The following is a 68,043-nucleotide window of genomic DNA, read 5'->3' as shown; positions in this document are numbered from 1 at the left end:
GACCCATCTGACTGAACACACAGGTGTGGAAACTGACCGATTCATCATGGTTCTGTTGGCTGACCAAGCCAAAGCCTTGGTTACTCCCAAACGGCAGATGAGGTGGCATCCTCTAGTCATAAGATGGTGCTTACAGCATTTTCACTCCAATGCAAAGTATAATGCTTGGTCAAAGTCAGGATTCCTGAAACTGCCCTCTGGGCGAACACTCAGAGACTACAAGAACTTTTCATCAGCTCAGAGTGGTTGGCAGCCCTCAACAATAACACGAATGAAAGACACATTTGAGAGAAAGAAGATTGACAGTCAGGGCAAGACTGGCCTGCTTGCCTTTGACGAAGTCAAAATAAAGGAAGGGCTTGTGTGGAACCCTAATACAAATGAACTTGTAGGATTTACTGATCTTGATGACATGCCTGTCAATCTTTCTGAAAACACCTCATCACCTTCTGCTCATGTACATGATCAGGTAGCCACACATGTCATGCAGTTTATGTTTAAAAGTCTGTTTGCTCCTTTCACATTTCCTGTGGCATATTTCATGACGAAAGGCATGACAGGAGTACAGATTAATAGAATGTTCTGGACTGGTGTTGGTTTACTGAGTGACGCGGGTTTTCAGGTTCTTGTTTCTGTTTGTGATGGTGCCTCGGCCAATCGATCATTCATCAGAATGAATTGTAATGATGGGCACATGTGTCAAAACCCATATAGCTGCGGCCCAATCTTCTTCATGTCTGATCCTCCACATTTAATGAAGAAGCTACGAAACAATCTATACAGTAGCGGCTCAGAAACGTATCACACAAGGTGTCTGCAGTATGGCCGTTATCAGATCATTTGGAAACATGTCGAATCTGTGCTGTACAGGGACAGAAAACGGTCTCTTGCACTGACCAAGCTGACAAGGCAACATGTGTTCTTAGATAGTTGGTCCAAGATGCGTGTGAACTTAGCCATTCATACCTTATCTGCTCAGGTGAAACAAGAAATGTCTGAGTTTGAAGACAAAGTGACAAAGGGAACTCAGATGTACATGTCACAATGTCATGCTTTTTGGGAAAGTTGTAATAGCAATGTACCTTTGACAAGTAGTGATGATCCCAGAATGACTGCCTTACAGAATGTACAGAATTGGTTCTTGTTCTGGAAGAGAGAGTTAGAAGGGCAACTGCATGCTAAATCACTAGTAGCCAAACATTTCATCAGCTGGCAGACACATGAAGATCTTAATTTGACCATCAATTGTTATTCTAGTTTGATTGCTTATGTATCATCTGCACCATTCCAGGCCATCTATCCTGGTGTGTATATCATTCCTAAGAGACTGAACCAAGACTGTGTTGAGAATTTCTTTTCTCTTCAGAGAGGAGCCGGTGGGGGGAATACTAACATGACAGGGTATGTGTATGGATATAATGTGCAGAATATTGTGTCTACAAGTACCTGCAAAGCCGAGCTGCAAACAAATACTTCAGGTCCAGTTGACCTACAAGAAATGGCCTCTGATGTCCTCCCCAAACGTCGTAAGAAAGAAACTGAAAATGTGCGTGTCCTATGGCCTGTAGTCTTGTAGTTGTAGCTGAAACATATATGCTACACACGTGTGTACCTGCAAGTAATAAGACATAAACTTCTCAGCACTGATGACATTTACATGTAACAAAAAAGGTTTGCTTGTGAAAGATACAGAACGTTCTGTCTAAACATGAAACATTAGGTCATCAAACTGTAAAATGTAAGAAAGCCTGCAATGTATATTATGCTGTAACATAATCTAACAATCCTTATGGTAAGGAACCTGCCTCACAAACATGAGTTATATTAAATTCTAGTTTTACTTTAGTTAGGTACTGGTGTGCAGGGTATAATGTTATATAATTGCACACTGTATAAATGCCATCCTTGCTGACATTATTGGGATACCCGTGTTAACATACGAAATGTACACATGAACATGATATTCATCGTGCTACACGTAATATCAAACCAGACTGAGTGACTGATCAGAATATGTTGAATTCAACTTCAAAGAAATATATATTTTGTCTCAAACTAAATCCTATCATGTGCAGTCATCACTACGTAATGCTCTAGTCTAGAAACAAACACAACAGCATATACAATTATGGGTCAGACACCAATGGCATGATATTAGAAGTCTTCAGTATCATGGTAATTTGTAGTGAGACATGCATAGTTATGTTTTATTCCAGTTTGAATGAAGATCAGTTGATGATCTTTGAATCAAGCTTTAGCTAGGGATGCGTCTTTGAATTCATGCCAGCACTTGTAAACAAGATGGCTGCCCAATTTAAGCAAATGTTAGGTCAGTTTGAAAATCTATATTTCTGGATCAAATGAATAGATCTCTTCAATATCCCAACATAATTTAAGGGGGTATATGTAGTTATGTTTTACTTGACTTTGAAGAAGATCAGTTGTATTTTTTTAAATTTATGCCAGCACTTGAAGTTGAGGAATGTAAACAAGATGGCCACCAAAATGTTAGGTAACTTTGAAAATTAATATTTCTACATCATATACACAGATCTGTTCAACATCCTGACATAATTTAAGGGGGTATATGTACTTAAGTTTTATTTGACTTTGAAGAAGATCAGTCGATTTTAAAAAAATTATGCCAGCACTTGAAGTTGAGGAATGTAAACAAGATGGCCGCCAAAATGTTAGGTAACTTTTGACAGTCTATATTTCTTCATCAAATGCCTGGATCTCTTCCATATCCTGGAATAGTTTGGGGGGATATATTTTGCTGTGTTTCATGTCATTTTAAACAAGATTAGTTGATTTTTTTGAATTTATGCCAGCACTTAAAGTTCACACACTGTAAACAACATGGCTGACTAAATTTTAGGTAAGTTTGACAGTCTATATTTCTAAATAAGAAGTTGGCATCTCCTTAATATTCCAGAATGTGTTGGAGTGATGTATGTAGTCATGTTTGATTTCACTTTGCAGAACATCAGTTGAATTTTTATGATTTATGCCAGTGCTTCAAGTTCACAAGGTGTAAACAAAATGGCTGCCCAAATTTCAAGGAACTTTGACAGTCTCTACTTCTGGATCAAAAGTCCTGATTTCTTTCATATTCCGGAATATGTTGGTTTGATATATGTATTGAAGGTTTATCCTACTTTCAAAAAGATCGTGTCATATTTTTGAATTTATGCCAGCGCTTGAACCAAACACACTTTGTTCAGTGGGTGGGAGGGGGGCAAATACATTGTGGATTCAATTTCTCAACATCGGTTCCACTGATTATTTTCAGGTTTTCAGTGCTAAAAGGGCCCATATAGTAGCAATGAAATCAGTGCTTCAAATGCGACTTCGAACTACCATACTATCACAGATCAAATTTTAATGTCGTCAGAGGGCACAAACTGCAGTTTCCCAGGACGAAAGGTTCAGAAACAGGGCAATCGGCTCTTCTATAAGTACAAGTCACATGAAAGATGAAGCACCAATGTATCCTACGTCTGTACGTACCTGGTATGTAGTCTTGCGTGGTCATCCTGGTGAACTGTGATCTGTTTTCCAACATGCACTTCATGAGCCGCCATCTTGCTTGGCGGCCATTTTGTAACAAGCCTAAATTCCCATAAAGCATTGTGTTTCCCCACCCCTTCCCACCCTGCCGCCTGCTAGAAATCGCTTTTGATACATGGCGCAGAGGGTCATTTTGTGACGCGCCGATTTGAGGCATAGACATGGTCACATAAAAGTCGATAGCACAGTCAAAATGGACAGATCAAGCACATAAATGGCTCTTCGTTATCGAGACAAGTTGCAGTACAGTTGAGGATTCAAAAATTATTCAAAGATGAGATATGTAGAGACAAAGTTAACGTTCAGAATGCTGCCTTATGGCTCATTTCGGCGTAGATTTCGCACTGCATGGGGGTTTCCGCCTTACCGATTTCCAGATTATCTTATCTACTTCCGGGTCGAAGCCTTTAGAAGGGGTCACAGTGGCTGAACGTAAGTACACCCTGTACTAGGGCTGCGTACCTAAACGTAACATCAGGTACAGGTACAGGTACTGGTACAGAGGTTTAGGTACAGGTCCGGACCTGTACCTGTACCTGAACAATTTGACAAATTAACACGTGTTCTTCACTTTTTCAATCATGACACAGAAACAATAATAAAGTGTTGGAGGGAAGGGAAAATGACTGACCTCTGACCTGATTTGAGTTTGTTGACCAATCACAACCCTGGATCAACCACACTCTCGCGATGTCTCGTGAGACTGAGGATCTCAAATCAATCGACGGTGTTTACGTCTTTTCCAGTGCTAATTTTTCGTCTTTGTGGTAGGATTTACCTATATTTAGTCATATACATGGTGTAAACTAGGTATTTCGGTACATACTCGTTACTTCATGATCCGGTATTTTGGACCTGTACCGAAACGATTTTTACGGTATTGGACCGGTACAGTGTACCGGTCCGCAGCCCTACCCTGTACATGCGCTGAATATTTGCCCCTTTTTTGGCGACGCCTCAGGGGGGAGCCTAATGGTACAGTATTGTGTGCAGTTTGCAAGAATTCTAGGAATTGCACAGGCATTTTTTTCCACAGGAATGGAATGTCTACAGGCATGTCTGGGATTTTGCTGGCACACATCTATGCCCACATTCCTACGTAGTGAAATTCCAGGAAACCCTTGGGACATTGTGGAAATTGTACAGATTCACAACTGAGCAGACACATGCTGATTTACATCCCTGTCCACTCCCATGCAACATTATCTAGCTCATATAGCTATAGCTCCCATGATGTTAATGAAGTAAGCAGTAAGTGAGTTTTCTGAATTAGTGTAGAACATCTTCCCCTACGTATCATCGACAGTCTTCAACTCTGCTGCCCCGGAGGCTAATTGCCAGTTACAAACATAAAAGAAGAGCAGTATATAAAATAACTAAAATCTACAAATGAAAGGTATTTGTCTAAAATTATAGCTATGTCTAAAACTATGTCTGAAGGGTTTGAATTCTCTCTTGTAAACTGAAGAAGACATGTGTATATCTGTAAGTCAGAGTCCTTCTCAGCATTTCCCCCAACATGTTCAGGGTCACAATGTTGATTCGGAATGCCACAAAGAGGAGTATCCATTGTGATCTAATACCGGTATGTCTTTAACACGTTGCAATAAAGTTAGTCTACGGGTATTTGTTGGAAGGCTTTGCTGTAAGAGGAGAGCATCCATTTGAAGGGAATGTGAGGTTGTGCCCATTTGGACCAAGCATCTACCTAATTCTGCTCTACAGGCGACATTGCTACTATTTCTAAATAGATATAATAAGAATTCTAGGAATTGTATAGGCATTTTTTTCCAAAGGCATGCGGAATGTCCACAGGCATGCGGAATGTCCACAGGCATGCGGAATGTCCACAGGCATTTCTCTGACCCACATCTATGCCCACATACCTGGAACCCTGAAGACCTGTCTGCCCCAGATGGTCCTACATTCTGTGACCCCGGGGCTCGTTCACTATGCGCTCAGGGGAGGAGTGTACTGTATCTGTCTAGACTTAACCACAGAGACTTAACCAAAGTCCAAGTACCAAGTCTTCCTCAAAATCATGAAATGATGGCAGTGCCATGCAAACAATAACCCTAACAGCAACCACCGTCGCCATGGCAATGTATGTTTTCATTGCCAATTTAAATTAAGATTGGGTCGAATTTGTCACTGGCGATTTACAAACGGCAAGTTGTGGTGTACGAAAGAAACAGCGTGTTCGGGCGGAAAAGCTTTACCACATATCAAAGCGCGCTAATGCAGTCGAAACAGTGCATTCTTCGCAGTTTTCGGACGGAGACGTTTTCCTACATAACTGCTTGTTTGTACGTGAATCAGCGCATACTAGGATTGACACAGTTTTGGGACGGAGAAGTTTTCTGAAACTTGAAGTTTTCCGACAGGTTTCTGGGTAAAAGTTGGTGAAAATACACTTTCGAACGTGACAGCACTTAGCATATCGAAGCACTTTGGCGGAAAATGTTCCGACCTAAAACTGTGTCAAACCATTGACACACTTCAAAGTATGCATGGATTAGACTATATATCTAATGTGTCACGTCTATTTAAAGATTGCAAATGTTATACACTTTATACAGCCATGACGGTGCAAACTGTTTATAAGGTATATATTAATGCTTAATGTATATCACGCTAAACTTTTAGGATCGTATGACACAATCGTGTCGTATGACACACTTTAAAAGTACATGTATACACTGGTCAGACTGTATGTTTTTACCCACTTATGATTAAAACGTTTCTGTCCAAAACTGTGTCAATGATATGACACACTGTCAAAATATACATTGTTTAGACTGCATATTGAACTTATGACGGAAACTGTGCCAATAGTATGACACATTTTGAAAGTATTTCAAAGTTAACTCTTTGGAGTGTAAAGTTACGCATTAATTTTATCAAGGAAAAGTTTTCCGTCCACAAACTTTGTCAATGATATGACGCACTGAAAGTTAGTTTAGACTATATAGAACGCAGTTATAACGTAGAACTTTTCCGTCCGAAAACTGTCAATTGTATGACAGCCTGTTGTATATAAATCATAAGTGAGTGAATATACAGTCTAAACGGTGTATAATATTAAAGTTTTAAACGATTGACACCGTCACAGTTTTCTGATATAATATTTTTCGGTTATAAGTGAACGGATATTATACACGTTATACAACAAATGGATCAAAGGATTGACACAGTTTTCTGATAGCAAAGTTTTCGGTTATAAGTAGGCGGATATACACTTTATGCATTACAAGTGATGCAATTACAGCTGGATTTGATCATTTTATGAATATGGATTACTGTAATTTTTGTACACTTCACAGGGTCAACCCTGCAGGAAGTGGCCTGGTGGTAGAGCAGGTAACATTGAAAATAATAACCTCCAAACTTTACCTTTAGGCTGCAGCACTCAGACATTGACAAGTATAAATCACAAACTAAAAATATATATTATAGTTATATACGGTAATAACAGTCAAATTCGTTTTGCTGTTATACTTGTTTGACGTCTAATATCTTGCTAGACATGGTCTCTTGCAAAAAAAATTCACATACACTGAGTTATGCACTAAGGTGGACATGTCATATGTTTATTTTCTGCGTTTGCGATATGCAGTTTGTTGAATAGGGTATAGAATATCTAAAAGATGACTGGAAGTTTCAGTAACAGAGCTTAGCACATAATGCCATCTTAGATAGAGACCTAAGACGACGATCACTCCAGCATGTCGAAGTCAGTGACCGTAGTCCGTGATTCAAAGTCGACCCGGAAGTACATCTGATAAATGCCAGAACCGTAACACGGAAACCCCCATGCAGTGCGAAATCACACGAAAATCTAGGCCGAAATTAGGCATAAGGAGACATTTTGAAGGTCAACTTTGACTCTAGATATCTCATCTTTGATTGATTTTTGAGTCCTCAAAGGCACTGTAGGAGCTTGGGCAACTTGTCTCGATAACGAAGAACCATTTATATACTTGATCTGGCCTATTTTGACTTTACTATTGAGTTTTTCCGTGACCATGTCTTATGCCTCAAATCAAAATTTCCTGCCGCCGCCTCTGCTCTGAATGTTATCTCATAACTCTGGCCAATTTCTACTCTTTTTAGCCGCCTCCCGAAGCCTGGTAGAGGCTAGCTAACATCATCATCATCATCATCGGCAGTAGCTCGTTACCGAGCATAATTGTTCATGTCATATTCGTGGGCCCTCAATCGTTGGGGTGTCTATGACGTGTGTGGCTACTTAAACCTAGCCTGGTATGGAAGAGTTTGTGGCATTTTCTGCATGGCAGGGTAGGAGGTGGGCACGGGCGGAGAAGACGCTCCTTGCGTTGCTGTCTTTTGGCCTCAGCTTCAGCCCGGCGTTGATCCTCCATGTGAGCCGTCCCCTGCATCACAGTGCGTCGCCACTTGGCTCTGTCTTCTGCCAGGTGCTCCCAGCTGTCCTGGTCTATGGCGCAACGAAGGAGTGTGTCCTTCAGTTGGTCCCGGAAGCGGCGCCGAGGAGCACCTCTAGGTCTTGTGCCAGATTCAAGTTGGGAGAACAAGATCTGGCGGGGGAGTCTGGTTTCAGGCATTCTGCTGACGTGTCCTACCCAGCGAAGCCGGTGTCCTGCCACAGTGGTCTCAATACTGGGGAGGTTAGCTCGAAGAAGAACAGTCTCGTTGGAGACACGGTCTTGTCGTTTGATCTTCATGATCGCACGGAGTTTCTGCTGTTGGAACGACTCCAGTCTTTTTATGTCTCTCCTGTACAGGACCCATAGCTCAGAGCCATAGAGAAGAGTAGAGAGAACAATGGCTCTGAACACCGAGATTTTGGTCTGGAGGTTCAGGTCGTGATTCAGGAAGACACGTTGTAGGGAGCTAGCTAACAATGTGATGTTTAAAACATTGCGATATACTGAACACTGTTCAGTATATCGCAAAAGTGAACACAACCAAGTGTCAGTCAGAAGTTGCACTAAAACGTTCCTTGTATAAAAAGGGTCTCCTCATTTAGCGACTTACGAGTCCAATGGAACTATACACGGATTGCGACATACTGAAGCACGGGGAAATAATCAGATTTTTCAAAACCGCGTAAACAGGCCCCGTACGGCGGCGCCTGTCGAATTTCGTGTGGCACATCCAGTAAACGGCCCTGTTTACACACTGAAAAAAATCTAGCGGCGCCGCGTGTCGACCGTCGTGGGACAAATGATGTTTTGCCCCTTGTAAACTAGCCCTGAGTATGGCGCATATGTAAATGAAAGTTTTCTTGCAAATACATGCCCAAGTGCCAACTGTAAATAAAAACAACATGTACAACAAGGCAGACAATAAAACATCATTGACAAGGCCACGACTGATCATGAATAAGTATTACATCATAAGTATACAGTGGAGCTAGCAGTCTCTATTACAAGTTATAAGAAAAACAGATGTTCCTAGATCCTAACACATGCATGTAGTGAAATCTACAGGATGGGTGGAGGAGGTGCCGGGCTATTTTCCAAATACACATATAGGAGAAATCAGCCGTACTTTCCCGAGCGATATAATGGCATACTCCCTTACTAGTACATGTACTTAGATCTCGCTCGAACCAAACTTAAAACCATCGAAAATCTGGAGGTTTAATAGTATTCTTACCCTTCAAAAACTTGTCACTGCTGAAAGAATTCTCGAGCTCTAGTAACCAAAACCATCCTCCACTTCACTCTATCCTCCATGAGAGACATGATTTTACATCTGTGTGTGTGTGTGTGTGTGTGCGTGTGTGTGTGTTTTTGTGTATTTGTAGTCAGCATAACTTCATAACGCCTTTATGGATTGTGATGATATTTGGTATGTTGGTAAGTCTTAGGAAAAAAGAGATCAAAGTCAAATATGGGCCTCCTGGTGGATTACCTTGGTACTGCAGCAGAACTTCCGGTTTTTGTATCTTTTGTCCTGAACATGCTATGGTCTTGATGTTTTGGTGACAGATTGCTTTTCCTGTCACTAATAAGTGGTGTGAGTTTGGTCCCCATAGCAGCTTATTCTGGAACTGCAGGGCACTTTCTGGCGAAATGTTTAAAATCCAATAAGTCCAGATAGGAACAACATATTTTCATAATTTTTGGTGTGTAGGTAGCTGAGAGAGAGATGTACATAATTAAATTTAAATTATACAAATGGGGACTTTATTTGCATAATTAATGAGGAAATTTTATAATTACAGTGTTTTACAATGACAATGACAATGATGTTTATTGCATATTCATGCCCTTCCGGGCTAAATGCACTGGGTGGCATAACATACTGAATGATACTAGTTACTAGTACATAGGGAATTGTATAAGAAGAAAAACAAAACAAAACTAACATTTACTGTATACTATAATTCATCTAAGTCTAAAGCTTACAATAACTTACTAGTTTCTTCTCTCCTCTTGAGACATGCGTACACGAATTCACAGAGTTTTTCAATCACCAAGTGTTTAGACGATGACATTATGTATTTGAACAGTTCGTCGTTTGTTAACTTTGTAAATCTCTGGCCCAGTTTAATAGTGTTAAAGAGAGAGATGCGTAGATCTCTGTACAATGGGCATTCCAAGACAACATGTTTTTCATCTTCTATACAATTATTTTTACAGAGTTCACAGAGCCTATCATTCGAAGGAGTCCGGCTGTATCTACCAGTTTCAATGTGTAGTGGATGGTCGCTAATTCTTAGCTTAGCCATGGCTCGGCGAAAGCTGAAGTTTTCAATGTCCAGATATTTTTCTCTTTCATGTGACTGTTTGAATTTTCTGTAAGTTCTTAATTTGTTTCCTTGATTTATTTTTCCACAAGAATAAAGTTCTGTGTAAAATGTTTGCATGAAAATGTCTTTTAGTCTTTGTTTCACCGCAGATTGTATAGATGATGTATTGTGATCTTTATTAAGAAGTAGGTAGGCATAGCCCGACTCCTCCAGGATTTTACTAATATTAGACAGCCAACATGGTATTTTACTCTGGTGTAGCTCTTGTTGTACTAGATATGCTTCAAACTGAAGGCTATTCGTTGGTACTTTAACCAATCGTTTGTAATATGAATATAATCTTGTGTAAATTTCGATATACATAGGGAACCTACCAAGTTCTGCCCTTACGGCAAGATTACTTGCGTTCTTCCTTACACCTAGTATTGATTTACAAAACTTGGTATGCACTTGCTCGATCGGTGACTTGTCATTTAATCCACTTTTGCCCCATAACTCTGCACCATAAGTTAGTTTAGGGACTACACATGCGTCGAATAATTTAGAATAGACTGATATTGACGGGTTAGTGTCCCCTAAAGTAGTTTTGATGCTGAATAAGGCCCTTAAAGCTTTCTTCTGTAGTGTTTTAATCACCCCCATGAAACTCCTTCCTCTTCGCCCCCGCCGTTCTGCTTCGCCCCCGCCCCGTTCTGCTTTGCCCCCGCAAAAAAATCTGCTTCGCCCCCGTCGTTCCTCTACGCCCCCGGCGCAATTCTGCTTTTCCCCCGTCCTTCTGCTTAGCCCCTAATGGCGATACAGCTCACAGTCGACACGAAAATCGTCTGCAAAATAACAATAAAGGCTGTGCCGCCAAATTTAAAGTAGCCCATGCTCCGGCAAACATTCTGGACCACCTTTCTGCCAAGTGGCGTTGCACAAATCCTTCCCATTCAAAGGTTTACCCCTACCTCACGGCCCGTCAGTGGTTCTTACGTTTATAAGTACTGGCGGGAAATTTCACTCACGGCTGGACAGACGCTAGGCTGATCGCCATGGAAGGTGGGTACTAATTAAAGCCAACTTGGATAATGGCGGGATTTTGTATCAGCCAATTGAACAGTAACTAATCGTGTTCCTTTTGATACAAGTAGACAATAGTGAAAAAATGACAGCTATCAGTAATAGCGTTAAGTTAAAATTGTGCTGCAAATACTAAGTAGAATTTATAAGGCAATACCTTGCTGTGTGAGGTGACATGGATTTAGAATGCTGTGTAAAAACTAGACGAGACCACTGACGGGCCGTGAGGTAGGGGTAAACTTTTGAATGGGAAGGATTTGTGCAACGCCACTTGGCAGAAAGGTGGTCCAGAATGTTTGCCAGAGCATGGGCTACTTTAAATTTGGCGGCACAGCCTTTATTGTTATTTTGCAGACGATTTTCGTGTCGACTGTGAGCTGTGCCGCCATTGGGGGCTAAGCAGAAGGACGGGGGCAAAGCAGAATTGCGCCGGGGGCGTAGAGGAACGACGGGGGCGAAGCAGATTTTTTGCGGGGGCGAAGCAGAACGGGGCGGGGGCGAAGCAGAACGGCGGGGGCGAAGAGGAAGGAGTTTCATGGGGGTGTTAATGCTGTTGTAAAATTGCCTCCTGTGGTGAAGACAATCCCGAGATAGCAGTATGAGGAGACTATCTCTATGTCTTTGTTGTGGGAGTGAAATTTGAGATTTGGGTACATATGTCCCTTTTTGTTGAATACAATTACTTTTCTTTGGTTAGATTGATTGATAATTTCCATTTTTTACTAGATGTGTTTAACAGGGGTGCATCAAAATTTCCCGTATTTAGTTCATTTGTCTAACTCCAATCTCGATTGGAAAACTTTCACTCAAGCCCGAGGTTGTTTTTACACATGGTACTGATTGGCTGTAAAGGCTTTTTATTATGTTGAAGAACTTACCAGCAATGCTATTTGATAGAATTTTAAATAGTAGACCTCCGTGCCAGATGGACCCAACACTTTGGAATAATTGGAGGTCCCTCACATTACTATGTTGTGATACAAGAATTTTCTCCAAATGTTTAGTTTGACGTGTAAAATCTGACATTATTCATAATGATCAAACATGTTTTATTAACCCTTGTCCTGCTGTGCGCAACATATGTCGCTCAGCACATGCAGTACCATCTATATAACACCCTGAATAGGTACCATGTATAGGCCCCAGTTTATATCTTGGGTTACAACTTTATTACGAGCGTTGTGTCAAACAATGGCTATATATCAAATCCTTTTACTTTATATCGTGTTGTTTGACAAAGTTGTCCCCTGGGCCTCTATCTATATATTATTGTTGTAGAACTGTTGGCCATTAGATACGCAGTAATCAAAACATGACTGGTTTATCTGTTCATGGAAGGCCTTTTAAAATTTCTCAATATGCTGATGATACCAATTTCCCCTTTGTTCCCAAGTTAACATCCTTTAACGCCCTTATTGATTATTCACAAAGTTTTTCCCATCTTTCGGGTCTGTCTTTAAATTTTGACAAGTGTAAGATACTCAAAATTGGTTCTTTAAAAAAACATGGATTTTAAACTACCTTTCCATCTACCTATTCAATGGGTAGATATGGGGAGGTAGACCTTTTAGGCATACCTAAGGATTTAAACACCATTATTAGCTGCAATTTTTTTTGTAATCTATGAGAGAAAAATATTTTCCTTTATTTGGAATGGGGACCGGAAAGGTTCAGCAGGAAAGCAATTTATAACTCAATTGAAATTGGTGGTTTGAATTTGATTAATTTATAATAATTATATGCCTTTTCCCCCACCATTAAAGCTTCATGGATGCCAAAATTATATTTTAATCCTGATTGGTTTACCTCCTGGTCTAGTTTTTCCAGTTAGATAGCTTACAGTACCTGAAACTAAATTCTTTCTTATATGATATTGTATATGCTTGGTATAAATATCAACAGAAGGCCCCCACAACTCCAGCTGAGATTAGACAACAGCTTTTATTTATGAATTCTAATATCCTTTTTGGTGGAAAACCTTTCTTTTAAATGCTTTTTTAAATAAAAGAATTCTGTTTGTAATGATGTTTTCTATTTACATGGTTCCCTCATGTCATATATTTAATTTTGTATTTTTCTTTTTAAATCTTTCTTTATTGAATTTTCCAAAATAAATTAACGGTAACAAAATATGGCATGGCATTGTGCAAAAAGGAATACATGGTGAACCACAAAAACAAAACGTAAAATCCAGGTACAATAATAGTGTTGTGCAAATTTTACAGATAAACCCTGTTGCCCCTTATTACATGGTTTAAAATTACAAATGGGTTTTTGTAACTCTTTTAAATATTTGTTTAACAACTTTTTATCTATTCTGAAAAAATTGTATTTAATTTTCCCCATTTCCCCCTATGTTTTAATAGTTTGTGTTGCCTATACGCAATGTTTAATTCTAGTCTATAAAAGTAAGAAACATAAGATATAAATGCAGATAAACTTAAGGAATACTTACGATTTTTAAAAATAAACATTTTACCCAGGAGTACTATAACATTGGAGAGAACCGGGCATCGATCAGTCAGGTTACCAAACATTATATTGATTGCGTTGATTTGTAAATGAGTACCAGTGATGTTGAAGAACCAGTCGTCCACCTGACTCCAAAAATATGCAGATATTCGACAATACCAAAATAGGTGGACGACTGATTCTTCTTCTCTTTACATATTGGGGCAAATTGGTGAGTCTATTAACCCCCATAAATAATGTTATATTATTTTTGTAAGTTAAAAATTTGAACAGCAGTTTGTATTGAAACATATGAGTGTTTGAGTCAATAGAAAGTTAATACGGCAAATTATACACTTTGTGCCAAGGTAAAGGGGTATCAAAATATTCCTCCCACGAAAATTTAATTTTGTCAGACGAGTCCCATAAACTGGCTTCGTTCATAAAAATGAATACAGATCTTTATTAATATTTCCCTTACGTAGCCAGCTTATGTTTCTACAGACTGGAAGACAAACACCCAGGTTTGGAGATGTCTGTTTTAACGTGGTTTTCCAACAAGAAGGAATTGCAGAAATAACTTGATTGTACTTAAATTCGGAACAGGCTTCCCCAAATTTTTGAGTCAGATCATCAAATGATAAAAACCTATTTTGTAAGTCTAGAATGCCATTTACAAACACTACTCCTCTACTAAACATTAGCTATGAAAAGAAAGAAATGAAAAGAAACGGAAGAAAATTGCATTTGTTGATGATTATTACATAAATCATATCAAACATAATATTTTCTTCTGTTTCCCATGGGTGCTTTTTGGTGCATTTGGGGTTTTCTGATGCACAAGATGTATAATATCACCAATCAACAGAGTTTGTAGAAAAGCACTTTAGTTTGGTGAAGTTTGAGCACCATTTTTAAAGCAAATGTTTGCATAAATGTTTATGACACAATGTAAGAAGTTGTACATAAGTTACAAAAGTCAGATAGCCTCATACACTACTTGAGTCCTTTGATAATTCAAAGAACCAAAAATTACTGGTCAAATTGTTGCCATTGCTGCACTTTTAAAGGAAACATGACAAGACTATATGCCTGGTGCTGACAGTCAGCCATCACCATCAGTATCACCCCCCCCNCCACGAAAATTTAATTTTGTCAGACGAGTCCCATAAACTGGCTTCGTTCATAAAAATGAATACAGATCTTTATTAATATTTCCCTTACGTAGCCAGCTTATGTTTCTACAGACTGGAAGACAAACACCCAGGTTTGGAGATGTCTGTTTTAACGTGGTTTTCCAACAAGAAGGAATTGCAGAAATAACTTGATTGTACTTAAATTCGGAACAGGCTTCCCCAAATTTTTGAGTCAGATCATCAAATGATAAAAACCTATTTTGTAAGTCTAGAATGCCATTTACAAACACTACTCCTCTACTAAACATTAGCTATGAAAAGAAAGAAATGAAAAGAAACGGAAGAAAATTGCATTTGTTGATGATTATTACATAAATCATATCAAACATAATATTTTCTTCTGTTTCCCATGGGTGCTTTTTGGTGCATTTGGGGTTTTCTGATGCACAAGATGTATAATATCACCAATCAACAGAGTTTGTAGAAAAGCACTTTAGTTTGGTGAAGTTTGAGCACCATTTTTAAAGCAAATGTTTGCATAAATGTTTATGACACAATGTAAGAAGTTGTACATAAGTTACAAAAGTCAGATAGCCTCATACACTACTTGAGTCCTTTGATAATTCAAAGAACCAAAAATTACTGGTCAAATTGTTGCCATTGCTGCACTTTTAAAGGAAACATGACAAGACTATATGCCTGGTGCTGACAGTCAGCCATCACCATCAGTATCACCCCCCCCCCCTGGGAACTAACGGAATGTGATAGGTTAGTAAGGTAAAATACTAAAATACTAGAAAATACTAGACAAGTAACATTTGCAAAGAAATTACATGATGTTTTCCTTCGTATATGACCTGCTCTGATAATTCGTACTCAAATATATATGGTCAGACTGGAGTCCCTACTACTGATGAAATTGCAACATCATGTAACCCAACACCAGTTACCATGGCGACAGACGTCAACAAATCAGATCATTGGCCAGGTAGGAACGGGGGAAGAAGAAGAAGAAGAGAAAAAACAATGTGTTGTCGTTCAGTTAGAAATATTGGAAACAGTCCATATACTAGTATTTCAGAAATGGCTGCAAAGTGGAGTCTGTGCTTATGAAGTAAATAAACCATTATTATAATACAGTAAACATAATAAATGGTAACGATAACTTTGGTGTCATTGTGACGTCATTTTTGCGTCTTGTTTGGGCAAAAACCGTTAAAATGGGTTTACCCGTTAAAATCACAGGAATATATTGTATAGTTTTTTAAAAGATCTACTAAGACTTTGACGTCAAAATGCAAAATTAGGCTAAAGCAGGTAATTTTCATGGATGACATCAATGACTCATTTCTGAAAAAAAAATATGTGGCCGAAAATGGGCAAAGATGTCTTCCCCTATGCCGGAATGTGGTTGGCAGATAACTATAAAGAGAGAGGAAAACACAAGGCTCTGAATCAATGTTTTGTCTTTTACTTTGATGCAGTGATGTATCTGCTCCCTTCTACATGTAATGGTGGCTGTGTGTGTTCGATGTTCTACAAAATCGAAACCATTTGTACGATGATTGAAAACTTCTATTTTTCAGACTGACCTCTGACTTGTGGCATGTGTAATTAAAAACGTAGCATCGGCATCTACTGATTATATAAATGGCTAGCATAATACATGACAAATGCCATAATCATTTATTGATAACTGCGGGAATCTTACCGCCTTTGGACACTCAAGTCAGGATCTTATTTGTGAAACATTAATTTACGAAGAAATGCTGAAAAATCCTTCTTTGTTGAGAAAACACCTTACTGGGTGGAAAATATGTTTAACTGATATACAGATGTGGTTCATGTAAATGAGTATCGTATTTGCAAAATCAATGAAAGAAATTCATCCTTCGTAAATGTTAAACCCAGAGAAGGTCGTGGACAGGCAGCGTATGAACTAGAGAAGAAAAAGCCACTGTATGCCACTTTTGGTAAAAAAAATACCAAACACACACACACACACACACACACACATTAATACTACTACTGTGTTAGCCACACAAGACTGAGCTGGCTAATTACATAAACTACAAACCTTGGTATATTCTTACTAGATGAACCCTAAATATGACATAGTCGCACAATTACAATACTATACTATTAGTTAACCGTTTGCCGGATATGACAGTACAAAGGTTTCGCCCAAGTACAGCCCAGCTTGGTTGATGGCAGTGATGACAACGAAGTGTTCCTTGTTGTTATCAACGTCGTTCATGCTGATCTGAGTCTCCTCTGTTTCCAGCCACTTCATGACGTCACATCCGCCCGGGTAAGTCCCGACAGACACCTCGTACACCAGGGAGGAGTTACTGACGAAAACGTCCGTCCAGTCCAACTGTAGAACCGACGGCTGAGGCCACCAACTCCGGAGGGTGGGATCTGTGAATCCAGAACTCTACGTTTAGCTCAGTGTAACAGTATATGCATGATGCCATAACTGATACAGTTATACATGAAACAGTTACTGACGAAAGCGTCTGTCCAGTCCAACTGTAGCACCGACGGCTGAGGCCACCAACTCCGGAGGGTGGGATCTGTGAATCCAGAACTCTACGTTTAGCTCAGTGTAACAGTATATGCATGATGCCATAACTGATACAGTTATACATGAAACAGTTACTGACGAAAACGTCTGTCCAGTCCAACTGTAGAACCGACGGCTGAGGCCACCAACTCCGGAGGGTGGGATCTGTGAATCCAGAACTCTACGTTTAGCTCAGTGTAACAGTATATGCATGATGCCATAACTGATACAGTTATACATGAAACAGTTACTGACGAAAACGTCTGTCCAGTCCAACTGTAGCACCGACGGCTGAGGCCACCAACTCCGGAGGGTGGGATCTGTGAATCCAGAATTCTACGTTTAGTCGAGTGAATGTAATACTGTAACAGTAAACTTACGATACCAAAAAGCAGTTACTCAAGCAACTGGATATGATTTTGAAAGACAGTGACAATGACAGTGACTGACGAAAGCTAGTGGATACTAGCTGAAACGTCTGGCGTTTTCAAAATCATTTCCAGTTGCTTGAGTAACTGCTTTTTGGCGTATCGTATTACCCGGATGTCTAATCTTCATCGACGTAACGATACCATATACTGATACAGTTATACATGACACAGTTACTGACACATGCAGTTATACATGATACAGTTACTGACGAAAACGTCCGTCCAGTCAAACCGCAGAACCGACGGCTGAGGCCACCAACTCCGGAGGGTGGGATCTGTTAATCCAGACTTCTACATTTAGCCCAGTGACTGTGATACAATATACATGATACAGTTACTGACGAACAGTTTGTGTTTGTTTCGCCATTTTCGGTGCATAACCGGTAAACAACCTTAGCATGAAATAACAGTTCAGTACCAGCTGCTACGAATCAGACAGTAAGGTCTGAATAGAAGAGCCCACTCTCAATGATAACATATATAATCCCAACTTATTTTCTTTTTGACAGCAAGAATATCAATTTACGACATTTCGGGGAGCAATGTGTCCTCGAGTTCATGCCTTATCGAATAGCATTAATAGAATTATTACAGAATAGCATCGCGGTCTGAACATGGCGCGCTACGACAGAAAATTACCTACCAACTAGGTGTGGTTCCTCTGTCTCGATGACGATATCTGAGGATGCTACGTCACTGACCACGCCCACATGATTGACAGCCCTGACCTGGACCTGGTACGTGTTGTAGGAGCGGAGATGGAGTCCTGACAGGGTGACGTGATTCTCCCTGTACAAACCCACATCTGTCCATGGGAAGTCAGGTCCATCCTGGCTTAACACCCGGACCTGTAAAGAGAGATATCCTACAAGTCACCACTAGAACGGGTGAATATGCCCTTCCCAAATGTGCCCGTGATCATGAAGCCTTGCTGTGGTGGCGTGATCATGGGCAAATTTTGAAGGACATAGATGTATCGGCGTAGAACATGCGTTTTGAAGACATGTACTGCAAAAGCAAACTATAAGAGCAACAAAAGCGCACAAACTGTGCGACAAAATGTTACTACAACGCTTTACCTGGTAGTGGTGGATGCCAGACTCATCAAAGAACCCGGACCAGGTCACGTGGATGACGTCAGTGGCGGCCTGATGCTGACCTCGGATCGGGTAGTAAGATGAAGAACTCGACACCGTCTCAACTATAGCGGCATTGCTAAACAATGGCATACAATGATAATTAATACAAAAAGAACATACAGTGTGTCATAGTCATAAGTTGCACTATATATATAAGTAGCTGATACATTACTGGTGCTCTCAAAGTACCCAAGAGCGTTATGGCTGATAACAAGAACAACATTTACTATAGTTTATGGACCACACAATAATAAAGATGATAATGAGAGGATCTAGTAATGTTTGTTCATTAACTCTGACACACCTGTCAGGTGGCTGTAGAACGATAGTGACGCCGTCTGACGTGACGTGTGACGACACCCCGGCATGGTTGGTACAGCGGACTGTTGGGAACACCGTCTGTCCATGAGTCAGGTTCCCGCCCAGGTCAGACACGGCGTGTGGCACATGTACAGACGGCAGGCGTACAAATGGCTGGAGTTCCCCGGACCCTGGCGACAGTCCTGTGACGTCAAACAATAGAAGGGTACATTGGAAGCCGGATTTACCAGTTCTTTATCATATTCTCTCATCGTGCGTTTATCAAACCGTTTGTCCTTCTTGTATTGCACAGAGCCTTTGTCAAAGGCCTTATGATAATGCCGTAGCATGTTAATTATGCACATCCATCTTCAGTTAATATTTTACCCTCAAAGATACAAGTGATGGAGTCGTCATTCACTTCTCCTAAGCTGTGTACATTAGATATATTTCTAGTCGCCTGTGCCTGGATACTCTAGTCTAGGTTAGGTACCCTGACCTGAAAATACGAAAATACGTACCGATTGTCCAGTCACAAAAGTCCACTCCACTCTCTTCATCACGCACATCCCAGTACAGGGAAATAACGTACGTGTTCTGGTAGTCCAGGTCCTCTAGTTGACTTCCGTCCTACAATAAAGAAGAAACCTTTATTGCACAATTTAAATGGTATAATGCATGGCAACAGCATTATCATTTTTAACACAGCACAAACAAGGTAAAGAATAAAACTTAACATTCTTATTACTAAAACAATAAGGGCTATCATAAAAGTCAATATATCATTCATGTAGTGTTACAATTGAGTGGGGTTAATAGTGAGTTGATATGAAAAGATGATACAGATGCAAGTATGTTGAAATAGTGATGATATATGCGTCAGCACGTTGTAACATCAAAAAGCAAAGAATGTTATTAGGTCCGGTGAAGTTGCTGAAATTACCTTTACGTCAGAGATAACTGGCGGTGTCAGGTCCACCAGGACCGGGTCCGAGTACACGACTGTCTTCAGGTCTGCTGCGTTCTCTGCCACCACGGTCACGTGGATAAAGGCGCCGTGGTACAGCCGGATGTCACTGTTCTGGGCATGCGTGTTTCTTCCGAATGATCTGAAGGTCTGTAGTTGTGTTCCACCTGTAGATGGCAGCGGTCTGAGTGTTATTACCTCCAGGCTCCGGGTATGGAAGAATATTGTTTTGGGGGTAGAGATGTGGTTTTATGTGTCCAGTAGATAGTAGGTGAACAGCATGTGAGTGGGGGAATTTGACGGGCAGAATGTCAGGTGGTCAAACGGTTAGACGCCGAACACGTGCCCAGAACACGGCTCTGGTCGGGAGCCAGCAGGAATATTGAGCCGATACTTCCTGGAAGACTGACATCCCTGATTGTCTATCAAAACAGTTCAATTTTACCTGTCATTCACGCGTGTTGCATATTAGTGTCCAGGTTCACATCATGACATTAGAAAGGGAAAGACGGGAAAAAATCTGCATCAACTGTGCTATGGTTTGTTCACTTTAGGAAAATGCTTCTTTAAAACAGTCACGCTACACATATCCATGATGTCTATCTTTCGGATTCGTTTTATACTGCTAAATCTATATCTTCACCGCAGCGTTAGCGAAACTTGACTGAAATGGTTGGTGTCAATGAGTTTATTTTTAAAAGTTGCCTACCTCTTGCAGTGCCGATGGCCCAGCTGTAGTCTACGATGGGACTTTCCGGGTCTACAAAGTGCCAGGCGGCGTGCACGGAGGTCCAGCCGTGTACGAACCTGGTGTGCAGGCGGACAGGACTGGTCTCATGGGCGGGGAAGTTGGGATCTGCAGATGAATGTTGATGAGCAAGATGCATTCTCTGAACCTGTAAGGCGGATAAAGTTTGCATTTAGATACATCAAACATAACGACTCAACAGACGTTTGGCAAAATAGGCAGATATTGGATAAAAGTGAAATGTAAAAAAAAGCGGAACACATGTGCTGGATATACATCCATAAAACGTTTAATTCATTTGAAATTGCAGAGAAATTTTGCATTAGTGTCATCCGCGATCCGCCACTTCCATATAACATTAGGTTTAAGACAACAAGCTTGACCGTTTTTTGCTGATGGGACGTTTCCAGGACGAAATACACACCTGCACGTTGTCCAGAGCAATACCATTCCAGACTCCTGCTGACCCGATAGTGATATTTGACACTATGTTTACGGCTGTGAAGTAGAACACGTGCTGGTGCCAGGTGATGTTCGTGTCCAGGTGCAGCTGTGTGCCCTCCAGGTGAGATGGGCGCTGGTACAGTTTGAAGACGCGGTGCATGCCGGGAGCTTGAACATACCCCTCTTGAGAAAGAACAGGAGTGTTGGAAGGGAAGATGGGCGAGGCCTGGAAGTTGATGCGATATCTTTCTCCTGGGATTGTTGAGACAGACTGGGAGACGGATCCCAGGAGAAGGAGGTACTGGCGGCCATCTTGGCTGGCGGCTTGACTCGGGGAAGAGACGTTAGCGATCCCTGATATCAGCCATGATGCGGGGAGTCCACCGGTCCCGACACTCTATGTTCAGGGAACAAAAGTTAAGATAGACATTATTCTGCGCCGGTACATGTTCAACATAAAGCTTATTGGTATATCTGCACAATAAAATTTCTTTGTGGAGATCTGCACAATACAACTCCTGTCATCATTGCAACCTGAAGGTAAATCATTAATAAGTTTACTCTGTCCTAAGCGTTTTGATATACGTAGAGCATCTACCATCGTGTTCTTTAGCGGTACTCTGTAGGTGTACTCCTCTATGTTATATGCCCACCTGTACATCTTCAAAAGAAGGGTTAGACAGCAGGTTCGTCCCGAAGTTGAACATGTCCAGGGGTACTGGAGCTGTGGTGTCCACAGTAACTCCGTCAGACACGGCTGGAGGAGACCGCAGGCCGGCTGCGTCCACAGCGTACACGGTAGCGTAGTAACCTGTGCCTGAGTGATACATGACAGAGGTTTATTTCATTTTAGCACTTTTATTTAGTAAGGCTTGCGCAAAAAACAATTTGCTTCTCAAAGCCCTTTTTTTTTGCTTTTTTTGTATACTTGTAAGATCAAGAAAATAACAAGAATGATTTTTAAAAAAAGTAAACAAAGTCAAAGCATGCAGCTGGTGTACAATATCAATCAAGTAAAGCAATATGTCTGAAAATGACTTTTTATAGTGTATCTAACAGATAGAACGATAAAAGTAGAGTGCCCCTGAGATGAGTTCTGCCTAGAGTATTGTCAGTGGCGAAACTTTCATTAACTAATGAGACACGATACGCTGTGGCTCTACCTAATAACAATAATTCTATCCAGTTCTTGTATTGCTTCCCACCGTTCTGTAAAGTACACGGAATTTCTCTTGTCAGTGACAGTCTCAGTCCGACGTCTTCACAAGGCCAGACGTCATCCCTGCCAGGTGCAGTGCCGAAGCAGCAGGTGTAATGGTGTATGAAGGACTGCAGGTCAGAGAAGCCGTGCCAGGTGGCCGCTACTCTGCAGCTGCTGTTCTGATAGTCGGCGTCATGGAGCCCAGACCCGTCCTGAACAACCCCTGCTGTTGGGCGTTCTATATCCACCTGGAGGAAGTAGTATAACACCACATTGCATAGTATGACGTATTACTAGTAAAACGAGATGCACCTTATCTGTTTGTTTGCTTCTTTTTATACATGCTTTCATCCAGTTAAACTGTACAGACTATACATTGTTGCAACGGACGCTGTGCACCAAAGATAATGATTTATTTTGTAGTATAGAATTGAACGATGTCTAGGGTTTGATAAAACTTACCAAAACTCCATCCGAGCTGACAGTTGTGTGCATTCCTGCATGGTTGAAGGCCCTGACGTTACTGTAGTACTTGACATTAGGTTCAAGTGTCAGGTCGTGAAGCAGGATTTCGTACGTAGTGGAGGACAAATTGGAATGGCTGAACGGAACGATGTCTTCTCCTGGCATAAAAACACACAAATTCATATAAATAAAACCCACATTCTTAACAATGTCAGCTGCCCTACACGATAGAGGCAAAAACGTCCAGAGTTCACATAAGCAAAATGGACGAAAAGTGAAATTCAACAAATACCTCCAGGAAACGTGCTGAGGGACACCAAGAAATATGCCACGCCCACTTCCTGGTCTATGAAGACGTTCCTCCACCCCACACCAAGTTGGGAGGTGTTGTTAATGAAGTCAACATCAACTACCTGGCCGACGTCCGAAAGGTCATTCACCTACATGTATATACATCAATAAAATTTACTTGCTACTTGCCAGTCCATGATCGACAATCGACAGTGCCTCATGCACTGCTTTAAGGCCGCATTAGTATCATAATTAGCTTTTTAATCTGTACATAATGACATTTGATACTTTTTGTACATAATCAATTCTGTGTATAACTTTTACCGAATTGTATATTTCATGTCTACTGATTTTTGATGTCTAATGTCTAATGTTTATTGTTTGACTTGGTTCCGTATTGTTTTGTATTATCATTTCAGGTTTGGGAGGACAACTTGTAAAGGCGTTGATACACCTGTTTTGTCCTCCCTTCCACTTGTTTTTGCATGTGGTAAATTCAAATAAAGAAACAAGAAGCCATAGGCGACAATTCTCCGTGAAGTTTTATATATTTCAACAAAATCCCAAGCGTCAACGCCAGACCTACTGTGCAGACATTATAATTAGGCAACGGTTAATACCACGCTCGTCCCCAGCGCCCGTGGAGAAGCCATAGGTTATAGATCGTGGCTTAGCCCAGGCTATGGAAAATAAAATTTCTTTAATGCAAATCTGTCGTTTTTGTTTTCTTTGCGCTATCTAAAGGGTTAGGATAACCTACTCTACTCTGGCGGTATTGTCGTGCGCGCTCGCTAGTACGTAACGTTACACGGCGGCCATCTGAATACATGTACACTGCATTCTTTCTACTATCGGGACCTAAAACAAGACGCAAGATTCCTATTTTGGGGTATAAAATGCTGTCACAATGGTAATATATACCAAATGAAACGGACCTTTACAAAGTACCTCATTTGGTGACGCTATGAGGGTGTACCGTTATCCCTCTACATTTGCCCAGAAGGGAGTTAGTCGCGGAAGGAACTTAGCCACGGAGGGAGTTTTGGCATTCTCCGCCCGCGCCACAAACTCTCGTCCCCAGGACAGTTCACTCTGCTACCCAGCATGCTTTGCGCAAAATGCGTTCTCGGCCCCAGGACACAAATACACGCTAATGCTTCCGCACTGTGTTGCTCTGGGGACCCCGCCGCGCGCCCAGATGTGGATTTAATTATAGCGCGCTAGCGGACGCTGCGGAGGAGCGTGGGTTATACAATGAGGGCGCGTCACAAGCATAAAACATACAAAGAGCTAAATCCATTACTGCTCCCAGGGCGTGTAAAGATACTGTGCTTCAAGTTCTAACTTCATTTTAATTACACACACACAATCATTGCATTCACATAAAGATCGGACTATCATGGTCGTGTCTAGTAACAAAGACAGCCCCACCGTCTTACGGTGCCTGTACCTAATTAAGCGCGCCTGGAACAAGCCAAATTCCAGCAACAGTGGCGGTAAGCACCGCGAGTGTTACTACCGCCGGCCAGATAACCAGGATATCTGCTTACAGTACCTCTGCTACCAGACAACTGCCTAAACCTACGGTCTATTCCACAGGATTGTAAAAAGTAGGGATGTTTCGAAAATAACCATTTACTCCAATATCAAAACAGCTACGGTAAAAATAAAAAGACGTGCATCATCCCGGACATAATGCAACACCACATGCGAAATTACACAGATATGCGACGTACGGCAGAATGCGTTTTGGCTGCGAACATCTTCCAAAAAACTTGGCATCTCTTAACCATGGGCAAAAACATCTGGAACCACTTATAAAAACCACCCCGTATCTGCATGAACTTTTACCTCCCCCCCCGCTATTCCAAACAACGCGTTTTTCTGGACCGTTCCAATTCGCCTCGTAATTGTAGGGGTGCGTCTGCGATATTACATTGACCGCGAAAGCAGCAACGGCAAAAATACACATTCGTGCATCAACACGGGCATGCCCGCAGACGGCGTATAAAATTGCGTGCCGATTACACGAAGAGAACCCAGTGTTTTGACTGCGAACATGAAAAATCAGCCGATTACAACACTCCGTCCGGAGGTCCTGACCTCCTTCACGGAGTAATAAAGAAAGAAATAAAGACAAAGTATTAACTGAAATTAACTAAAGTATTGTTTCGGGTGGTTGTGGTTTTGTGTATCTGCTTTAACGGGCAGAAAAAGGTTGTCAGGCAGGAGGAGTGGTGAACGTGAAGGTCTTAGAAACCGGCAATATTGAATTATTCGACATTGTTGGGAATTCGGCGTACTTCTCGGAAGTTTGAAATCTCCTATTTCTTGTTTGTGGAGAACTCTAATCATTAATGTATAGCGAATGGTATTGTTATTACCTAGTTTATGCTAATGTTTGTATAGAAAAAAATGATCAGAATCCTTCATCACCTTTCTTGACTTGGACACAGCCGGTGGAGTGAAGTCCGTCAGGATTCCATTTGAATGGAAGTCCAGGTACTCATGACTGCCGTACCAGGCCCGCACGTGAAACATGTACTTGATTTCCGGCTGGAGAAGAACTACAGAAAATTTTTGTCACGTCACCGTGGAAATGGGTACATCATCTCTAGGCACTACATTAAAAGTTTGATCTAAGCATATTTGACTAGTTAGTGTCAACTGTAAAGGAACCCAGCACATTTACCGAGAAGAGTACGGGTGACTCCGTGTGCTTGGCTATAAACTGTTACAGTAGCAAAGCTTCAATGGCCTGTTCTATCAGCTATCAAAGAAGTTGTTACGTCTCACATCTCACACACGGGCATTGGTTTTTATTGAATAATTGTGATGATTTTCCCGTGCTTTTGTGATTCTTGTTCCTTTGTATGGTCCTTTATCATCCACCTGGAGATCAATTTTACTAATATATGGGACCATCATCATCATCATCATCATTTATCCTCCGTAGAGGTGGAGCATACAAAGTTAGCTCGCCACAACTGTTTGTTATACATCACTGAGAAAAGTTCATGTCCCTCCAAGCCAGTTTCAGTTTCAATAAGTTTCTTAACTGTTATGTTTGGGCGTCCAACTCTTCTCTTACAGGTATCAGGGTCCCAGAGTAGAGGCCTACTGGCTGGTTCTTCACTACGTACTACATGGCAAGCTTAGTCGTCGACTTTTGACTACTGAAGTTACATTTGGTAGCGAACCGTATAACTGTTCATTAGTAGTGTGTTTCCACCATGGTGTATTGAAAACCACTCGCAACATCTTCGTGTATGTTCCGTTTAGTATGGGACCATATTACATTTATCAATTGATTGAATTGTTGATTACATTTTCTTGGCGTTATAACTCGTGGCAAACTGTGAAGATGTACTCACATTCGTCAGGAAGGCTCAGTACAGCCCTGGTTCTCAGTCCCACATCAAACCAAATCCTGTCAGTCACAGTGTCGAACAACAGAGTCCCGGGATCTTCACCGAACTGCCCAGCACTCCACTCAAACCTTTCAAAATGATATCATACTATATAGATTACGTAACATTACACACCGGTACACAAATGCACGTAACATCATCATCCATGTCCCTGCACGTACCATCATCATCCATGTTCCTGTATTTTATACGAAATATGGTACTTGGGACTAAGCCTTGTCTTGCTTCGAACAGGCATGTATACAAACAGATGCTGTGCCATATCATATGTTTGTAGATTATCCAACGACTTAAGGGTTACCTTTTGATTTGTTTCCCTCCAGGAAGGATTTCCCACCGAGCCGCTAATGCACACTGGGAAGGCGTGACGTCAGCATCCATAGGTTCCTGATTCCGCAGGTCGATGACGTCATACACCCGGACCTGCTGGTACGTGGACGGGTCTGTGGAGACTCAAATGTTACGCAACCTGTCTATACGTCTTAATTATGATTATACCATCTATCATTAAGGAAAAAAAGACAAATTATTAAAAGGATAACAATAATTGTGATTAAGTCAGCGTTTGTAGTCTTCAATAAGACAATAACACCGAGTAACTCCAGAGTGACGATACTGCCCGTAAAGACGCCTTTTTTTATAACAACGTGGATTACATAAGTCAATCGTCTCCAACGGCATTTACATGTTGCATGCCTATGGTTTACAGTACTAGTGTACCTGTAACATCATTACAGCCTATGTCTGGTGGTGCACATTTCTGGTTCTGTGGCGCACACGTGCAGTCTCCTTCACACGATTCCGCCTCACATCTCCTGACCAATGACAGGACGCCACAGCAAGGGCTGGACGCCACAACTTCAAAAGCATCGTGCGCTTCAAGACTTTCCAGTCCGACCTACGATATCAGAGTCCATCCTTGAGTCACAAGGTTATTTAACACTGCTGACATGAACTATTCCTTTTTAGCACTGCTCATGTTATGTTGTTGTTGTATTTCCTGATCGACTCACTTATGGTACTTGGTATGGTCATTCTAACTCAGAAACGAAAGTAGGTGTTCTACAGTTGAACCCAATGAATCCAATGGTGATCTGAGGTAAATTTCTTTATAGTGGGTTGATTAATATTCAGACAATGTGTGCTAAACTACTATAGTGACTAAAGGTGTTGTCCCGGGAAAACACCTTTAGTCACTATAATGTCAGAGGATACATAGAAGCAGTCATAATGGCTGAGGATGAAACTCATCGTTACCTTGTTGACAGCCCAGAGTGAGATGTAGATATGTTCCCCCGGTGTCAGGTCCCGGCTGATGTTGACTGAAGCTGTCTGTATGACTCCCTCGTCCTCGTGACTTGTACCGTTCTTATGGGAAATCATCACCTCGCCGCCCTGGAAAAGAATGAAACAACATTTATAACTACAAAAAGACACCTGTAGCGCCCGTAATCAACAATAGTAGATAGTCCAAAATCAGAGGATTCAACGTCATTTCTTTATTGTCGATGAACATTCATTATGTTTGTCAATAAGACTAGTCAATACATTACTTACAGGAGTACGTTTATCCATGAATCAATGAGTACGATATTCACGCACTTCGTACATCTTTTTCTGTATTTATTGAGTTGTACAATTGGGCAATAAAGTAATGCGCGTGGTAGTAAATCGAATGATTGTCACGACAAGACTAGGTATTGATGCCACGATTAGCAATACAATTATCTGGAAATATGTACGCTACCGATAGGTCCCTGCCACTAAACTCTGATCCAATGGTGACGTGGTAAGTCTCAATGCCGGTATGGATGTCCGAGAATCCCAGCCACGCCAGCCTGACGTGAGGAGGGGTTGTACCGTTCTGCTGCCGGTACCCCATCCAGCCGTCCTGATGCCGGGACAGCTGTGCGGCGTGCTCCGTATGGACAGCGAACGTACCCACGGTGGGGGGACTCGAGTCGATCTAGCGAGAAATTGTAGGTTATAAACTGTCACACTTCACAGCGCATTTGTCACATCCATCACGGGTCACAAAACAATGTGCGATGACTTTCTAAGGATATCAAAAAATACATTATTTATACATAATCAAACGAAAACCCTAGAAATATCATCGTTATGAAAACATGGCTAATATCGTATCCGGAACCGTGCTAAATCTAGTTGTTTTCCTAAACGGTTAGAGTAAGGATCAGGGAAAGTTATGAAAAGTCTCTGCGATAGGCGTATATTTCTTCTACGATTCTGGACACGCATGGACTATCCAGAATCGAGCGTGAGAATAGTTCTGGATAAAGCACGGTTCTGGATAAAGTCGCATAAGGACTGACCAGAAGTCCATCAGCCTCCGCAGACGTACACAGCCGCGCCATGTTACAGGCAGTAACCCGTACATAGTAGGTGTTGCCGTCATGCAGCGACAGGTTTGTGAACTTGTAGTCCCGTATGGAGCCAACAACCTGTATCAGTTAAACATAGGTACAGTAAATATTGGTAATTAATACTTCACAAAGGAGCTATTAGATAATCTCTTCCTTTGGAATGTACACTTTATATGATATACATGACGAATCAATAAAAACATATTGATTATACGTACACACGGTGACAAAACACTGATTTTCCTCAAAGTTCCAATACGTTTATATCAATAAATATTTCATTAAAGGGTGGGTGTTGGACTTCCGTTTTAACAACCATTTGCGTATATTGTTCTAGTTTGTTTCGTGCATAAGATCATCATATCGTGCATAAGATCATCATCATTTTCATCCATTTTGTACATACGCTTACTAAATGCTTTGGTATACATGTCTTGTCATGGCGTCAACATACGTTTTATAAACATATGATTCTACCATCTCTTCGTTTGCCATGGTCTTGCCATTTGAAAAAAAGAAAGGAAAACTCGAGGATTTAGGAGTGAATTTACTTAGAAAACCAAAAAATGTAAACATTACCTGTACTGGGTCGATGTCCACGTCAGCCTGGTGATGAGTGAAGACTGACAGGTGCTGCCGCTCTATAGGACTGTCGGGGTCACTGACCTCCCAGGACACGGACACAATTGTTCTCCACACCTAGTATAGAGGCGTTTATAAAATGTGCTCGCTCGGAAATAAATAACTTCACAGTTATCCCATGTACGGATGAATTGTAGATTCCAAATCTAAACACGGTTCAATTATTCTAAAACTTAACGTGTAGATTTGCAGTGTTATGATTAATGTGATCGAAATATAAGATACGAAGCGTGGTTTACCTGGCTTTCAGCTATGATTGACCCGTGCTGTAAGTCAAACGAAGGTCTGCTGGTAAAAGATGGAGGCGTGTCGTCAACTGTGACTCCATTGGACGATCTTTCCACAAAAAGTCCTATGGGTAAAATATACATATACACAGAACGATTAAGGCTACAATTCAAATGACTCATAAACTAGATCTAATCTTTGTCTAGTATCCTACCGTTCTTGACGTACCTGCTTTGTTGTAAGCCCTTATTGTCACGTAGACTGCCTGACCAATCGGTAGAGGTGGATCAACACGAGAGACATACGCCATCTCCGTAAGATGCAGCCTTGAGGTGAAGTACACATCATCTCCGCCAGGGGTCGTGCCTGCACGCCACTCGTAGTGAGACAAACCGGAGTGAGGATCATGGAAACCGAACCAATGGGCTCCCAGGAATGTCCTTTGGGGAAAACAAAAGTAAAACTGAATCATACAACCTTGGTCTTGGCCTTGGTCTGTTATCTGCTTTTATCTCACTATGCCATGATGACCCCATGCATGAACAGGACATGCATATTCTATTTGTGACAAACAGGGATAGAATGCTGTATAATATGCCAACCTGGAGGCCTGGAAAGAGAAGTCCATGTCGTCCACTCCGTCATACACTATCCCCGCCACTGGAGGGGAGTTGTCGATGACGACACCGTCGGAGGTTACAGATGTGCACAAGTCAGCCACGTTACAGGCCGTCACGGTGATGTAGTATCTTTTTCCAGAGACAAGACTCAAATACTTGGCAGATGCTTCTGTGTGGAAATATCGTGATAAGGAATGTCGATGGAGGGTACACATCCAGGTAAAACATTATGAATAAAAATAAATCAAACAACTGGATAAATTCTCTAAAGAATTACACATTTCAAAGCATCTTTCATCAATGACTATATCTCGTACAGAAGTAAGGTCTACTCGGGCATTTTTTGTTGCAAACTTTGTGTTGAATAGGGGTGCTAGTGTCACGGACATGAAAAGAAACCTAGAGTGGGTGTCATTGAAAGACAGACGAAAAATGACGAAACCTATGCGTGATGTACAAAATAACTAATAAACTGGTGGACGTACCAACTATCAAGTACTTAGTAATAGCTCGCTCAGAAGAAAACAAAAAATACCCATGCCTTCAAGTACGAGTACCAGCGTTGTCAACCAAGAATTGAGCCGTTCAAACCCCCCCCCCACTTCTTTCCTAGAACTATCACAGAGTGTAAATCACTGTCACCAATTACAGTTTCTATAAACAATGTTTAGGATTAAATGTTCAAAGATAAGGCGTAACAAGTCGATCGGTGTAATGTAGCCAGCTGATGCCGTGCCACGTGCCTGCGAAGCTGGTGTGTTACGCCGAATGGCGGTTAGTGTACTACCAGAGAGAATTCGTTTGACACATGCATCTTTTGGGTTGGACTATACTATTATGTCAACAGAACACAGCTGGTATAAAGAAGTGTTAACCAACCTTGAAGTAAACCAACATCTTCAGCCTCCATGACGTCATCACATCCGGGACACGTGCCGACGCTCCAGGAGTGCCCCAGCAGAGCTGTGTGAGGGTCGTGAAAACCTTCCCACCAGGTGTGCAGGGTTCCTGTGTCCGTCTGGGGGGGGGGTTAAAGGATGAGCGGTCTTAGGACACTTATAACGCTGTCCATGGTTATTCTACCAGGCTTAAATCCACCATCAATTTGATTTTTTATAAACATTTCTGTTACAAAGGAGGCGTTGTGATCTTTTGAAAGCAACAAGAAACCTGTAGTTGTCTGTACTTTTATTGCCTAAAATTGTAGATAACACTTAAAAAAAGGATTTGACTTCTGTTTCTCTTCAGCAGAGACGGTCTGGCACACTCCATTATAGATATTGTAGCATTTGAGGTCCCCAGTTAATTCTTTATTGAATCTCAAGGCTAACAGAAGATTGCATGCATTCACCACGCTTGTCATGTAACAGGTAATAAATCACCCGGAAGTCCACATCATGTCTGTCCCCACCGGAGACACCGTCATACACAAACCCCTGTACGGGAGGAGACGTCTCCACCACGGCTGCCCAGGAGAAGGCGACGGACGACAGACCGGCTCCGTTATAACCCTGGACACAAAAAGACCAGTTACACATCTCAATGTTAATTACTCTTGTAATTAATCGTATTTTATCTGTTTATTACAGTGACCTTTTTGATGGTCTTGGATAATGTTCATTGTCCAAGAATCGTATGTGAAAATAATCTACTTCTGAAAATGGTACATGAAGAAAGTATAAATCTGTATTAAATCCTTAAAAACATTCTGGAAAATTATTCTTTTTACAATTGATTTAGGTTCATGTTAATTTGTGATAGTCTACATTTGATTCACTTCCATCCTACCATTACAGATATGTAGTACGCATGTCCCTCCTGTAGACGCAGGTCCAGTGCGGAGTCTGACACGGCTTCCTCTGACTCTGTCCTGGTGAGCGCCATGACGTCACAATGGCCGGGCTCTGATCCCACGCACCACTCATAGTACGACATTCCTATACAGTGGAACAATACGGTTAACTTATGTTAACATATACTATAGAAAAAAAAACTTTGACAAGTTGCTATGTTACTGTATTGGTGATAAAATCATGACCACCGTGTCCAGAACAATAGATACAGAAACCGGTAGTCCCTCTACAGTATTAAGGAAAGTCATCCCGACCCTAAAATTTAATCATTTCTTTGATCGGGCCAAGACCTAGCTAAACAAACAATCTTATGAGTGTTGATTAATTGCTAGGAGTTATAATGGTCATTTAGAAACCAGGTACACGAACCATTTTGACCAAGAAGAAACAAAATCAAACATGTAGACAAAATTGGAATGTCTAAAATGACGCGAAGGTTTTCTTGTACAAACCTACCGCTCTCAGTATCGATAAAGACCCTGTCCCAGCTGGCAGACACAGATGACGTAGAGATAAGATATCGGCCTCCTACATCTACATCAGCGTCAGTCACAACTGGAGCCGTGACGTCAACTGTTACTCCCCGGGACACACTCGTCACGGACAGGCCGGCATAGTCAGTCGCTACAGTAAGGATATAGTTGGGACTTCAACAATAATAAAGACAAGGCAATGTTCAGTTCAACAGCTGAAATAACGCACTCAGTAGCGATCATTACATTGATGACATTTTTTTTTTCATTCATCAAACATCAAAAGATAACAAGGGCAGTGTGGCGCTGTACTCAAGTTTAAAACCTATATCAAAAGCGCCACACAACAACAAAGTACAATTAACATTTAGATACACAAAGTTGACATATATGTGCGCCGTAGTCCCACCACCCTAAGACATTAAAAATACTAATGCTAACAAAGTTATTTAAAAGATAAGATTACGTGTTAACCTCCTATATCTCATTGGCGGAAATACATCCGCCAGTCAGAGCTAGCTGTAGAAGGAGAATTTAGGCCCATTAGCACATTTAGTATTTTGGACTTCTATATCTAATTTGCATTGTTAAATGCTGTACATAGAGGGTAACAACGTGGAGCCTCAAAGAATAAAGTAAGTTTAGCATTATCTGACACATTATTAAGGCTGACAAGATGACCGAGTAAATCTGCAAGATTGCCAAAAAGTTCCGATCTCTCATGATTGTATAATGGACAATGTAACATGAAATGCATGACAGATTCGCAACGACACCCGCATCTACAAGAGGCACTGGTAGAGAGTCCTCGGGTAAACAAACTGTGATTTAGAGCACAGGTGCCGATGCAGAGCCGAACAAGAAGGGCTCCGCATCGGCAACACACCGAACAATTGATGGCAATTAAAACAATGAGCCTTCTCAAGCACGAAAAAGACCAGATAACATACACCTTATATGTTTCTTCCAAATTAAGTCTAATCCTTTGCGCTATGCGTATACGCATAATACTTGGCGTATGCGTATGACATACAGGTATGACGTTAGCGTTCTTTCTGACAACAGAAACTAGCTGCTTTGATTGCTTTAACGACAGTTTATTTTTGATTGTCTTCACTACGAAACTATTATGTTGAAAGATCATACCCTCCTAGCTTAGGGTTATTATCTCTGAACAAAACAGAATGCCAACAGAAAACGACCCACCCAAATCCTTACCTCTAACAGTTGCATAGTACGTGTGCCCTGAGTACAGCCGGAGACCATGTACTGTTGCCATGTTCGTCACACCAACATCCATGAAGTCCTGAACGTCGACACCATTTGGACTGGTACCTGTGAAGAAAATACACTTGTATTTTTTTTTTTACTTTTTAAAATTCTGTTTGTCTTGGAACAAATATCAGTACAAGTCCAACCTAAATAGTGACAAACCCTTAAATTAAGTTATGATTCAGACTTCAATGGTCGAGTGGCTAATACGTAATCAGGAGTCCGAGACCGATAGGTCATGGTTTCAGCGTCTTGCATTCCTGTGCTATACCCTTGGGAAATGCACTTTACATGGCTTTCCTCACTCCACCTAGATGTAAATTGGGTATCTGACTTTGGTTGGGGAGGTAAAAGACGGAGGATTAGGAAATTTTCGGACTCCGTCTGTTAATACTGTACCCTAGACACAGTGGATATTATTACACTTCACTGTCCCTATGGCCTCAACAAATGCTATGGGACTACTTTTACCGTATGGCAGTACAATGAGTACTTACCAATAGCAACTTCATACTTGTGAATACCGCTATGGTGAGACGACATGCCGTGCTCCTCCACGTCACGAAACGTGTTCCAGTAGACTATCATCTCTGAGGTTGATGTCTTAATGGGGAAATACGTTATTTATGTCATGTCTGTGTGTGGTGGAAATTCTTTGGACTAACTATGGGGATCTAAGCACACATTTTGTTTTTTATTTATTTGCACAGATAAATGTAATCATAAGTACACATTTTTAAAGAAAATACAGCAAAGAAAACTAAAACAAATACAAAACTAATACAAATGAATCTTAAAACAGTATATTTCTTTTCTTATATGCCACGATCAGCATGTACATCATATTTTTTTCTTGGTCGGCTTACGTTGGAAGTGAATTTTTGAAACAATTGAGTCACTGCATATTACCTGGAACTGCCCGACTTTGTGGTTGACCCATACTTGACCCGGCAGTGGAGGGGTAAGATCCACGGTGATGCCGTTAGAACAGGAATCTACCTCATCCAGACTCTGGTCGAACAACTCGAAATGCAGAACTGTGGCGTTAGCATGAACACAGATGTGGTACCTCCTGCCGTGTAGTAACTCTACCTCTGGGACGTTAACAAAGTTTTCCTGGAATAAGATAGGGAATGATAATGTAAGTAATAAATCAGCCATTATATATTACCATATATAATAGACACATAGAATAAAGTGTCTTCATTGCCTTGACATCATTATCAAAGTTGTTGTACACTTACCTGGTACAGAATGTTTGAATAAGAAGTGACATATCATGGCAATAGTTGCAGTCTTCTCATTACCTCCATGAAAAATGAAGGTATCGTTTTTGGCGTGTCTGTGTGTGTGTGTATGTCTGTGTGTGTTTGTGCTTCCGCACATTTGTAGTCAGCATAACTTTAGAACGCCTTTATGGATGGTGATGATATTTGGTACGTTGGTAAGCCTTAGGAAGAAGAAGGTCAAGGTCAAGTATGGGTCTCCTGGTGGCTGACCTTGGTACTGCAGCACAACTAGCATTTTGTCCGGAACATGCTATGGTCTTGATGTTTTTGTGAGAGATAGCTTTTTCTGTAAGGAATTAGTGGTGTGGATATTGTCCCCTTAGCAGCTTGTTCGCAAACTGCAGGGAACTTTCGGGCGAAATCTTTAAAAGCCAATAAGTCCAGATAGGAACAACGTATTTTCATCATTTTTGGTATGTATGTAGCTGAAAGAGAGTTGTACATAAAAATATACAAATTATGCAGAAGAGGAGTTAATTTGCATAATTACAGAGGAAATTCTATAATTACAGTGTTTTATATAATAGTACTGTTATACATGTAATCTATTTAAACTGTGGCAGGCGGAACATCAACAAATGCCAGTTATGCAAATGATGACCTAATTTGCATACTTAAGGTGAAAATTCTGTGACTCCTTATTGGTGAATAATGGTAATTTTATACCTTGTGTATGTTTCTTAAAGGTTAACACCACTATGTAGAGGTCATTTGCATAATTAATGAGGACATGTTGAAATGAAGTATGAGAAAGGAGAGGAATACACGAAAAATATTGTCATTTGAATTTAAAAGACCATAAATTAAACTAGATTATGCTAATTACCACCTTATTTCCATAGTTAATGAGACAAATAAAAAACCACTTACAAAAACTCATATATTTCATGGAGATATGAGATCTCCGAATTCTTGTTTTTTACTTGCAGATCACAATTATGAAATAGCATTCCCTGCTATCCTCTCCAAGCATATTTCATTACAATTATCGTGACATAAAACCTCACCTCAGTCTCTCCGCAAGCCAAAACCTGCGGGGCGCTGCAGTCGTAATCGGAGTACCGCAGAGCATGACGGGAAGTGACATAAGCCCAGTTTTGAATTGACTCGTCAGAGACAACCTTCCACCTGTAGTGCCCGTGTCGCAGTGTGGGCCAGACTGCAGACAGTTTGTCACGGGCAGATGTGAACTCCTGGTCGGGTAGCGGCCACTTCTCATTTTGTGCGAGGTGCACATCACTACATGTTAACAAAAGTAAACATATTTAATAGATACAACCAACTGACTAAAGACAAGGGTTCGTAAATTTGTTGGTTGTTATAGTTGTAAATCAGATTAGTAAACAATCAAAATGCATTGTACCACAGATACTTGGTTGTTCCATGTCGTTTGTAGTGTAATGACAGTGTTTCACGTACCTCATGTGTGTTGATTCTAAGGTTCCTACTGCATCGATGACTGTGGGTGGGATGATGAGGATGGGATCGTACGCGTAACAATCCAGCACGTCCCGGGCGACGGTCGAGTACAGACCGACCCTGTTGGTCCCTCGGATGAGCAGACGGAGGCAATGGGTGAAGTCTAACCTATCATCTAATGTTACTTCATGGGTCAGCTGGAAAGAAAGGCAAAATACATGTCAATCTTGGTTCTCTCTTTGGATGAGCATTATAGAAAAATGTTGGCTAAATATGTATAATTCAGAATTGATTCGATGAGTTTTATTTCATATCGTATTACATATCATATTGGCATTCGGTGCTTTTTACGCAACTTATGTAAACTTCGACACTTGTACATCATGGAAAATAATAAAAAATGAAGAAACTCAAAGGTAACTATTTCAGTATTGATACAAGACCTACGGAAGAGCAGATCACACTGTCCTTCCTGGGTAGCTTATGATTTGGCGTGGGAACCCCTGTACTCTATATCTTAATAAGACTTGATGAACTCAACCTACTTGGCCTTCAGTCACCATTTCGACATGGATCGGTTGCCACGGTAAAATGATGTCACCATAGGCGGAGCCCTTTAAGGACATCTCTGTTGCTAAGTTCCACTCATAGTGTATGAATGGACCTTCAGCGTTAGACTGGGCTGTGTCATCATGATCAAACTGCTGCCAGGTGAACGTTAGCACCCTTGCCGTCCTGTTGTAACTGATGGAGGTGATCTGTCCCGGGGTGGGAGGGTTGTGGACGACCGTGAACCCATCACTGTGTGCGGGCTGCAAGACGTTCACATCAAAACGTGAATCATTTAGTAGCATGGCTTAGACGTTTTACTTATATAAACAGTAAGTACAATTGTTTGGTAACTTGGTGGCGTATCTTCTAGATTTAAAAAAAGTAGTAGGAGTTAATCCCCAAGCAAATCTTCTCTTGGCTGCAAAGTATCAAATTGGCCAGACAATATTTAGTTGCAAGAATGAAAAGAAATGAAAACACAAAAAACACAAAAAAAAATAAAGCCTAAATCTCTCGTTGGAAAGTAGTATCAATGAGATACCTGGAAACATCCGGACGGATGGCACAACTTGATGACAGACCGGTAACGCTGCGAGTTCAGAAGGGTCAGTCCTGTCCACGTGCCGTGACTGGACATCCGCATGTTCCTGAATTCTGTGATTCTTTCCCATGAAGGCACTCTGGGAGAATCAGTAAACGCAATTATTTTTTAGCAAACAGTTTTTTTGCTTCGTACATGTGCGGTGCTAAACGTAAATCATTCTGAATTTCACCTCCATGAAAAATGGAGGTGTTGTTTTTGGTGAATCTGTGTGTGTGTGTGTATTTTATTTTCACGGGTGGTTTTCGTTACATGACTTCATTGGAAGCTGAAAGCTACAGTACAGAAAGATTTGTAGACACGATGGTGAATGACAAGAGGGCAAAGTCACCATCACACGACATCTTAACATTTCATGGAGGTCATAAGTCTCCAAGTTCAAGACCCAACAAATTCGTTAGAATCATCTTACCCACTGAGTCGAACTTCTCTCTCCACGGCCCATTCCACCCGGCGTACGAACGTCTTCACGGCGGCAGGAATGGTCCATCGGGCCTCGACGGTTGTTGTAGAAATCTGGAAATCTTTGTTTTCTGAACACTTGACATGGCTGAGATTGGCATGATGGAAGAAAGTGTTGTTGGTATCTGAAATGTTTAGAAATAATACGTCTAGTTCGTTGAGCTATGAGATGAAATAATAGTCAGAAAATGACATGAAAATATTACTGTCGACGAATGTTTATGCATAGCACTGTAATTCAACTGTAATATTAATCATACCAATGTTTACTTAAAAATTCATATATGATCCATACCCATAATACAGCCAAGACCATCAAGAACCTGCGTCCCGTTGATGACGTCATCATCTCTTAACACTAGAACACCGTCTGACGTCACAAAGATGTTTCCGGATTCAGTACCAGCCACAACTGTGACGTAATAGGTCTTAAAAAATATGAAAGGTTTTTTAACGGCCACATGCAAGAAAATCATACTAGAAAATGTATCCATGCTAACGAATGAATTGAAGGACGAATGAATTTCTAGTTGCAGAACTAGAAATTTCTAACCTGAAAAGTATCCAGATTCATGCTGTGGGCTGTAAAGCTGGTGTTCTGCCCTGTGTAAGTAAATGGACAGACGTCCGCCAGCCCAGGCTCCGTCCCGATGCCCACTTGATAGGTGACGTCCTGATGTGGATGTGAAAATCCCAGCCATTCACAGCTGATGGTGTCAGTGCTGCTTTGGATATCTATGTCAGCAGGACGCTGAAAACAGAGACCAAAGTTTGTTTTATATTCTGACAAACCCAAAGGACCGTTTACTCTCTGATGAGTTCATTGAACAGCTTATTCAAGTTGGTACGTCATTGAAAAGTTAATTTATTTAATCACACACTGCACCACAATCAATTTCGCTAATAATGTACATAAACGAGGGTAAGATACTACAAAAAATCCGGAATTAGCCACAACGTCGGTGAACAAATTGCGGTATTTCTAAAAGAAACTTAGCTTGTACAAGTGCATGGTAATTACCAAACGATTTCCGACTTACCCCCAAAATGGAAGGTTCTCCTGCTGCTGGATCCACTTCCATGACGACCCCCTCTGACGGAAGACCCACAAAGTGCACGTACGGCTGTGAAGTCACCACGGTGCTGAGACCAGCCGCATTCTCCACCCGGATGGACACGTAGTACGTGTGCTGGCCGTGAAGATGCCAGTCCAGGGCTGATAGTGGGATGACCAGACAGGTCGGTGGAGACGTGATGTTGCAGAACTTGTCATCAGTCGGGAATGGTGCAAAATCATGTACTTCGGTCGTCCCCGGGTGGTGACCTGGAAAAAGAATTTACACTTTATAAAGACATGCAGTCTGACATAGACTCACAAACATTTACATCCAATAAAATCACTGCATACAGGCAAATAATAATTTAGCCTCCTTGCAGGCGTTTCTAGATCGAGGTTTTTCAGGGGGGGATTTGTAAGTTATACCATCATGATCACGATTCACAATTCTGGTTCCAGGGATAGCATTCTATGGTTGGCGGACAGATCATCTAATGCATGCGATCTACGTTTGATCATAATCGTGTAACTTGCAAATAACACACACACACACACACACACACTCCAAATTAGGAAAAATAAAAATAAAAACGCCGACCGATCCCAGAACGCCTGCAAAGAGGCTAAAAACGATTCAACGATTCAACTATCAACGATAGTACAACACTTACCAACAGAGTACTCGAACTTGTAAAATCTGCCTGTATCATCGATGTCGTGGACTGATGTCGGTCTAGAATCCCATCTGGCAACCAACGCCTGACTCCCGTTATTTTCCTCCAACGTTACCTCGATCACGCTTGAGAACACTGGTGGGGAAACGTCAACGATAAAAGGCCCTAAAACCTGTGGGGAAAAAGGTGAGGAATTCAAGCTTATTCCCTGTTCCGAAGGTAAAGCAAGTTATATATACCACCCGCATACCGCATATATACATTAACAAAGCTTACCTTAGTTGTAGACATCTGTGCTCTGTTGATAGCCTTCAGGACTAAGTAGAACTGTTTTCCTTCGTCCAAGTCTGGATGGTACGTTGTGAAGTGGGGATGTGCGTTAGTTGATGTGAACGGCAGTATGTCAGGCAGATCAGGGGACAGCGTGCTGCTAAGCCCAACCTCGAAGTCGTATATTTCACTTTCAGGGTCTTCACCATCCCATCGTAGTGATAACTAGTTAGAAAAGCGAAAAAAAAATACCACAAAGTTAATTCTAAATCTGACCATCGTCTTGGATACGAGTATTACAAGGGTTTTAATGTGTACGTTAAAAAAAATGACATAGAAACAAAAACAAGAATAGTGTACTATACCATGTTCTCCCTTGATAAGAAGCCGTTGCCAGAAAAGGGACCTGCTGTAAGACAGTCGCTGTCTGAATACCCCGGAAGTTCTGTTCCGTTCGACAGTAGATTTTGAGCTGGCCATAAGTTGACGTCATCCACTTCTTGAGAAACATTCCTTATGGGAAATAGAAAATTGATCTATATGACGTATGCAGATCGTAAGTGGATATTATTAAGTAAGCAGAGGATCGTAAGTTGCAGAAAGTCTGTGCCGCCCCGACTTTCTGCAACTTATTAATTAATTACGATCCACTGCTTACAGAGTCACGTGTAATATATGCATAGTTACTGTCGAAAATTTGGGAAATTTCAATATCTTGTGTTGGAAGCTTCAGTTCAAACTGCTTCATAAGGACTTCTACCAACATAGATTTTTAAAGATGAGTTATTAATACTCCTCTTGAAAAAAACGTTTCTTATATCTCCGTAGTGTTTTTTCTCTACCTGCATGTTGCAGACGGTTCGTTGATTGGATGTCTGAGTCCACTGCTGTCCACCAGCCAAACCTTGCCGTCCATCCCTCTGACCACTCCCGGTGTGTAGTGTAGGTTGTCCACTGCCAGGTCTGCTATGACGGGCGGTGTCATGTCTATGGTCACACCGTCTGAGCAGACAGGTTCGGACGGTTCCAGCGCACGGTTAAAGGCGATAACCGTGCAGTGGTACAGGCCTGGGTGTGTGGCTTCCCATTCAGCGTGGGTTGACGTGGTGTTTGCTACCTACATGTGGAGGAGAATGGAAGGAATTTCGATGCTTTAGCCCATTACTTTACCACAGCCCGGCCAGTTGATAATTAGATTAGCAAGGCCCAACACCCTTTTTAACATCAAATTGAACAAAGTATTTCATGTGATTAAAATATAAAGAAACTAAAGTGTTTTAACAGATGGATGGAGGGCCGGTGATTATTATGATCACGTTGATAAAGCGCCATTAGCAACATGTTTGTTATTGTCAGAGCCAAGTTTTCTTTGTCAGACAACCGAAAATGATTGAGAATCATGAAGATCGTTCTATATCACAATGCCAAATGAAATAACGTTTCTTCCCTTATTCCTTAAACGCGTTCTTACCTGATAATTACTAGTATTTCCGAACTCAGTCACATTTTCCAACGTCAGACAGTCCTCAGCAAAGCCGTACATGTAGAACATGACGCCGCTTTCCCTGTCAAAGAAACCTTCCCATGATGCCTGTATGACGGTGTCCTGTTGGAAGTCCAGGTCTGTTTCCGCCGGCAGACTGTCATGGACGTGACCGGGCAGAGGCGGGCTGGTGTCAACGGTGATCTGTGAAATCCGCAAGTTGTTGTATTAGTTTGGTAAATGAATGTATGAAGAAGGTTCATTGTCACAACCGAATCAGCTTATTATATACTATGTAAGGGATGATTGTTAAATTCCCTTATTACCGTTGGTTGTCAACATTTATGTATATTTTTCATATATGTGACTGCTCTCAGTTTTGTCGGCAAACTTAGCAGCGACAGCTAGGTGCAGTGCGAAGTGAAACCAATATTGCCGGGAGAAAGGTGACACTGCACGAAATGGACTCGGATTATAGCAAATCCTGAAGATCCGAAATCGTGCATCATGACGGATACGTAGCAAATCCGGAGAAATCCGCAATCCTTACTAGAATACGAAGTAGCACTGCAGATCCGACAATTCCGGCACCGTATACGTCCGGATCTTTAAGAAATCACAGATACAAATTTGATATTCGCAAGGAACCTTCTTTCTCGGATATGTTATAAGTTCGGTTTTTAGGGGAGTCTGGAGTTGCCTCGGATCCTGACGGATACAATAAATACCCATCATGGCGTCATACATGTACTACCACGGATTTCAGCAAATCCGCCTGCCGGGCATTAAACGGATTCTAAAATAACCCACAGGGCACTGCTGCTTTGGACTCTCCCGCAGATTCCGAACAAAATAACAGAAGCGGGATTTCGCGGATCTCACTTCCGCAGATCTGAACAAGATACCAGAAGCGGGATTTCGCAGATCTCGGTTCCACAAATCCGAAAGTGATTTGCAGCAACGGGATTTTGCGGATCTCAGAATTTCGTACTGCTATGGATTCCTGGTCCCACAGATCCGATAAAGGTACCAAAAGCAGAATTTTACGGATCACGGTTCTGCAGATCCGAAAACGATACCAGAAGTGGGATTTTGCGGATCTATCTTCCACAGATCCGAAAGAGATACCGGAAGCGGGATTTTACGGATCACGGTTCTGCAGATTCGAAAACGATACCAGAAGCTGGATTTTGCGGATCTATCTTCCACAGATCCGAAAGAGATACCAGAAACGCAGAGAAATTTGTGAATATCAGAATTTCGCACTTGACTGACTCTTACTATGGATTCCAAGTTTCACAGATCCGAAAAAGATACCAGATGCAGATTCGCTTCCACAGATCCCAACAGATCCCACTTGGCATTCATATGACCTCATATGGATTACGAATCCCGCAGATCCGAAAAAGATACCAGAAGAGGAAATTTTCTGATCTCGCTTGCACGAAATCTGGAATTTACCAAACTTATATAGCATGGGTAATACTATCTTTCCGAGTTTAAACAATCTGCATCCCTTATAATCGGGTACCTAACACGTACATGTAACTTTCTTGAGGAAGGCAATGAAAGGAAGCAAAGTCTAAATGATGCCTCTGATTGGCCAGCTAGCGTACGCATGCGTACCGTGTTGGCGGTTAGAATGAAAACCGTTAGGAAAGTTGGCTTCGATGCAGGGGAAAACTAGAGAGAAATCAGGCGTTTGTATCGCTTTTTTTCGTGATACCATGATGCCATAACCAGTCTACCATGATCGGTCATCGAGTTTGGACAGGATTGATAGTGTTTGGACAGGAGGGGGATGTGATGTCAATTCAAACGCACAGAATAGTGACGTGTGTAGCAAGCTTCGGCGCCCCCTCCCCCTTGCACGGCGGCCCTGCGCACTTGATCCAACACATCGGGCGTTTGGTAAGTTCAGTTATCATACCTATTTGGTTATTGATATGTCGCTGCCAGAAACATTATAAAATGCATGTCTCTAACTAACCTGCCCCCTCCACATTATAGATGAAAGGTTTTTAGGGGCTTGTCTTTGTAGGGTAGCAACTTGTTCATACTTTCTAACGGTCAATAGGCATTCGTGCCGGGCCAATCTCGTCTTGACAAAAATAGGGAGCAGTTTTTAAAAAAAGTGTTCAGTATTTTTATTGTATTCAGGTATAGTCAATTTGTCAATTCCTTTATTATATGTCTGGTAGAAATTTTGATCAAGTTATATGTTACTTTTTGTCCATTGAAGATGCCCAAGTTTTCTGACCAATGTAATTTGCAAACAGCAGGGAGTACTACAGGCGGAGCCTCCTCATCTCGAAGACGTTTATATAAAGACATGGGACGTTTTGTCACCTGTGTATTTGTTTACCTTTTTATACCTCCAGGATGTATGTGACAATGTTTTGCTAGTCTGTCTTATGATGTATTAAATGATCCATGGCTTTTTTGCCAACAGAAACTGGATCATCGCCTTGAAGGTGAAGAAACCATACAGTAAGCGGCTCAAGCTCAAGCTGTCCGGAGTACATGTCACCAGACGAGCCAGTTTATGATGAAAATGGAAATATTTTTTTACTAAGGCCATTCTTTGGCTGCCCACATCTACAAAATACAAAAGTGAGCTCGACCAAAAATTTGAAACTTCATACTAAAGTGAACAGGTAAAACGGCAGTGAACAAAGAGGGTACCTGGCCCAGTGACCCTTCTTCCACTTCCAAGTCTAAAAATCCCATCATGTTAGAGTTGAATCAATGGATTTCTAAATGTTAACTTAGGTCCAGTATTATTTCTGGTGAATTTTCTGAGGCCAGTGAAACACGTTTTCCATGATTTGTGTCCGAATATGTACCCCAAGTTCACTCTTTGGGGGTAACTTTTCAGTGGACAGAAATGTTTGTTACAGTTTTTGTTAGTTCACTATGATTTGTGTATGGATATGTACCCCAAGTGTAAAGGCATAGCTAACTATTTTAGGGTAACTTTGGGCAGAATAATGTTTATTAAAGTTTTTGTTTGTTTACTATGACCTCAAGTGTAAAGGCATAGCTTACTGTTAGGGGGTAACGTTGGACAGAAATATTTGTTACAGTTTTTGTAAGTGGTAACTTGTGGATAACTATGTACCCCAAATGTAAGGACATAGCTGTCCACTTAGGAGTGGTAATTGCACACGATATGTTTCAGGCTATACTGTGTATTGATAATAAACTATTTAGTTGCAGGAGCTCCTATTAAGCCTGTACGTATCCGAATGTATCCTGAATGGGAATATGGTGAAGGTATTAAAGTTCAAATCCTGAGTTACGCATTTGTCAGGGGTCATTTCTGTACGAATCCCGGGCAAATCCGAGCGTATTCTGTGTGGAATATATACTATAAGAATCCCGTTTTTCGGATTTGTACGGAATAGGTTCCGGATTGCAGTAACCGATGTTTCGGATTTTCTGGCGGATTCCATTCTGATCCGTCAGTATCCGCTTGTATCTGCGAAAAATACGGACAAATCCCGGTACGCATCTGCTTGAATCCGAGGCCATTTCGTGCAGTGTGACAGACGACCATCGAAACGTTGAACTTGTAAAATTATTGGTTAAAAAAGGAACCATGTTACACAATCACGATGGTCAAATCGGGTCGAATTTTTCCTAACACGCTGCTCATGAATATTCACTGTCAATCATTCATTTAGCCATTGACAACAGTAGCTGATTGGTTCGCAGGTTTGCAGGCGGGGACAAGAAATGTTTTGATCGCTCCTCGCCCAGCAAGATTTTCCCGCGAGCTTGTCTTTTGATATGCGTGCCTCGTCTCCGCCCCTATTGTTCTTCGCTTCGCACGTTTTAACAATGCCTCGGCCTTCATCTGTGTCTTCAATTTTACCTCTAGGGTTACTGTAATTCCTGATTTGTTAAATTTCAGTTAATTTTAGGACTTAAGCAGTCACTATTCCATCGCTATAAAAGATTTCACCGCAAGTGTTTGATCTTTCCATCCCCTCCCCGAATCTTGCTGGACTATACAAGCTCGTTACGATCGATTACGTTACGATCGCAAATCACGCCTCACAAGTTCTTGACTACAATTTGAACACAACGTACATGTAATTCGTACAGTAACAAACAATACACTGGTGGTCATCAAAAAATAAAAATTTATTGTACAAAAAGTATTTGTTTTTTGTACAAATGCCGTGAATAAACATACAGGAAAAAGCATGAAGCAATGGCGTCACTGCTACGCTTTGAACTTTCACGGCTTGTTTACACTATGGCTTTTATGAATATTAGCTCATAATTACGGCTTAGAAGATATCTATAAATCTACAGACACAGCAAGGCGTTCATCTTGTGCAACTAGGAGACAATATCGAAAAAAAATGAGACTTACTAAAGCCAGCGTCATCCATTGAAGCGTCCAGAAAAGAAACAAAATGGCCGCCCGGAAACACATACTCATGAAGTTACACAGCTTTACAAACGACTTACGGCTACGAGAAATGCGACATAAATTTGTTATATTCCGGGGTAAAGGTTCAGTCGAAAGTTTAGTGGCATGTGTACTTCAAAATGTAAAGCGTTAGTGTGCTACGGCTGTAAGACGGAACGGAAATTCGGAAACAAATAATTTGCAGGCATAGTCAAAGAAAGGAACAAAATGCCGCCACAATTTTGAAAGCATTCGAGTCAACATTTGCGCCAAAAATACGATCAAACGTTAGAATCAAAGGCTATGGTGTCTGTATGTCTTTCTTAATTGCGTCCTGGATGGTATTTACCCCTATCCAAGGGCGGGCGATGACGCCGGGCTTGGCTGTAAGCTGGTCCACGGGCGCCCCAAAATTGACAAACTTGGCGTGCATGCAGCGGCTTGCTGGTACCCTGGAATCCAAACTCGCTGTCCGGGCCGCAAAAGCCCTTCGCCCGCTGGTGTAAATTACCGCTACGGGGGAGTCAAGCCCGGGGGGGGTTTGGCTGGCCTTCGGGCTCAACTCCCCCGTAGCGGTAATTTAGGCAGGCGGGCGAAGGGCTCTCGGCTGCCGAAGGAAAAAGGCTAACGGCCCGATACTAGTTTGGCATCCAGGGTAGCTTGCTGGCGACGGCACGCGGTGCGTGACACTATTACGGACTTTTTGCCCATGAAGTCCCAATTTATTTTGGATTTATATTTGGTCTTCCCCGTAAACTGTCGACATTTTCTTTTTGTTTTTATGTATTTTTAATGCTGTTGTTGTTCTTGTCCTTGTTTATCGTCTATCGTTTTTTTATTAAATGCACTAGCCGTGTTCGCTAAAATCTAGTGCCGTGAGCTTGCCCATAATTTTTCCCCAACCGCGATACTTGAGTAATTTCTAAACCGGGATACTAGCAACATCGTTTTAATCCCTTCTACGACGTCAAGATTTTTAGACCGCCCAAAACCCACAACCTTCTAGTCGGAACAGATTTTTGGTCAATTCTCACTTTTAAAACTGCCGCGCCTCTCGATCTCAAGCTTGGAAAACAATAGCGGTCCGGCCAGGATTTGCATGTAACTGCACTCGAGAACAATGAAGCCCGATAATCAGTCTCTTTGAGGGACGCCGCCGTAGCTGATTATAGCTGAAAACAAAGTCTTACTTCCACGTGAAAGCTCTGAGTAAAGGGTACATGTAATATTTTGGCCCATAACTTTTGATCTAATAAGGATTTTTTTGACGAAAACACCAAAAATCGAAAGGGCACAGTCCCGCCGCCATCTTGATGACGCGTTCTTGTTGTTCTATGGAGGCTCACGGGAATTATACCCCAATCTAGGCCGAAATCTACCCCGAAATTTACGTAAATGATCTTAGATTTCGCAGACATCGAGTTTAATACCATAGAATTAAAAAATTATTGGTGAGATTATAGATTAGGACTTCAACTAATGTTTAGTGCGTAAATTGGAAAAAAAATCCTTATTAGAAAGGTCACAAGGTTCAAAGTTCAATTGCCAAAAGTTGCCGGAACTAAACACTAGCGTAAGAAGGGCTTTTTGAACGCTGTAATTTGCTGTCACGTTTTTACTTCTTCTTATTTACAAAGTCAACCTGTCTTCTTTTCGATTCTTACTGTAGTTTCTCGACATGATATTCCGATCATGCGTTATTTTGAGAGATATTTGCAGTATTTACTTGTGTATAGTGCCTGGGTACAGGCACGAGGTAGGCACCCCGCGGTGAGTGGGCGGCGCACTCAGCCATAGCAACGCGGACAAAAGGCTAGCAACCGGACCATCGTGAATTACCAAAAAGTGTTTAAAAATACCGATAATGTATGTTTACGCATGACACTAAAAACAAACGCTGCATTAGTGAAGCAAAGGTAAAAAGAAAATTTACAGCAAAAGGGTGATGACACGAAGCGTCTGTGCAACACTACCCTGCATGATAAAGTCCACAAACCTGGAACCTTCCTTGTGTTTGCAGCATGGCGTTGTTGGTGACCGTGATGATGATGTAATAGTCGTGGTCGTGGGTCCCCTGTGAGATGTTCATCTTGTTTTTGTCCGGTTTAAAGTCGTGGTCACGGAAGTAGCACTCTTCATCTTTGGGGATGCAGGTACAAAATGGAGGGGGGCACTCGGGATGGAGAGTCTATGTGAGTTGGGCAAATTCATGGTGTTAGTGAACCTTGGATAGAGAGACTTTGGGGCCTCTTACCATTGTTCTATTGGCTCGGAATTTACATAATATACGTCATTTGAAAGCTTATATACATGATTCAAATACATTGAAGTTATACGTCTTGTGAATTAAAGACTTCGGATACCACCTATGGTATCGTGATCGGAAGCTATCTAAAGAATAGAACATAGTTTGAACTTTTTAAGAAAATCGTTTTTAATTTTGATAAACTTTGAATTTAATTCCTAATAGAGGTTTAGCTCACGGAAGGCCTCCTGACAGTGACCTGTCCCTCCCCATGGACGACTGTCGGGTCTGCCATGTCGTGTAACTCCCAGTGGATGTTATGAATGCCGCTGTGATCATCGTACGCTGTGACAACGACTCTGCAGTGAAACAATTTGAACTGCTGGTTACTGATTCAAATGACGCTATATTATCAGTAAAACGTAGCAACATAACCAAAAGGCATTTTCCTGGTAACAATTGGCGAGTAGGCGCTACCCTACATAATACAACAATAGAAAGAATTCCAATCTATGAAAAATAACCTTACGTCATCTCAAAAAGATCTTGTGAGTGATGTACTGCCAAAGTGTGTACTCCGCCTCGTGACAGAAAAATGCTCTCCAGCACGGGAGGAGATGAGTCCACGTGAATGGTGACGTAATCGTCGAGAAAGTTGCTCATGACGTCAAAAGCACGAACCCAGAAACGGACCGTGTCTCCGTCTTCTCTAGGGACGTCACGACTTTGTCTTTGTAACTGGAAAGGTTGACGTAATTACTATCTGTAACCATGAAATTAAGTACCCAAAAGCAAAAAGATAGCATCATTTATTAATCTATATTCTAAAATGTCCCTCTCCTCCAGTTCAAAGTTAGAGTTCAAATCTGACCAGAGTTCGAGTAAGTTCACTATTAGTTTGAGCATCACTATAGCTAGTAGTGCACGGCGTACGCAAGTTTCCTATTATTATATAGCCCTATCGCACGACGACCATAAGATCTTGCTTTACCGTCATATCTGAGACGTTCTGCCAGTTTCCCGGCGGGCTGCTGAGACTCCTCCCGCCCTGATGGTCCACAGCCCAGTCTGTCTGGAACAGCAGGATGGTGTTCACGTTCGGGATGGCTTCACGGGACCGGGTAGCTGGGGGCTGGCCTGAGAATAACAACGTAGTTCTGTTAATGTCTGTCAGTTAGCTGGGCACTTTTGTAGAGGCGTGGTCACAGAATATTGTAACTGCAAGGAGAACATGCAGTCCTTACAGTCTCTAAAATCCAATCATTCTAATCATTCAATATTAATTAATTAATTCAATATTAACTGAAATATAGCTGGAAAATATTTGCCCTATTTCAGTTATCCCAATTTCTTAGTTAAAATGAGATAACTGTGATTAAAAATCAAAGAGCACAGAGAGAAAATGCGTCCATAATTACCAGTTAGTTCTTCGTACCCAGGCAGGATGGGTGAAGGATGTTCTTCTATGGCGTTTAGAAACTTGTTGTGTTTGTGTAGTTGGTTGCAGAAGTGGTCCGGCCAGGAAATAGTCACCTGAAGGGAAGATTATGTAACACGTAAGCATGCTGTAGAAACTCTGAAAATTGACAAATTGGCACAACACAATACGGTACATCACCTGTGGTCCATTTCCCGTGGCGTCTTGTAGGTTGGTTTGCCACACCCTTCCGGTGACGTTAGAGGCTGACTCCGCCCACATGGGATGGTGCCCGGATGTGTCAGCCTGAACTGTACTGTTGTCGTCATAGATGAGGAACCTCCGTGTGATGACGAAGTTCCCGTCATTCGGCCCGCAGCCGTCCTCAACAGTCAGTACTATACTGTACACTCCTGTGGTGAAGTGGAAACGTCTGACATTAAGATGTTGTAAGTTTTGGCAAAGATAAAAATGACACATTACCACGTTATATATCACTGTCGCGTTACTGCCATGGTACTATCGCTTAACTGTCATGTTAATGTCACGTTACATTTGGTATTGCCATAGGTAACACCCATTGAATTTAGATTATATAATATTATCAAGGCCATACTATATTTTGTTAATAGATGGTAAGTATAAATGCGTGGTGTGCCCCTTGGTGGACAAAGTTTAAATAATTGTTTCAGCCAATGCACAAAAGCCATACATTGTACTCATATGTACATCTACAATAAAAAGATCATTTTAGACTTTTTTCTTGCTTTAGTAATATGAGTTATCGCACCTGGTTCAGTAAGATGAATGTTGGCTTGACTTGTCGCCGCTCCAACCCTGCCTGTCTGTCCGGGTACAGGAGACAGTCCTCTCATCCCCAGCACGTCTCCGTACGGCCGGAGTTTGAACACCTCGTACTCGTACTCTCCAATCCCCGAGTCGTCATCTCTCCAGCCGGACCAGCGTAGGGTGATGTCACCCTGGGGGTGAAGAAGATGATATACAGTGGATGGATGAGGACATTGTGAATTTCTGCCCCACTGGGTTAAATACAGGTCACATGTTGACAATCATATATTAACTTCTAGTATACTCTAGTGCATTCAACTTCCTCTCGTTTTTTTAGTAATAGTAGAAATATAGAAGGCTGTATGATTATAGTTAGAGTTGGTTTGTCGAATGCTACATAAATTTATATCTTTACTATTTAAATATTTAAAGTGGGGGAATTGTACTTAACACATAACTGAAAAGAATGCTTCTATCGCTATCATACAAAGGTAAAATTTACTTCTACTCTACCTAAACCACAATAAAACATTCTAATTAGAACTTTGTTGCACGACAATTGTAGCCGGTACAATGTTTAAAAATACGGACATGATGGAAGCTGATCTAGTATCATTGCTAATTGCTAATATCTAACAATTCTGAAAAGCTAATATACCTTCCTGGATAATTGAAAGTTAAGACACTATAACAACTAGTAAGCAGTATAACTCAATATGCTGAGGAAAGCTGTATATATATATATATATATATATATATATATATATATATATATATATATATAGATAGATAGATAGATAGATAGATAGATAGATAGATAGATAGATAGATAGATAGATAGATAGATAGAATTAGGTATTATATGAACAGGGCATGATAAAACACACATTTACTTATATGTTAAGATCAGACTGTCATTGGGTAGAGAATATGACGATCTGACATAGTCCATGCAAAGGAGGCTCTTATTTACGAAATCATTTAGTAAAAATGTATATTTCGTCAACCGGAAGAGTAAAGATCGCCTGGAAATGGTATGAGGTCGGGGAATTCTTGCTATAAGTTCATTCATTCAAATCAATTATTAACTACAATTCTTTTCACGACATCTTGATTCACAAAAGAAATTAAATTTGCTATGTTGACTGCAATATGAGTGGTGGTTTCAAGCATATTAAAACGAGTAAAACGCCATCAACATACGTTTTTGGTAATTGCTTGGCCTCTCTCCAACATAACACCAGTACAGGGTCCTCTGACTGAGCAGTGGTACGGATCGTGGAAGTCAAACGTGAAATGCGCGCTGTGGGACACCTCCCTTCCGGTGTAGTAGTGGGTGCGAATCGTGGTCCAACTGTTGTCGTAGTTATTAAGTTTGACATACCCACCGTTCGTCGCCTTTGTTGTAAAGTACACCCTATACAACGAAGAAACACACAGTTACACATCATATGTTTACCGTTACGTGTTGTATATGTACACTATACAACAAGAGTTCCGAGATCTCATACCTCCATGAAATATGGGCTTGCTTTGTCCTCATCAATTATGCAAATAGCCTCTACATTAACATAATGTATGCAAAGTGATGCAAACCTTCAAGTAACTTACACATGTTACGAGGTATAAAATTCCCATCATTCACCAATAAGGATTCACAGAATTTTCGCATTAATTATGCAAATGAGGTCATCATTTGCATAATTGGTATCTGTTGATGTTCCGCCTGCCACAGATTAAATAGATTACATGTATAGCAGTACCATTACATGAAACACTGTAATTATAGAATTTCCTCATTAATTATGAAAAATAAGTCCTCATTTGCATAACTTGCATTTAATCATGTACAACTGTCTCTCAGGTACCTACACACCAAAAATGATGAAAATACGTTGTTCCAATCTGGACTTATTGGCTTTGAAAGTTTTTACCAGAAACTAACCTGCAGTTCCAGAACAAGTTGCTAGGGGGGCCAAACTTACGCCACTTTTTCCTGACAGGATAAGCTATCTGTCACTAAAAAAGGCAAGACCATAGCTTGTTCATGACAAAAGATACAAAAACCGGAAGTTCTGCTGGTAGGTCTTGGAAAGACAAAGGTCAAGGTCAAATATGGGCCTCCTGGTGGATGACCTTGGTACTGCAGCAGAACTTCCTGTTTTTGTATCTTTTGTCCTGAACATGCTATGGTCTTGATGTTTTGGTGACTGATAGTTTTTCCTGTCACGAATAAGTGGTGTGAGTTTGGTCCCCCTAGCAGCTTGTTCCGGAACTGCAGAGCACATTCTGGCGAAATGTTTAAAAGCCAATAAGTCCAGATAGGAACAACATATTTTCATCATTTTTGGTGTGTAGGTAGCTGAGAGAGAGAGATGTGCATAATTGAATGCAAAATATGCAAATGGGGAATTTATTTGCATAATTAATAAGGAAATTCTAGAATTACAGTTTTTTACATTATACTACTTTCATACATGTAATGTATGTAACCTATGGCAGGCGGAACATCAACAAATACTAATTATGCAAATGATGACCTAATTTGCATAATTAATGCGAAAATTCTATGATTTCTTAATGGTGAATGATGGGACTATCATACTTGGGACATATGTAAGTTAATCAAAAGTTAACAGCACGGTGCATATATTATGTTAATGCGGAGGTCATTTGCATAATTAAAGAAGAAATTTACATATCAAGCCCATATTTCATGGAGGTATGAGATCTTGGAACTCTTGTTCATGGAGGTAATAATGATGGTTTCTCTCTTTCTTTTCATTGCGATATCGATAAAACAAGCAGTTGGTGTTTTGAAAACTATCACTAGATGGCCTACATGTACGTACCTGTCCCCATGCTGTGGTTCCTCTGGAATCATGACGTTCTCAGTACAGTCTTGCATGGCCGTGTTTGGCGAATTCGGGCTATTCCACTTGCACGTCAATGTCCCCGTCTGAATGGCTATATTGCCTAACAATTCAATGGTACGTGGAATAATGATAAACATCATCGCTGCTAAAATGGCCAACACAATCCAAGCATCAATCACAAACAAAATTTTTGATCAATAATGTATAATGATGTTTTAATCAAATCTTTATTTTATAGAAAACCGTGAGTAATAATGTAACGAATCAGCAGTAGACTTTATCCACACGTTTATACAATACCTCTCTCCATTCGCCAATCGGCCGAAGCCGCGATCACCCCTATCCTGTACCTATTGATGTAGTACTGAGTAGACGGCATCGATGGTTGGAACGAAGTCTCCCATTCGGCCTAGTGTATAACACAGTATTGCATTTCAACTGCAATATTATTAGCACTTTAGAAACCTGCAAAAACCAAATATTTTAGTGGGGTAGGCTGGCGTAAGGATAGAGCGTTCGGCTCGGGACCAGTTCGAATCCTGCCATGCCACCGATCTTGTGCCCTAGGAGAAGGCACTTTAAACGACTTTCCTAACTTCAAATGAGTAAGTGAAAATGAGTATGTCTATTGTCCGGTCATGCGTTTGTCGTCTGCGTTAGTGGCAGCATAAAGTAAGTTAAGGAAGCTTCACTGCATCAGTTTGGATAGGCTATCGTGTAAGCTATATAATAATAGCGTTAATGGCCCGCCCTTTCGCTGCGCTCACTTGGTGGCTTGATGAGGTGGTTATAGCACCTGACAAGGCTTTATCATACCATATTCACCTCAAGGCGGGTCATTAACCCTAAGGCTTACTTAAAGTTTCATTACATGGGAAGGGTGTATTTTTGTCCAAACATCTTTGTTTATTAAATAATTGCCTATCGCATTTGCCTACTCTCATGCGCTGTCTTTGAACAGTTCACACTGATTAGGTGAATCTGATCTTCAGAATTCATACAAATAAGGAAATACCTCAAACTGCATAGTCGATGCAGTTAACCTAAGGTTCGTCCAGGATGTGGATGTAGCTGACGTTGTCCTGCAGTCAGCCTCCACTGTGTCCTTCTCAGTACCGTTCTCAACTCGTTTTATTTTCCCCAGGCAATATTGCATGGTGGGTGGGACACTAACTACATAATTAAACATATTTATGAAAATTGGTAATTGCAATAATGGTAATCTTTTTTCCATAAAATACATCCTGTCATGTTGACGATCAGCTTTGCTAGATATAATAAGAGGTAAACTGACATTATTTGTTTATGCCAGATTTTGTTTACAGAAGACAGTACTGGTACAGGAAGTGAAGAGCCCTTCACACTTAGTGAGAATCAAAAGGAGTCAAATTTCGCACAGAACCAGGCAGAACAACGAATTGTTAAAATCGTGCAACTCTAGTCATATCCATAACCCTAGTCAAAACCCTAGTCATATCCCTTCACACTTGGGGAGGAAAGAGCCAGAATTAAATTCCATCATAATTCTTTGCATATAAACCTCGCTATTTCAAGTGCATTGTTAAAAAAGTGCTTTATTCGAAATATTAGGGCGAGTTCGCTTCTCCCTCGAATGCGATCAGAATGTTTTGAACGCTGCTCGAATCGTTAGGAATATTTAGAATGCTGCCAAACCTCAATTAGAATAAACTTCAATCAATTTCTGTGAGCGTTGAAAGAGGCAATGCTTCGCTTACTTGTCAAACAGTTTTGACCACCGAAATTTGCAGCACATCTACACGACCCCGGGCGGTTTGAAGATCCACAGCTTCCAGGGTAGCAGAAGATGCGTCGCCACGAACACAGCTCTGGAATAAGGTGAAATACAGGCCATGAGTCACCATGCTGCTTTGATTTGTTTATTTGTGCATTTAAAAAAGTAATATACGTGTAGTTTCTTTTGTCATATGAAAACAAAATTGGTTTTCCTGTTCCTTTCATGACTGTAAAGTTCATCTATCCCATACTAGCCACCCAATCTTGTGTTAGTAGTAATAGAATTATGAAAGCGAAAAGATCTATTACCAAGTACAACACACCTGCAGTTCAAAAGAGAGATGTTACGAGGTTCACACTTCTTCTTGAATAAAAAAAACTATCAAATACTAGTACCAAGACATTGGGTCCATATTTTAAAACAAAAACTACTAAACTAAACGTTCTGTTGTAGTACGAAAAAGAAATTTAAGCGATTTATCAAATCATTTTTTCGTTTTGCAATTCAAGGCACATATAACACATAAAATAACAAAACAATTCATCAGCAACCTCTTCAGTTAAACTTTTAACAACAAAAACAGAAAAAAAATGTAAAGCCACAAAATGAACTCTAACTAAAGCATATCTGAAGGTAAAAAGTTCAATGTGAAGGTATGTAAGTTCCTGAAACTTACTTATGTATCGAGGATTAGGGCGAAATCAGTTATGACACACCTGTGCAGGTTCGTCCGTCAGTCGACAGTTGGTAGGCTTGAATGCCAGGACCGCGGTGGTACAAACATTGGACACACCGGGAATCATAGGGACTTGTACAGGCGTGATCATCACAGTTCGTGACAAACCTACGACAGTCTAAAAAAAAGGTAAATTACACAGGATATACTTAATGAAAAGCTAATCTAAACCGAACAATATTTTATTCTTTTTAAATTGGGGCATCGAATTCGACAGAATGTATTGAGTTGGATGAGATACCTAGAGAAATAACGTAGCCTGACCGAAATTTTAATTTTAGATCATAATTATTTACTAGCAGGGGAATAAACGGAATCCTATTTATGTTAGGAAGCTTTACGTAAGTATAATCAAGGTAAGGATAATACAAAGGGTTCAATATTGTCTTTCAAAGAATGCATAAAAGCATCTACAGGCTAAATCTATTTTCAAGCACCTACCAGGACATGCTCCTTGAGATAGATATTTTCCTGTTAGACAACTTTCACACCAGGTGCAGAAGTAATATCCACCAACAAAATTGCCCTCAGGGCAATTTGAGGCATCATGGCACCATTTCCACCCGATGCAATCATCACACCCAGAAGGACAGGCTAAAATGTTGCAGAGATAAAAGAGAAAAATGAATTTACAGATACATGAATAACGTGCGTGCACATGTCTTTATGTTTGCTGTCGTTTTTATTATGTTCAACCCTATTGCGCGCTTTCTTTAATTTTCACGGCGGTCGTCATAACCAGGTCGGCCTGGCTAAAATTCGCGTTACTAGGGAGGTATCGGTACCAACGTGGCCGCGCGGGAGTCCCGGGCCGGGCCAGGGTAACGGGTAAAATTTAAAAATAAACAAAAGTAATTGGAGAGTAAATACTCGTGAAAATAAAATGCTAAAAGTGATTTTTTTTTTTACTTTAAATGCTATTCTTTCGCTGCCTTCGCTCAACGTTGTGTAAATTTGCTTCCAAGTGAGGTCAATTTCCATTGTCAAAAAGGGTTCACAAGAACAAAACGACTGATTTTAAGGGGCTCCGAACATAAAAAATAAGATTTTATTTTTTGGATTTTAGAAATATTAAAGCAGATTAAACTTTCTGGCTTAGAGCCCCATCACACTTCTGCGAATAGTCATTGCGTATAAACATCTACTTCATAATTAGAACATGGCCACTACCCCTCAGCCAATGAGAGCCCTTCATTTTCTGTGTCTATATCCCCATAGTGCAAAAAAGTGTTGTACTATCCAGAAAAGTGTGGTACTAACTGAAAAGTGTGGTACTAAAACTCATTTGCATAAAATTAGTACCACACTTTTCAGTTAGTACCACACTTTTTGGGTATAATTGAAACCAGGTCCCCCCTCTGTGCAGGCTAATCACCAAAACAGACCAGCTTTCTCGGAGTTGTTTGGCTATCCATCTGACCTGATTGGTCAGATGGACAGCCAAACAACTTCTTGAAACTGGCAAAAAGCGACACTAAACAAAGCTTTATAAAGCAAAATCAAGACAAATTTTGATATTGAATAAGTTTGAAAGATAACTTCGGGGAAATGGCCATGTTCTAAGTGACGTCAGATAGACCATGGGCTTGGGCTCGTTTACTGGGATATAGTGTTGCCCACCCACTCGGGGACTACCTGACACACTCGGCTACCGCCTCGCGATCGGGAGTCAGGCAGTCCCCTTGTGGGCGGAGCAACACTATATCCCAGTAAACTCGCCTGGCCCATGGTCTATCTATTACATAAACTACGAGACTCATTAAATAAACTGAAACCTCAAAGGGGCCAGGTCAGGCTGGGAGGGGACTTAAACTTCCCTGGTATTGACTGGAACAACACTTGTGTAAACTCTACTGCACCCTACAGTGTACTGTCGAAAAGTTTCCTTGAGTTAACACATGATTTTGGTTTAGAACAAATGGTAAACCAACCGACCCGTTGTAACAACATCTTAGACCTTTTCTTAACTAATAACTCGTCACTTGTTGACAATTGCTCACTTATCCCAGGTATAGGGGATCATATGATGGCATCCCAGTCATCACTGTTAATATTAAACTAAAAAAGGTCAAACAAACCCCCCGGATTATCTCACTTTGGGACAAAGCCAATGTAACCGCAATTAAAAAAGAGCTTAATGCATACAGCAATAACAAAACGAAACACTGAAAACTCTACAACTGAAGAACTCTACAACGAATTTGTAGATAAAATTAAACTAGTAATGGATAAGTATGTTCCATCCAAAACAGTTAATAACAATAAATCTTCACCTTGGATTAACAACAAGGTCAGGAAAATACACAGGAAGAAACAACGTGCCTATAACTCTTATCGTAAAAACCCAACCATAAACTCTTTAAACAAGTTTCGCACTCTCCGTAAACAAGCTAAGAAGACAACTAGGAAAAACTATCGTAAATATGTGAATTCAATTTGCTCCGACTCCCCTAAAAAGTTTTGGTCGCATATTAAACACCTGAAACGGGACGCGACTGGTATCCCTAGCCTTAAACAAATAGATGAATTAGAATCAGACAACAGAATCAAAGCAAACATACTTAACTCTCAATTTAGTTCTGTATTTACTAAGGAAAAGGAACAACTCCCTCACCTCCCCCGTAGTACCATTCCCACAATACCATAATTCAGCATTAATGTTAACGGAGTTACTAAACTCCTGAAAGAACTGAATCCACACAAAGCTAGTGGACCAGACGGCCTACCAGCAAGAATTCTTAAACTTGCGGCCGTAGAGATAGCCCCGGCTTTAACCTTCATCTGCCAGAAATCATTAGAAACAGGCCAAATCCCGTCCCCATGGCTACATGCCAACATCACTCCCATTTAGGCCATGTTGATTTGATTGTATGGATGACATCCTCCGGGAGCCCCAAAACTGATGCGCGCGTGCGAATTAAAAAAAAGTTTTGCAAAAAAAAGTTCTTTTCATTATGAAATCTACGTGGTCATGAGGGTTGAGCAAATGGCACAGAATATGGTTTGGCGAATAATCTAGTCTTCAAGTTCATTTCTTTACAATTTCGTCTTTTTTCGTTTGATTTTGGCATTCTACGACATTGGTATAGTTTTTATTATCATTTTTTTTAACTTATGGTATATTTTTGCTCATTTTGCAACTGTTTTGTACGATTTACAGTATGGTTGAAAACTTTTTTTTTGTGGAAACGGCCGAAAATTAATGCGCGCGTGGATGTCATCCATATAATCAAATCAACATGGCCTTATAAAAAAGGCGATAGGACGAAACCTTCTAACTATATATATCGTCCTGTCTCACTTACTTGTGTTTATAGTAAAGTTATGGAGCACATTATCCACTCACAGATAATGGACCATTTTGATATGTATTCCATTTTAACTGAAAATCAACACGACTTTAGGAAGAAGCATTTGTGTGAGACTCAACTTGTTCAAACAACCAATGATTTAGCTCTTTCCTAAGACTCCAAATCACAAACTGATCTGATCATAACTGATTTTGCCAAAGCTTTCGATAAAGTACCTCACAACCGTCTCCTCCCAAAACTACATAATTATGGTATTAGAGGCAAGCTCCTCCAGTGGATTTCTAACTTCTTAAAAAAACGTAAACAAAGGGTAGTAGTTGGGGGGGGGGCACTCTGATTGGGCAGAGTAAGGTTTCTGGAGTACCGCAGGGTACTGTACTATGACCTTTACTGTTTCTAGTATATATTAATGACCTGGCTGACAATCTTAATTCTAACATCCGGCTTTTTGCCGACAATTGTGTTATTTATAGAGAAATAAACAATGATAATGATCACACCCATCTAGAAGATGTTAAACGCATGGCAGAACAATTGGTAGATGGAATTACATCCGATCCTGACAAATGCTATGTCATGCGCTATATTCAATAAAGTATTTGAATACAAATTAGGGAGCCACACACTAGCTGAGACAAATAATCACAAATACCTGTGTTATTTTGAATAACAAACTTTCTTGGACAGAACACATCCACCATATTACTTTGAAAGCAAATAAATCATTAGGTTTTGTTAAACGCAATCTCTACAATTGTCCTAAATCAGTCAAGATGAATGCATACACTATCTTAGTCAGACCACATCTAGAATACGCTAGTGCTGCATGGGATCCGTGCTACAAGGAACATATTCATAAATAAGAATCTGTGCAGAAAAGAGCGGCCAGTACTACAAGGAACATATTCATAAATTAAAATCTGTGCAGAAAAGAGCGGCCAGTACTACAAGGAACATATTCATATATTTGAATCTGTGCAGAAAAGAGCGGCCAGTACTACAAGGAACATATTCATAAATTAGAATCTGTGCAAAAAAGAGCGGCCAGTACTACAAGGAACATATTCATAAATTAGAATCTGTGCAGAAAAGAGCGGCCAGATTCGTTTCAAATACCTATGACACATATGCCAGCACTACCAAATTGGTCACAGATTTAGGGTGGGACACATTAGAGGACAGACGCACAGCAAGTAGACTCACATTACTACAAAAAGCAAGACACTTAAAAACAGCCCTTCCGGTCAAAACCCTGTTGACGCCTATCCTGCGCCAATCGCGACACTTCAACTCAAACTCATATAAGCCACTAACATTTCATAAAGACTGTTACAAATATTCATATTTCCCACAAACTGTCAAAGACTGGAACACTCTGCCTCAAGAAATAACAGATACTGCGGAACCCACGAAGTTCAACGATGCAGTACTACAACATCTGAGGACGCAGCAATAACGCATAATACCGTTCCCGATGAAGAATAGATCTTCGTGGCGGTCGGCGGGGCACCTAAACAGCAGTTAAGAAAAACAACGATCGCGATGTCGACAAAACAGTTTATCTTTCAGTTTTTCTGTTGAAGGACAGGTAAGTGAACAACCATTTTATGTTGTCATATGTTACAAAAGGACTAGTGTTACAATGTAATAAAAAACAAAATGCCGAAGATCTCGCCACGTGCACCCTCCCTACACGTTTCCAGCACGCCTCCGGAAATTGGGGACATTGTTTTGATACAATGGAGGTGGAAACACCTCCATGGTTTTATTAAGGAGAACGTCCTTGGTTTCACTGCTCCACGGAGCTAGCTCTACGCACTGTGAATACAAATAAATGGTTCACGTCACCTTACTGCAGAATTCTATACGAAGGTGGTAATAGCTTCGAAAAAAATAATATCACTTGGAGTGCTAGTATGTTTACAACTAATAGCATTTTTATAGGATCTAGGAGCGGTCATAAGGCAAAAACCCTCGAATTACGAGGGGTGTTCAAAAAGTTCTCGGCCTCACCCAGAAAACGTCAGGGCAGTAAAATTTTTCTTACACTATTTTTTAATATAGTCCTCTCTAACTGCAATGCACTTGGTCCAGTGATGTTCCAGCTTTATTTTCCCATTGTGGAAGAAGGTTGCATCTGGACCCCCCAGATTCGCCTATACCGCATAGATGACGTCATCATTACCATCAAAACGTTGACCACATAAGTGGAACTTGAGTTTAGGAAACAGGTAGAAGTCCAAGGGTGCTAGTTCAGGTGAATTGGAAGGGTGGGGTTAGACTTCAAAGCCAAATTCGTTTGCTGCTGCCACTGACCCCTGTGTTGTGAGGACAGGTGCATTTTTATCAAGCCAGCTCGGTGCTTTCCTCTCCTTTTCTCTTTGACTGTTGTACTCAACTGTCGCAATTCTGTTTAATAGTACTCTCCATTGATGCGTTAACCCCTTCGCAGGTAGTCAATCATGATTACTTCCTTACCGTCCCAGAAAACAGAGGCAAAAACCCTGTCAACGGACGAAACTCTCTAAAACTTCTTGGGGGGCCGGGAAAAATTCTTCATTCATTGTTTGCTCTGCTGTTTTTATTCGGGCTGCAAGTGGTGAACCCAGCTCTTCTTGGGTTACAAATGTTTTGAGAAAATTGCATGGATTGGACTGAATTCGTTCCTTGAAATGTCCAGCCTGTTTAACTTCTGATGTTCAAAAAACATTAGAGGCACCCACCATGCAGACAGTTTTTTCATCCCCAGGATGTTCGACAAAACATTGTGAACTGAGTCATAACACAGGCCAAAGAACCTGCTACATGTTGGCCAGTCTCAAATCTGTCATTCAGTACCATGTGATGGATGGCCTCAACTGGATTGTCCATGGTGCTGATTTGTGGCATCCTGACATATGTTCATCTTTTGTGCTCTCCTTGCCGCGCTTATAGCTAGTAACCCACTTCTTTATAGTTGAATAAGAAGGAGAGTCATCACCAAGTGTCTTGACCATGTCTTCATGGATGTCCTTAGGAGACATCATTTTTTATCGATACACTTGATCAGAGCTCACGCGTCTGTTGCGGCCATTTTGTGATTTTCCCTCACCCGCCCCATTTTCATGGGGCGTCACGTGCTTATTAATGAATATAAAAATTTGAATTTTTGTGTGCAGTGATGTAAGACGTCATAGTATACAGCTATACCAAAGAATAGGAGTTTGACCTTTATTTTCTAGGTGAGGCCGAGAACTTTTTGAACACCCCTCGTATTTAACTGAAAAAAATCAACATACGAGCATCATATATTGTACTGCCGTGGTTACAGTTGGCAGGGCATTTGTCCCAGAAACCGTCTGGAAGACCAAATGACTCTCCCCATATTGCTGCTGCTACCAGGAATAGGCGGAAACACGTGATGATCTGAAAGGAAGCAAAATGTGAATTCTGTCAATATTTTCTCCTTGCATTGATTTGTTGCTTTGTCGGACGTTAAGAAAAGATTAATGAGCCGCCACTGTGTGTGTATATAGTGTCATATGACTTTTAATCGGTCAACACATTCTGGCTATATGATAACAAGCAACGGACCATGTCACGACTGATTCACATCACCCTGGGCACGAGATCGACCTCTGACAGACGACAATGTAGTGTCTGTCCACAATTTTTGACAGGAGTCAGTATGCGTCAAAACGGTCATCGACGAAGTAGACTTAGGCCCGATTTACACGTGCGTCGTTTATATCTGTTGGGCGTAAAACGACGCGAGCGCGCACGCGGCGCCGCACTGCGCGTTCTGTGCGACAGATTTTTTAGCTCCGCCACAGACGCGCGGCGCCGCGCGGCGGTTTTCCTGTGGCACCTCCAGTAGTTGCCACAGAAAAATGACGCGCGGCGCCGCTATGATCATGACGTTACTGCACTATCGCAATTGTCGAAGTATGTCGTACTATTCCAATGCCGTAGGATCTCCAAGTTATTAAGGCCACAACAAGTAAATATCACGGATGGCATCCAGCCTACACTACAAATTTAGTGCGATAGGTCGAAGAAAAAACAAGGCGAGCCCAACAAAACAAGATCAAAGCATTTTCAACTTTTGACATTAACTTTAAGTTGTTAGATATTAGTTAAGAACTAGAGTTATGTTGCCATAATCGTGAGTGAATGATATGTTGCCATGTACTGAGCGTCGCAACCGATGGTCATTGTCTAATACCGAGCGGTCTGCTCCCAACCTAACGCCGATCTCATTTGGGGGTGGTCGGGGACAAAGTTGTGGAAGGGTCACGAATGTGGCACAAGGGATCCACTGTCAGTGTAATGTGTAAACTGGGTTTTAAATGACAGTAGAGTGACAGTACTAATGATAGAGCCAAGCCACTTTAACATTGATATTCTTAATATTCAAGTTGCTAAGAAGGTCAGGCTTCCAGAGCTAATATGGATGTAACAGTTCTTACCCGTTTTGTCATTGCTGTATGTCGACTTTAGTAGCAGAACCCTCTTTTGTAGGCTGGGCCCACCGATAGCCTGGTGCTTCTGTGCCTCGGAAGTCTGCTGTGAGCCGCAACTCGTCAGCAGCGCGGTGTTATTCTAACTCTTATCAGATTAAGGACGTAAATGTCTGGGTAAATGAGCAGCAAGCAATGATATCATACTGTAGCCTTAGATACATCCAAAACAATCACGTAATGGTATTCAAGGTTCAAGAGTTCAAAAGTCATTTGCGCTCTCTCGCGACCTCAATTTGGCCAGAGCGCGGTGAGAGCGCAAAGGTCGCTATAGGGGCGCGATGGGGCGCAATGGGAGCGCCATGAGAGCGCCACGAGAGCGCCATGAGAGCGCCATGAGAGCGCCATGAGAGCGCCATGAGAGCACCATGAGAGCGCCATGAGAGCGCCATGAGAGCGCCATGAGAGCGCCATGAGAGCGCGATGAGAGCGCCGTGAAAGCGCGATGAGAGCGGCATGAGAGCGGCATGAGAGCGCGATGAGAGCGCGATGAGAGCGCCATGAGAGCGCGATGAGAGCGCGATGAGAGCGCCATGAGAGCGCGATAAGAGCGCGGTGAGAGCGCCATGTGAGCGCCATGAGATCGCGAAGAGAGCGCGATGAGAGCGCGATGAGAGCACGATGAGAGCGCCATGAGAGCGCGATGAGAGAGCGATGAGAGCGCCATGAGAGCGCCATGAGAGCGCAGTTAGAGCGCGATGAGAGAGCGATGAGAGAGCGATGAGAGCGCCATGAGAGCGCCATGAGAGCGCAGTTAGAGCGCGATGAGAGAGCGATGAGAGAGCGATGAGAGCGCCATGAGAGCGCCATGAGAGCGCCGTTAGAGCGCGATGAGAGAGCGATGAGAGAGCGATGAGAGCGGCATGAGAGCGCCATGAGAGCGCGATGAGAGCGCGATGAGAGCGGCATGAGAGCGGCATGAGAGCGATGAGAGCCTGGTGAGAGCGCGATGAGAGCGGCATAAGAGCGGCATGAGAGCGCGATGAGAGCGCGATGAGAGCACGATGAGAGTGCCATGAGAGCGCGATGAGAGCGCCATGACAGCGCCATGAGAGCGCGATCAGAGCGGCATGAGAGTGGCATGAGAGCGCGATGAGAGCGCGATGAGAGCGGCATGAGAGCGGCATGAGAGCGCCGTGAAAGCACGATGAGAGCGGCATGAGAGCGCCATGAGAGCGCGATGAGAGCGCGGTGAGAGCGCCGTGAGAGCGCAATGAGAGCGCCATGAGAGCGGCATGAGACATGAGAGCGGCATGAGAGCGGCATGAGAGAGCGATGAGAGCGCCATGAGAGCGCCATGAGAGCGCGAAGACAGCGCGATGAGAGCGCGATGAGAGCGCGATGAGAGCGATGAGAGCGGCATGAGAGCGCGATGAGAGCGCGATGAGAGCGCCATGAGAGCGCCATGAGAGCGCGATGAGAGCGCCATGAGAGCGCCATGAGAGCGCGATGAGAGCGGCATGAGAGCGGCATGAGAGCGCCGTGAGAGCGCGATGAGAGCGCGATGAGAGCGCGATAAGAGCGCCATGAGAGCGCCATGAGAGCGCAATGACAGCGCCGTGAGAGCGCGATGAGAGTGCCATGAAAGCGCGATGAGAGCGCGATGAGAGCGCCATGAGAGCGATGAGAGCGGCATGAGAGCGCGATGAGAGCGCGATGAGAGCGATGAGAGCCTGGTGAGAGCCTGGTGAGAGCGCGATGAGAGCGCGATGAGAGCGGCATGAGAGCGCCGTGAGAGCGCGATGAGAGCGCGATGAGAGTGCCATGGGAGCTGCATGAGAGCGCCGTAAGAGCGCGATGAGAGCGCGATGAGAGTGCCATGAGAGCGCGGTGAGAGCGCGATGAGAGCGGCATGAGAGCGCGATGAGAGCGCGATGAGAGCGGCATGAGAGCGCGGTGAGAGCGCGATTAGAGCTGCATTAGAGCGCGATGAGAGCGGCATGAGAGCGCAATGAGAGCGCGATGAGAGCGCCATGAGAGCGCGGAGAGAGCGCGATGAGAGCGCCGTTAGAGCGCCATGACTTTGAAAGAGAGAAAACGTACAAACGTTCGTTCTCTATTTCCGTAATTCGTTGAGTGAGCTTTGAATTCGTTTATCGCCCCCAAAACGTTGCTGACATTTGAGTTTTTTGGTCACACAGAGAGGTCGCCGTAGAGATTCCACTTGAGCACGCTCCCACTGCGACCTTGGCGCTCTCTGCGCGCTCTGGCCAACTTCAGGTCGCAGAGAGAGCGCCGTGAGAGCGCCGTCTTAGTGGAATGTGGGTATAACAATTTGTTGTTTGAAAAGCATCTTCACAGACTAAGTAACTGTGAACTGAAGTTAGTTAAACAAGACTTTTGAAAAAAGTTTATCTCGGCCGCTGCCCATGGCAGTGTCCCGGTGAGTTTATTTGTAATGAGTGTAAGAGCACAGTTTGCACGGTGGCAATGATTGGTCTGCACGATGGCAGGGTTTGGTCTGCACGATGGCAGGGTTTGGTCTGCACGGTGGCAATGATTGGTCTGCACGATGGCAGGGTTTGGTCTGCACGATGGCAGGGTTTGGTCTGGCACGGATGGCAGGGTTTGGTCTGCACGATGGCAGGGTTTGGTCTGCACGATGGCAGGGTTTGGTCTGCACGATGGCAGTGGTTACACGTGGCAGAGCACAGTGCACGATGGCAGAGGTTACAATGAGTGAAGAGTACAGTGTACGATGGCAGTGGTTTTATTGATAATAAGTGCAATATATATAGTTCAACATGGCTCCGGTATGTCTGGTGTAGAACAGGGCAATCCAAGACACATCTGGAAGAGAAGAAAAATAATTTCTTGATCAGTATAGCATCCAATTGAACATGCATATTGAATACTTCTTGCTATTAGCACATGGAAAGTCTTCAAAATTTCTCATACATAGAGATTCATTTATGCTATTTGGTGGGAAAATTTACCTTATACAATTGCAAATTAGCTTCGAAATCTGGAAAATTTGCGAGTGAATTAGATTGTTTGAATGCACTGAGTTATTCCTTCAATACAGTAGCTAATGGAAACCCAGTTTAATACGAAAATCCAGTGGAGTGTACTGTATATAGAACGTGCATGGCTGCCCCCCCCCCAAACTGAAAGTTACAATTTCTCAGAAAAGGAACGAATCAAACTAAATACAATACGACCGGAACATTGCAGAGAAGACATTAAAAATTGACGAGCACCTCCTGGCATTAAAGCAAGAAACTTAGCCTGCCATGCACTAACATAATGTTAGGTCGCACGAATTCATAAATTTTCACGTTCAATGGGGGGAGGGGGGCGATAACGCAACTCTGTTTAAATCTGTTCAACAGCACAAATAAAACACAATGTAATTGATTGCCCTTGCCCGTAGTATCTTTAGCTCTATTTTTATCCTATGGCTCTATGCCTAATACCCTTATAATTCCTGATATTTTGCTATTTTTGCTAAGTATGCCCTTACCAGCCTCATGCGTTACATCCGAGCCTCATGCGTTATTCACCAATCAAAAGCGACATCTTGCGACTTAGGCAAATATGCCAGCTAATGAACATAATTTATGTCATTGATATATTGGTCCAATTACAGCAGCTATTAGCGAAATTCTAGAACATTAAATGCATACTATGATATAAAACAATGGTTTTGTGGTAAACAGCATTTCCTCTTTTTTTAGCAACTTCGTTGTATAAGAATAACGACACTATCATCCGGTAGGTCGACGCCACAAAGTAAAGTATACATGCAGAGTAATTGGTTTCATTGGTTTT

The 68,043-nt window shown here is 41.7% G+C and overlaps 1 protein-coding gene and 1 long non-coding RNA gene across 2 annotated transcripts; both read right to left on the bottom strand.

The window, feature by feature from the left end:
* Positions 1 to 1,083: 1,083 nt before the first annotated feature.
* On the bottom strand, positions 1,084 to 3,643 carry LOC109469371. Its single transcript, XR_002140186.1, has 3 exons — positions 3,511 to 3,643; positions 1,447 to 1,612; positions 1,084 to 1,146 (listed from the first exon to the last, which is right to left on the bottom strand). It is a non-coding gene; the product is annotated as an uncharacterized LOC109469371 (long non-coding RNA).
* A 12,720-nt stretch (positions 3,644 to 16,363) lies between these two features.
* Positions 16,364 to 50,715, bottom strand: LOC109469374. The gene is made up of 49 exons (XM_019767874.1): positions 50,507 to 50,715; positions 50,307 to 50,421; positions 49,880 to 50,025; positions 49,418 to 49,626; positions 49,127 to 49,247; positions 48,640 to 48,831; positions 42,209 to 42,424; positions 41,580 to 41,854; positions 41,103 to 41,250; positions 40,744 to 40,962; positions 40,465 to 40,639; positions 39,777 to 40,060; positions 39,290 to 39,487; positions 39,032 to 39,164; positions 38,687 to 38,861; positions 38,215 to 38,353; positions 37,667 to 37,933; positions 37,122 to 37,318; positions 36,710 to 36,941; positions 35,323 to 35,529; positions 34,911 to 35,016; positions 34,360 to 34,476; positions 33,125 to 33,292; positions 32,604 to 32,752; positions 32,198 to 32,326; positions 31,695 to 31,833; positions 30,798 to 30,984; positions 30,424 to 30,635; positions 30,207 to 30,319; positions 29,905 to 30,024; positions 29,275 to 29,403; positions 28,689 to 28,907; positions 28,199 to 28,336; positions 27,662 to 27,839; positions 27,243 to 27,384; positions 26,885 to 27,009; positions 25,947 to 26,077; positions 23,512 to 23,659; positions 23,217 to 23,377; positions 22,759 to 23,002; positions 22,207 to 22,370; positions 21,534 to 21,950; positions 21,071 to 21,257; positions 20,338 to 20,528; positions 19,916 to 20,024; positions 19,399 to 19,597; positions 19,035 to 19,170; positions 18,599 to 18,803; positions 16,364 to 17,379 (listed from the first exon to the last, which is right to left on the bottom strand). Exons 1-49 carry the CDS (start codon positions 50,585 to 50,587, stop codon positions 17,105 to 17,107), a joined length of 8,667 nt encoding a protein of 2,888 aa, XP_019623433.1. The 5' UTR covers positions 50,588 to 50,715; the 3' UTR covers positions 16,364 to 17,104.
* Positions 50,716 to 68,043: the final 17,328 nt, after the last annotated feature.

Source organism: Branchiostoma belcheri, unplaced genomic scaffold (genome assembly GCF_001625305.1).
Source record: "Branchiostoma belcheri isolate BF01 breed outbred unplaced genomic scaffold, Haploidv18h27 scaffold200, whole genome shotgun sequence".
NCBI classification, from domain to species: domain Eukaryota; kingdom Metazoa; phylum Chordata; class Leptocardii; order Amphioxiformes; family Branchiostomatidae; genus Branchiostoma; species Branchiostoma belcheri.
The sequence above is the reverse complement of the archived record's forward strand: the minus strand, read 5'-3'. Positions and strand labels throughout refer to the sequence as shown.

What these genes read in the sequence shown, in the direction of transcription:
- LOC109469374 (XM_019767874.1), bottom strand. Translation starts at nt 50,587, where the DNA reads ATGTGGGCGGAGTCAGCCTCTAACGTCACCGGAAGGGTGTGGCAAACC. An exon ending in CAAGATCTTTTTGAGATGAC is followed by an intron (nt 49,248 to 49,417) that starts GTAAGGTTATTT and finishes GTTTCACTGCAG; the next exon opens with AGTCGTTGTCACAGCGTACG. An exon ending in AGAGGAACCACACCTAGTTG is followed by an intron (nt 17,380 to 18,598) that starts GTAGGTAATTTT and finishes CTGGATTCACAG; the next exon opens with ATCCCACCCTCCGGAGTTGG.